Source organism: Miscanthus floridulus, chromosome 3, assembly GCF_019320115.1.
Source record: "Miscanthus floridulus cultivar M001 chromosome 3, ASM1932011v1, whole genome shotgun sequence".
Classification (NCBI taxonomy): Eukaryota; Viridiplantae; Streptophyta; class Magnoliopsida; order Poales; family Poaceae; genus Miscanthus; species Miscanthus floridulus.
Window position 1 is genome coordinate 7,368,140 of NC_089582.1, and position 72,089 is coordinate 7,440,228.

The 72,089-nt window shown below is 45.1% G+C and overlaps 2 protein-coding genes and 2 pseudogenes across 2 annotated transcripts; all 4 read right to left on the reverse strand.

The window, feature by feature from the left end:
* Positions 1-5,297: 5,297 nt before the first annotated feature.
* On the reverse strand, positions 5,298-6,779 carry LOC136544878 (disease resistance protein RGA2-like). The gene has a single exon (XM_066536943.1). It carries the CDS (start codon positions 6,777-6,779, stop codon positions 5,298-5,300), a length of 1,482 nt encoding a protein of 493 aa, XP_066393040.1.
* A 32,786-nt stretch (positions 6,780-39,565) lies between these two features.
* On the reverse strand, positions 39,566-41,808 carry LOC136543075 (uncharacterized; annotated as a pseudogene).
* Positions 41,809-42,123: 315 nt separating this feature from the next.
* Positions 42,124-48,451, reverse strand: LOC136543076 (uncharacterized). The gene is made up of 3 exons (XM_066535635.1): positions 48,159-48,451; positions 44,608-46,393; positions 42,124-42,813 (listed from the first exon to the last, which is right to left on the reverse strand). Exons 1-3 carry the CDS (start codon positions 48,449-48,451, stop codon positions 42,253-42,255), a joined length of 2,640 nt encoding a protein of 879 aa, XP_066391732.1. The 3' UTR covers positions 42,124-42,252.
* A 17,703-nt stretch (positions 48,452-66,154) lies between these two features.
* The window catches only part of LOC136543077 (uncharacterized), a 7,814-nt pseudogene continuing 1,879 nt past the window's right edge, over positions 66,155-72,089 (reverse strand).

Sequence of the window (72,089 nt, forward strand, 5' to 3'; positions counted from 1 at the left end):
TTTTAGAAGAGCGATAGTTGGGGAAAAGCTACAAGACTGGCTCAATTTGGTCTCTTTAATTTTACCCGTCCACCTAAATGAAAATAAGGACAAATTCATTTGGAATTTAAGAAAAAATGGGACATTTACAACACAGTCTTTGTATAGAGATATCTTGAAACAAGAGAGGATCTCGGGAAAGTTAGTGTTCTCGAAGGCTAAAATACCTCTAAAGATTAAGATCTTTCTTTGGTATTTAAAGAGAGGTGTACTACTTACAAAAGATAACCTGTTAAAAAGAGGTTGGAAAGGGGACACGAAATGTGTCTTTTGTGGCTTAGATGAATCGATCCAGCATCTTTTTTTCGATTGCTATATAGCTAGATTGCTGTGGAACGTGCTGTTCATCACTTTCAAGTTTCAATCACCTAGAGATGTGACCCTTTTGTTTGGTTCTTGGCTATTGAGTTTCGATAAGTTGATTAGGAGCCAAGTAATAGTGGGTTTAGCGGCGATGTGCTATGCTCTGTGGTTATGTCGAAATGATGCGGTCTTCAACAGAACAAGCACTAACTCTTTCCTGCAGGTCATTTTCAGAGGGACATATTGGATCAGACACTGGTCTTAGTTGTCTAAAGAGGAAGAGAGAGTGGCTTTGAAGGAGGGTTGCAGAAGAATTGAAGTCTTGGTGCTCGATTTTTTCAGAAAGATAGAGTGGAGACACCGGAGAAGAATTGAGAACTAAGGTCTGGGTGGTGTCGTTAAAGAGTCTTTTATTCTTCTTTAGTTGGTGTTGTGCTGTTTTGTATCCCGTTTAACGGTTGTGGATCTAAGAATCCTTGGAGTTGTACTGTGTGGCTGTACTCGTTCTTTCGGGAATAGGGTAGGCCGGAATCTCTGTGTTCCTTAATCTAAAAAAATGGTGCCATTCGTATTTGAAAAATGGCAGCTGCAGCCTGTCTCTGTCATCTGTAACTGTAATTGTTGCAGACTTGTGATCTCTGAACGGTAGCGTAAACCTGTACTACTACTGTGTCATTGCTTGCGAGCAACAAATACAAGTCTAGCTATCTGACAACGGTTAGAATCGTGCATGTCGTCTGTAATTCTTCCTGAACATGTTGCAACTCGTCAAGTCTCTGAATCACTGCATCATCGTACAACTAACGAATCGATCACTGTTTATTTCCCCCATCCCAACCGGCAGAGGAACATGGAGGTAATCATCTGTCTGTGTGCTCATGGCTGAGCTTTGCCAGCAGATGTCATTGTTTGAGAGTGCGGATGGTGGAGCTCGCTCAACCATGGAGTATTCGGTTAGTCATAAACACTTCACATATGACAAAGCAGTAGTACATCCTGACAATTTTTTATAACTTGATACCTATAACCTCCTATCACAAGAACACGGCAATTTGTCACAACCCATCAAAATAAAGCATATTAGTATATCTTTCTACATAAGCATAACATCACAAAAATTTGTTGGAGTTGTTCCAAATTCACTCCAGGATATAGGCCAGGCTTCTGACGGAGCGAAGCGGAGGCCCGTCGCCGGAGGCTTGGGCCGAAGCGTTTCGTGGAGACTTGATTCTCTTGTAAGCCGCCATAGGCGTGTAACCCAAAACTCTTGAGATAGTGAGATTGTTGCTGGCTGGTGCCCGTGGTTTTTCCCCTTCACATCGGAGGGGTTTTCCACGTTAAATCGTGTGTCTCCTCTGTGGCTTGATTCTTTACTTCATATTCCTATACGTCGTTCATAACAAGTGGTACCAGAGCTTTGGTTGCTGTTAGGGTTCATGACGACGTCGATGAAGTTCGATCTTCCGTTGCTGAACTACGACACGCGGTTCTCGCTATGGCAAGTCAAGATGCGGGGGATTCTGGCGCAGACTCATGACTATGATGAGGCGCTGGATAGTTTCGGAAAGAGGAAGGCCGAGTGGACTCCAGAAGAAATCCGCAAGGATCAGAAGGCGCTCGCCCTAATTCAGTTGCATCTTCATAATGATATTTTGCAGGAGTGTCTGAAAGAGAAAACTGCTGCAGAACTATGGCTGAAACTGGAATCGATCTGTATGTCCAAGGATCTAACCAGTAAGATGCAGATGAAGATGAAGCTGTTCACCCTGAAGATGAAGGAGGAGGATTCAGTGATGAGCCACATCGCTGAATTCAAGAAGATCGTCGCCGACCTAGTGTCGATGGAGGTGAAGTATGATGATGAGGACTTAGGTCTTTTACTGCTATGTTCTTTGCCAAATTCGTATGCAAATTTTCGTGACACCATACTTTTGAGCCGTGATGAACTAACCCTAAAGGAAGTTTATGAGGCTCTCCAGTCTAGGGAAAAGATGAGAGGCATGGTGCAGAATGACGGGACGTCGTCCTCCAAGGGCGATGCTTTGCATGTGAGAGGCAGAACTGAAAACAGATCCTCCAATGATGGCAATGATGGTAGAAAGAACTACGAAAGGAGAGGCCGTTCAAAGTCCAAGCCGCATGGTAATAAAAAGTTCTGTGTTTATTGCAAGCTGACAAATCATAATGTTGAGGATTGCAGAAAAGTACAGAATAAGGAGAAGAGGAAACAAAAGTCGGCTGGTAAGGTCTCTGTTGCTACTGCTGCGTCTGATGATGATTCTGGAGATTGTCTGGTAGTATTTGCTGGTTGTGTTGCTGGTCATGATGAGTGGATTCTCGATTCCGCATGTTCATTTCATATTTGCACTAACAGAAATTGGTTTAGCTCGTATAAGCCTGTGCAGAAAGGGGATGTTGTGCGGATGGGAGATGATAACCCGTGTGACATTGTGGGGATTGGATCAGTTCAGATCAAGACTGATGATGGCATGACACGCACGCTGAAAAATGTCAGGTATATACCAGGGATGTCCAGAAATCTTATCTCATTGAGCACGCTTGATGCAGAAGGTTACAAATATTCCGGTTCAGATGGCGTTCTGAAGGTATCAAAAGGTTCTCTTGTTTGCTTGAAAGGTGATCTTAATTCTGCAAAGTTATATGTCCTTAGAGGGTGTACTTTACCTGGTTCTGATTCCGCTGTTGCTGCTGTTACTAATGATGAACCTAGTAAAACTAACCTTTGGCATATGCGTTTGGGACATATGAGTCACCATGGTATGGCAGAATTGATGAGGAGAAACCTGCTGGATGGCTGCACTTCGAGTAAAATAAAGTTTTGTGAGCATTGTATTTTCGGGAAGCATAAAAGGGTACATTTCAACACTTCTGTTCACACCACTAAAGGTACTCTTGATTATGTTCATGCTGATTTATGGGGTCCTTCCCGTAAGTCCTCACTTGGTGGTGCTCGTTACATGCTTACAATTATTGATGATTACTCTAGAAGGGTTTGGCCTTATTTTCTGAAACAGAAAGATGATACTTTTGCTGCTTTTAAGGACTGGAAAGTAATGATAGAAAGGCAAACTGAAAGGAAGGTAAAATTGCTTCGTACTGATAATGGTGGAGAATTTTGTTCGCGTGAATTTAATGATTATTGCAGATCGGAAGGCATTGTTAGGCATCACACCATACCCCATACTCCACAACAGAATGGTGTGGCCGAACGCATGAACAGAACCATCATATCTAAGGCCCGTTGCATGCTGTCTAATGCCAGGATGAGCAAGCATTTTTGGGCTGAAGCTGCTAATACTGCCTGTTACTTGATAAACAGGTCGCCTTCTATTCCACTAAATAAAAGAACTCACATTGAGGTATGGTCTGGTACGCCTGCTGATTATTCACAGTTGAAAGTTTTTGGATGCACTGCTTATGCTCATGTTGATAATGGAAAATTAGAGCCTAGAGCTGTTAAGTGTCTTTTCCTTGGTTATAGTTCGGGAGTCAAAGGCTATAAATTGTGGAATCCTGAAACAGGAAAGACTTTTATGAGCAGGAGTGTTGTTTTCAATGAATCTGTGATGTTTACTGACAGTTTGCCCTCAGATCATGTTCCAGAAAAAGAGCTGCAGCGTATGCGCATGCAGGTGGAGCATGTTGATGATGATACAGGTGTGCAGGTGGAGCCTATTGATGAGCATGGTGACCATGATAATGATGTTGCTGAGGATGATGCTCATGATGATGTTCAGCAAACTCCTCCTATTTTGCAGTTAGAGGAGGATTTACCTATTGCTCAACGCAAGTCAAAAAGGACAATTGCACCTCCTAAGCGTCTTATTGAAGAGTGTAATTTGTCTTACTATGCTTTGAGTTGTGCTGAACAGGTGGAGAATGTTCATGAGCCAGCAACCTATAAAGAAGCTATTCGTTGTGGTGATACTGAGAATTGGATTTCTGCTATGCATGAGGAGATGCAGTCTCTTGAGAAGAACAGTACATGGGAGATTGTACCTTTGCCTAAGAATAAGAAGACCATCAGCTGCAAATGGATCTTCAAGAGAAAGGAGGGTTTATCTCCAAGCGAGCCTCCAAAGTATAAGGCAAGGTTAGTTGCTAAAGGCTACAGTCAAATTCCGGGTGTTGACTACAATGATGTGTTCTCTCCAGTGGTAAAACACAGTTCAATTCGTACTTTCCTTAGTATTGTTGCTTCACATGATCTTGAGCTTGAGCAGTTAGATGTGAAGACTGCGTTTTTGCATGGAGAGCTTGAGGAGGACATATACATGGACCAACCAGAAGGGTTCATAGTGCCTGGCAAGGAAAAATATGTGTGCAAGTTGAAGAGATCCTTGTATGGTTTGAAACAGTCCCCTCGTCAGTGGAACAAGAGGTTTGATTCATTTATGTTAGCACACAGTTTTAAAAGATCTAAGTATGATAGCTGTGTTTACATCAAGCATGTTAATGGATCACCTATATATTTGCTGTTATATGTTGATGATATGCTGATTGCTGCCAAGAGTAAGATTGAAATCACTAAGTTAAAGAAGCTATTGAGTAGTGGTTTTGATATGAAAGATCTTGGTAGTGCTAAGAAAATTCTTGGTATGGAAATTAGTAGAGACAGAAAATCTGGTTTGCTATTTCTTAGTCAACAAAATTATATCAAGAAAGTTCTTCAGCGTTTCAACATGCAAAATGCTAAGGCTGTTAGTACCCCTATTGCACGGTATATACACCCTTGCTAGGGTTTCGTGGAGACTTGATTCTCTTGTAAGCCGCCATAGGCGTGTAACCCAAAACTCTTGAGATAGTGAGATTGTTGCTGGCTGGTGCCCGTGGTTTTTCCCCTTCACATCGGAGGGGTTTTCCACGTTAAATCGTATGTCTCCTCTGTGGCTTGATTCTTTACTTCATATTCCTATACGTCGTTCATAACAAAATTAACAAAGTGTGACTCCGTTTTTCTCCGAACGCTTTCTCTTGGTAGCTGTTCCTTTTAGATCTCGAATCTCACAGGTACTGACATAGCTATAGTAGGGCGGAATCGGAGACGTCCATGCTAGGACCTCGAATCTCCCATGAGGCTTTACACTTCCGTACATCACATCTTGGATTCTTACATTTGGAACATCCTCTTGTGGAGATCGTTCAGACTGATTATAAAGCACAAGATCTTCAGAAGGTGACGCCATTCTCCCAAGATGAGCAAGCCTGTTTTCGCTTATAAGATCAAATGGATGCTCACTAGATTTGGAGACATGCTGCGTGACCCTTCTCATGAAGGCCAACATCTTGCACCAATAGTGGATGTCAAAGTTGTCTCTTAACAAATAGGCGGTGATGGTTGCACCAATAAGGCATCCGCTTAGCATCTTGACTATCTCCATGGCCACGTGCACAAAATTCTTGTGCATCTCAGGATCCGTGCTTCCAAATGTAAGAGTCTTGAAGAAATACCAGTATGTTTCATGGGACATATTCTTTAGACTAAGAGCTTCTGTTGTTCCAAACTTTATTATTTTCTCAGAGCAGCCTGTGATTATGATTTTACTATTACTTGGCATGCACTGTTTAGAAACAAAATATAGCTTATTCCATGTGTTCTCATCGAGATCATCAACTAACTCCACAACAAGAAGTAGTCTCCCATCTTTGTTAATGTTTGACACACGATTTTCGTGTTCCGTTGCACATCCTTGTCTTAATGTAGCGAGGTCATCATCTGTAAAATCATGGCCTTTCAAGAACATGATCTTTGAGAAATGGTCACGGACTCTTTCATCCTTGCAAACATGAGCGACAAGGGTGCTCTTGCCCACTCTACCTGGACCAACAATTGGCAGGACCTCTAGTTCTTCAGAACCATGAGGCCATGACTGCAATAGGAAATTGATGACAAGTTCAGTTTCCAACTGGCGGCCAAACATGCAGTTGCCCAGCTGGATATGCATGCTGTATGGCTGGCTGTACATGTGAGGGGAGCTCATCAAGAACATTACCATCTCTTCTGCATCATTTATCATGGAACTCAAACTGTTTAGCACCTTTTGTAGTTGTTCCAAAATTTCAATGTTTCTATTGGAGGAATGCAAACCTTTCACAGAATTGACTTTGGAGAGAAACGAAGTTTGACTCACAATCTTATCTTTGGTGGCCTCCTCATTGTGAGGTTGGTGTCTGAAAGTATCGAGCGTGTAATAGCCTCGGTACATGCCATCTCTCAGCATGTTGAGCTGGTGCAGCATAGCTTGGTTTGTGATGTGCCGCCCCATGGCCTCATCGACAATGACTTGCGCCCGGAGCAGAACTCTGCAGAGGCAATCCTCCAATTCCGGCGCTGACGGCTTGGAGCATTTCCTGATGAGGAAATCTATGGATCGAGTGGTCAGCTCCCCCAGAACCACAGAAAGGAGAATCTCCATTAGTGTCTCCCTCCTCTGGAAGATAATGTAGCAGGTGGAGGAGAAAATGACCAGCGAGTTGTCAGTTGTGGAATGGCATGAGATGTGTCTCTGAACGAAAGGAGAGCAAGAACGTTTTAAGAACAACAATACTTGTGCAGGTCATGCAAGTGAGTCCAGTCCGATAGTCATAGTCCAAGAACACATTTTGTTATGATTGTTCTGGTTGACTTCCTTTGTCCCTCTTTGCCGTCAGAGAATAGTAGAAGCTGACAATAGGTGCGGACCATATATACAGCTCTGTCAAAGAAAAAGGAAGATAATGCACCACCTACAAAGGAGAAGGACTTTACACTATATAACTCTTCATTCAAAGGCCATTTGCAGCCTGTTGCATCATCATGTAATAATCATAATATGTCCACAATGGAGACGGTCATCTCTGCAATTCAACATGGCTGAACATGCTACTGGATTTCTCTGCTCTTGATTGGTAGGAGGCAGAGCAGAGGTGCATCATCACAGACCGAGCAATGCTTCGTCAAATAAACGAATATCTTGAGAAAACTTATGTACAGAGGCTACTGCCTGCTCGATGCCTTCACACAGAAAGATCCTGAAGAAGAGATTGGTGTGGCGTGAGGCTGTGAGCCATTCATGTCTAGATCAGTTCAGTTAAATGAGTTTGTTGCTTTGCTGCTCGGAAATATGGCACAGAAAAGTTAGAGTTCAGGGGGAAAAAAGTCTAGAATCAGTGCTGGTATGAGTGAGTTTCTAATTTTCCTGAGGAATTACCCTCCTATGTTTTCCCAGCCATACATCGCAATCTGTTTATGGAAAAAAAATGTTTTTTTTTTTTTGCCAATTGGAAATTGAACAGGTCATCATGCAGCTGACTTCTTACTACTAACTGAAGCGAAGCAGCCATTTGTTCTGAACTATGTAGCTGACAGGACAGGAGAACAATTAACTTTACTGCAGTAAGTAGAAAGGTACTTTGAGATTTTGACAGTAACATAAAAAAAACAATCTTTTCAACTGCTATGTATATATATCCCATTTCAGTGAAATATGGTGGCGGTAAGAGTAAGACGATTGGTGTTTTTGGTGTGTATGGATGAAATCCTGAAGCATGCTGTGTACTCAAGCATATTTGCAGTCGTGATCGTGAGTAGGCACGCTGTGTACTCAAGCAAAGATCGGAACACGCAACGGAATCAGGTAATTTTCTGCATGGGCACAATGGGTCCAGGGACGGGCCTCAATTGCAACGCTCAATGGCGATATTTATGGTGACCACTGGCAGGTGCTTCGACAAATTCTACCTCTATATCAAGCTATCACAACAGTTGCCCTCGGAGATGGAAACAACTGCTCCTTTTGGTCTGATGTTTGGACTGGAGATCAGTAAAGATGGCAACGGGGCCCGATACCCGACGGGGATTTGATCCATTAGGGGATAGGGATGGGACAAAATCAGTACTCGCGAGGTTCTTAACGGGCAAAAAATGATCCCCATCGGGTAAAGCGGGTAAGATAACATTCTGCTAGTACCCGTCCCCGTTACCCGTCGGGGAACCCGGCAATTTAGCAGCGTACGCGAATACAGGCCCAAAGAAGCCCAATAGGAAATTTGGCCCAAGTATTAGCATTCATATATATATATACTGCCCCAAAAACCCTAGGTTTTATTCCCTCCCCATCCTCAGCCGCCGCACGCTCTCAGGCTCAAGTCTTATCCAGCTGCCGGCCGTCATCTCCCTCTGTCTCTCGCTCCTCTTGGCCACTCCCGCAGGCCACCGCCACCGGCGCGTGATTCGCGCCGTCGCGCGCACGAGCGCTACCGTGCGTCTGCGCTGGCCATCTACCGAAGCCCCCAGCCGAAGTCTTCTACCCCTTCGCGTGCAGCATGCCCTGTGCCTGTGCTCCCAGCGCCGACGCAGGAGACCAGCCGTGATTGGGCATCTGCTTGTACTTTGGTATGCAAGGAAGATGATCTTGCGTCTCCAGTTTCTTAACCTGATTGGGGACAACGGGAGGTGGATCTTGCCTGACACAAGAATACATCTCATCCTGACACAAGCACTAGTAGATTTGTGAAATTTTTTCTTTGCGTTTTGTTTGCAAATTTGGTATGCAAGGGAGCTGTGATTCGTCAACTAAGCGAGTTTATTTCATGTTGCTGTAAGATCCGTTTTTTTGTCCATATTTCTTCGTTTTTTGTCCACATTTCTTCTTCTGGATTGTTGATTCAAGTGCTTGTACTCGGACACCAAGGAGGACATGTACTCGGGTACGGGGTACCCGGCGGGTACGTTTTCCCCGGTCGGGGACGGGGATGGGTAAAATCTATCCCCAAGACCGGGGACGGGGAGCGGGACAATCTTGCTGTGCCGGGATGAGAACGTTCTCCTGATACCCGTCAGGGATGTACCCGTTGCCATCTTTAGAGATGAGGCCCTTGCTGACACCTACCCGGCACTCTTCAGTCATTGTACGTTCAAGGAGGCTACGGTATCCCAGATGTTACACACCGGCCTGCAACTGACTCTGGTACCGCGCCTGTCTCAAAGGGCATGCTTGGACCTGCATCACCTACTACAGATCGTCCAGGCGACCACATTGTCGCAAACACCGGACCAACGGACATCTTTATTCAGCAAGGGAGATTCAGGGCTAGACAGTGGTGCTATTTATAAACTACTGAAAGCCAAGGGCCAACCGGATGACCCCAGGGCTAAGTTCGTCTGGGACAACCATGCACCGCCTAGAGTGTAGCTTTTCATGTGGCTTCTAGTTCAAGGAAAAATACATGCACGATCGGTGCTACACACCAAGAGAATACTGGATGATAAAACCTGTGAGGTATGTAACGAGGCTGACGAAACACCGGCGAACATAATCAACGGCTGCCCCATTGCGACTTTGTTCTGGCAGAGGCTTCATCTACCAGAAATGATGCAACTCACAACTGAATCCTTACATACCATCTCAACGACTGGAGGCATACCCACTAATGAGTTCTCTGCCTTCATAGCGCTAGGTTGCTGGCACCTGTGGAAGGCCAGGAACGGAAAAATCAGGTGCTAATAAACTGCAAGATTGCTACAGAACAATGGAGGTTCAGACTTCCAAGAAAGAAAAAGCAAGTCGTCAACGTATGGTGCCATATCTTAGAAATGGCTAGAACAGGCCAGGGCTGAAACATTGGACCATAGGCTGCTTTAATCGCTTAGGAAAATTGTAACCACCTCGGTGTTTCTATAAGCAATATCTGTACATTATGAGGCCGTTCGGAGCCATTATAATCAAATAAATCAGGTGGGGAACACCTCCCCCCGTTGACCGTCAAAAAAAAAATTCACCTCCATTTCCTCATTCGTGAGCGCAGGGACAAAGACCCAGATCGATGTGCAATACAAAACTGAATGAAAATACATACACTGATTTTGTTATGATTGTTCTGGTTGACTTCCTTTGTCCCTCTTTGCCGTCAGAGAATAGTAGAAGCTGACAATAGGTGCGGACCATATATACAGCTCTGTCAAAGAAAAAGGAAGATAATGCACCACCTACAAAGGAGAAGGACTTTACACTATATAACTCTTCATTCAAAGGCCATTTGCAGCCTGTTGCATCATCTTGTAATAATCATAATATGTCCACAATGGAGACGGCCATCTCTGCAATTCAACATGGCTGAACATGCTACTGGATTTCTCTGCTCTTGATTGGTAGGAGGCAGAGCAGAGGTGCATCATCACAGACCGAGCAATGCTTCGTCAAATAAACGAATATCTTGAGAAAACTTATGTACAGAGGCTACTGCCTGCTCGATGCCTTCACACAGAAAGATCCTGAAGAAGAGATTGGTGTGGCGTGAGGCTGTGAGCCATTCATGTCTAGATCAGTTCAGTTAAATGAGTTTGTTGCTTTGCTGCTCGGAAATATGGCACAGAAAAGTTAGAGTTCAGGGGGAAAAAAGTCTAGAATCAGTGCTGGTATGAGTGAGTTTCTAATTTTCCTGAGGAATTACCCTCCTATGTTTTCCCAGCCATACATCGCAATCTGTTTATGGAAAAAAAATGTTTTTTTTTTTTGCCAATTGGAAATTGAACAGGTCATCATGCAGCTGACTTCTTACTACTAACTGAAGCGAAGCAGCCATTTGTTCTGAACTATGTAGCTGACAGGACAGGAGAACAATTAACTTTACTGCAGTAAGTAGAAAGGTACTTTGAGATTTTGACAGTAACATAAAAAAAACAATCTTTTCAACTGCTATGTATATATATCCCATTTCAGTGAAATATGGTGGCGGTAAGAGTAAGACGATTGGTGTTTTTGGTGTGTATGGATGAAATCCTGAAGCATGCTGTGTACTCAAGCATATTTGCAGTCGTGATCGTGAGTAGGCACGCTGTGTACTCAAGCAAAGATCGGAACACGCAACGGAATCAGGTAATTTTCTGCATGGGCACAATGGGTCCAGGGACGGGCCTCAATTGCAACGCTCAATGGCGATATTTATGGTGACCACTGGCAGGTGCTTCGACAAATTCTACCTCTATATCAAGCTATCACAACAGTTGCCCTCGGAGATGGAAACAACTGCTCCTTTTGGTCTGATGTTTGGACTGGAGATCAGTAAAGATGGCAACGGGGCCCGATACCCGACGGGGATTTGATCCATTAGGGGATAGGGATGGGACAAAATCAGTACTCGCGAGGTTCTTAACGGGCAAAAAATGATCCCCATCGGGTAAAGCGGGTAAGATAACATTCTGCTAGTACCCGTCCCCGTTACCCGTCGGGGAACCCGGCAATTTAGCAGCGTACGCGAATACAGGCCCAAAGAAGCCCAATAGGAAATTTGGCCCAAGTATTAGCATTCATATATATATATACTGCCCCAAAAACCCTAGGTTTTATTCCCTCCCCATCCTCAGCCGCCGCACGCTCTCAGGCTCAAGTCTTATCCAGCTGCCGGCCGTCATCTCCCTCTGTCTCTCGCTCCTCTTGGCCACTCCCGCAGGCCACCGCCACCGGCGCGTGATTCGCGCCGTCGCGCGCACGAGCGCTACCGTGCGTCTGCGCTGGCCATCTACCGAAGCCCCCAGCCGAAGTCTTCTACCCCTTCGCGTGCAGCATGCCCTGTGCCTGTGCTCCCAGCGCCGACGCAGGAGACCAGCCGTGATTGGGCATCTGCTTGTACTTTGGTATGCAAGGAAGATGATCTTGCGTCTCCAGTTTCTTAACCTGATTGGGGACAACGGGAGGTGGATCTTGCCTGACACAAGAATACATCTCATCCTGACACAAGCACTAGTAGATTTGTGAAATTTTTTCTTTGCGTTTTGTTTGCAAATTTGGTATGCAAGGGAGCTGTGATTCGTCAACTAAGCGAGTTTATTTCATGTTGCTGTAAGATCCGTTTTTTTGTCCATATTTCTTCGTTTTTTGTCCACATTTCTTCTTCTGGATTGTTGATTCAAGTGCTTGTACTCGGACACCAAGGAGGACATGTACTCGGGTACGGGGTACCCGGCGGGTACGTTTTCCCCGGTCGGGGACGGGGATGGGTAAAATCTATCCCCAAGACCGGGGACGGGGAGCGGGACAATCTTGCTGTGCCGGGATGAGAACGTTCTCCTGATACCCGTCAGGGATGTACCCGTTGCCATCTTTAGAGATGAGGCCCTTGCTGACACCTACCCGGCACTCTTCAGTCATTGTACGTTCAAGGAGGCTACGGTATCCCAGATGTTACACACCGGCCTGCAACTGACTCTGGTACCGCGCCTGTCTCAAAGGGCATGCTTGGACCTGCATCACCTACTACAGATCGTCCAGGCGACCACATTGTCGCAAACACCGGACCAACGGACATCTTTATTCAGCAAGGGAGATTCAGGGCTAGACAGTGGTGCTATTTATAAACTACTGAAAGCCAAGGGCCAACCGGATGACCCCAGGGCTAAGTTCGTCTGGGACAACCATGCACCGCCTAGAGTGTAGCTTTTCATGTGGCTTCTAGTTCAAGGAAAAATACATGCACGATCGGTGCTACACACCAAGAGAATACTGGATGATAAAACCTGTGAGGTATGTAACGAGGCTGACGAAACACCGGCGAACATAATCAACGGCTGCCCCATTGCGACTTTGTTCTGGCAGAGGCTTCATCTACCAGAAATGATGCAACTCACAACTGAATCCTTACATACCATCTCAACGACTGGAGGCATACCCACTAATGAGTTCTCTGCCTTCATAGCGCTAGGTTGCTGGCACCTGTGGAAGGCCAGGAACGGAAAAATCAGGTGCTAATAAACTGCAAGATTGCTACAGAACAATGGAGGTTCAGACTTCCAAGAAAGAAAAAGCAAGTCGTCAACGTATGGTGCCATATCTTAGAAATGGCTAGAACAGGCCAGGGCTGAAACATTGGACCATAGGCTGCTTTAATCGCTTAGGAAAATTGTAACCACCTCGGTGTTTCTATAAGCAATATCTGTACATTATGAGGCCGTTCGGAGCCATTATAATCAAATAAATCAGGTGGGGAACACCTCCCCCCGTTGACCGTCAAAAAAAAAATTCACCTCCATTTCCTCATTCGTGAGCGCAGGGACAAAGACCCAGATCGATGTGCAATACAAAACTGAATGAAAATACATACACTGATTTTGTTATGATTGTTCTGGTTGACTTCCTTTGTCCCTCTTTGCCGTCAGAGAATAGTAGAAGCTGACAATAGGTGCGGACCATATATACAGCTCTGTCAAAGAAAAAGGAAGATAATGCACCACCTACAAAGGAGAAGGACTTTACACTATATAACTCTTCATTCAAAGGCCATTTGCAGCCTGTTGCATCATCTTGTAATAATCATAATATGTCCACAATGGAGACGGCCATCTCTGCAATTCAACATGGCTGAACATGCTACTGGATTTCTCTGCTCTTGATTGGTAGGAGGCAGAGCAGAGGTGCATCATCACAGACCGAGCAATGCTTCGTCAAATAAACGAATATCTTGAGAAAACTTATGTACAGAGGCTACTGCCTGCTCGATGCCTTCACACAGAAAGATCCTGAAGAAGAGATTGGTGTGGTGTGAGGCTGTGAGCCATTCATGTCTAGATCAGTTCAGTTAAATGAGTTTGTTGCTTTGCTGCTCGGAAATATGGCACAGAAAAGTTAGAGTTCAGGGGAAAAAAGTCTAGAATCAGTGCTGGTATGAGTGAGTTTCTAATTTTCCTGAGGAATTACCCTCCTATGTTTTCCCAGCCATACATCGCAATCTGTTTATGGAAAAAATGTTTTTTTTTTTTGCCAATTGGAAATTGAACAGGTCATCATGCAGCTGACTTCTTACTACTAACTGAAGTGAAGAGCAGCCATTTGTTCTGAACTATGTAGCTGACAGGACAGGAGAACAGTTAACTTTACTGCAGTAAGTAGAAAGGTACTTTGAGATTTTGACAGTAACATAAAAAAACAATCTTTTCAACTGCTATATATATATATATATATATATATCCCATTTCAGTGAATTATGGTGGCGGTAAGAGTAAGACGATTGGTGTTTTTGGTGTGTATGGATGAAATCCTGAAGCATGCTGTGTACTCAAGCATATTTGCAGTCGTGATCGTGAGTAGGCACGCTGTGTACTCAAGCAAAGATCGGAACACGCAACGGAATCAGGAAATTTCACCTCCATTTCCTCATTCGTGAGCGCAGGGACAAAGACCCAGATCGATGTGCAATGCAAAACTGAATGAAAATACATACAGTGAGTGCAGAGACGCGGGCAGGGACGCTAGCTCGGGCTCCGCCCTCTGGGGGGGGGGGGGGGGGGGGGTCCCACCTGAAAGTGAGTTTGGGCCGTTCGGAAGGCAGGCTTCTTTGTCAATTTGGGCTCATGGGCTGTGTAGCCTAGGTAACATTTTGGCGACCACCGCTGTTTGAACAACATGAATCCATAGTGCCCGTCGCTGTCAAACTTTTCGGCCGCAGCTATAAGGGCATGTTTGGATACGAACCTGGACGCAAGATGCCTGGCTAGGAGCTCGTCTGGAAACTGCCTGTGCAGTGTTTGGATGAAGCCCTGAGAGCTTGACTGACCCAGGCAACCGTGCGCACGCCCAGGCGATGGAAAACGCCCGCCTGGCTCAGGCTTCGTAGTTTGCCTGGACGCAATAAAGTATTCTATTCTTAATTGACGTTAATGGCCACTTGATTAAGTCCATAAGACCATGATTACAACAGATTTTTCCTCTCCTTTTTCCATGTAAACGCTAACATAGTTTGTATTCTGAAGCTTTCTACTCTGAAGCTTTCTACTCTTTAATTAAATACATATAGAGATCTTTCATTAGAAAAAAATAATTTAAATTAATTTTTTAGCAAAGAAGAGATAATTAACCTAAGTTATTATTCTAGTAAACACACCATAGTAGTGTTCATTAATCATATACAAACAATAAAAAAGTAAAATTTCACTCGCATAAGCATTCTCAGGCACAGGCATCCAACCAAACAGACTTTCTCTCACATTGCCTCACCAGGCAAAACTCATCAACTTTTCAGGCAACTTCCAGGCAACACTTTTTGCCAGGCAAGTCACCCAGGTCTCTATCCAAACAGGCCCTAAAAGCACGTATTGTGTTTGGCTTTTCATTTATACTATGTGCGTACGTTACCAAAGATATACTCTTGTTACAATTTATAGCTTTGTTTATCGAACGGTGACACATTCTAAAATTTTAAGGACTTGTTGTATATGTTATAGTTGCACTGGTACAAGAAATAAAACGCAACGCCCTACGGGTATATATATGATATACATATCTGTGGAAATGTGGATTTTGCGTTGGTGCAAAATGTTTCTGTGCATGAAAGCCCATGATGGGTCTGTGACTGTGATATAAGGTTGAACGAGCCACTTTGTCAAAAAAAAGAAGGTTGAACGAGCCACATGCTTGTTGCGTTGCTTGCGGTGGTAGTTTTGGACCATCCTGCATTTGGGCTGTGTTTGTTTATTGGTATGAACTGCGTTTAGCTTAGAGATGATGGGCCAAGTCCACAATGTCCAGCGCACAGGCCCACCGCAGCATACATAGGTTTGGGCCTTTGGGGTGGGATCACAGGCAAGAATAAAAAGAATAACGGGTGCCGCTCCTTTGTTTGGTAGGCCCAAAAGCGAGAGAAAAAAACACCTCGTTTAGAAGGAGGTTTGTTCAAATCTTATAAAAACTATAAACATCAAGATTTTGTAAGTATATGTGTATATTTTTATCCAAATATACTTACAAAATCTCACAAATTTGGAGGTTTTAAGAATACATTTCGGAAGAAGTTAGTGGTTCATTCAGCGAAACCCAACGATCCATGACAACTTCATTCAGCGAGCTGCGGTTCTCATACGGAAGAAAAGGATTCCCTTGATGCTCCTGAACGTTTGATACGCTTTCATGGCCGTTCCTCCTAGAGGTAATACCGGCAAGAAGTTTTGGGACGTCATGGCGAAGATGGATTTCAACACTTTTCTGCACAGCATCCTCCAAGATCATTCTAAACGGTCATAAGGGTCCAAAAGTCAAACACTTGAGAGGAGTTCGCCAAGGGGATTCCCTGTCGCCTATGCTCTTCATCATCTCCATGGACATACTGCACCGATTATTCCTGAAGGCCAGCAGCGACGGGGTGCTCAGGAGTCAGGAAGATGGAGCCACCTGAGGTAAAGTACCAGTGTAGCTTCTACGCCGACGACGTGATTCTATTCATCCGGCCCACTGTGGAAGAGGCGACAGCGGTCAAGGAGATCATGCGCATCTTTGGAGAAGCGTCTGGACTCAAAACAAATCTGGCCAAGTGCTCTATTACACCCATCTATGGCGGAGAAGAGGTAATGGACGAGTTGGTCAGCATTTTCGGCTGTCAGGTTCAGGAATTCCCAATTAAGTATCTTGGCCTGCCGCTAAGCACCAGCAAAAATACCCAAGGCGCAAGTCCAATCGGTCGTCGAAGCAGCGGCTAGGAAGCTCCCACCATGCCATGGATCGTTGATGGCCATCTGTTGTGGATCAAATCAGTGCTCCGAGCCATGCCAATCTACTCCATGATGGCAGAAAACTTGCCGCCGTGTGCTAGGAAGGAAATTATTGACGCCATTTGCATGAAGTTCTTTTGGGCTGGGCGGGATGCGTCGATAAGAGGAAAGTGCATGGTGGCGTGGGAAAGTGTACGCAAGCCAATGGAGCTCGGAGGTCTCAGCGTCAGCGATCTAAGGCTCACCGGTTATGCGCTGTAAACGCGGTGGCTATGGCTGCAAAAGACTGACAGCGACCAAGCTTGGAGCCAACTTGAGATCAGAAGTTCAGGCGTTCTTCAAGGCTTCAACTTTCACGGTGATCGGCGATGGTCGACAGGCGCTGTTCTGGGAAGATTCATGGCTGAACGAGGAAGCGGTACCAGACATCGCACCTCACCTCACCTCACCCAGTTGGTGTCACGGCGAACCCGCCGAACCCAGACTGTCCAGGAAGCCTTGACTGGCAGGCAGTGGATCCGTAGCATCACAGGGGGAATCACCATGGCCGCCATTACTGATTACCTGACCCTCTGGGATGCCCTCGAAGACATCAACCTTAACGTACGACCACTCGAACCACGTGGTTTGGCAGTGGACTGCGGACGACACCTACTCGGAGAGGTCGGCATACACCATGCTCCATTTAGGCTCCACGCCTCCACCAGATTCCCCCGCCACCGCCTGATTTGGAAATCGTGGTTCCTGTGCGAGTCAAGATCTTCCTCTGGCTAGATTTCCGTCGAAGGCACTGGACTGGCGACCGTCGTGCCCGACATGGCTTTGACGCAAAGCTAGAGAGCAATGTTACCTCTGCAACCAGGCGCAGGAAACCATCGATCACATTGTGGCCGAATGTCCATACACAAGGGAAGTCTGGCACTATATCTGCCAGGCACTCGGTCGGCAGCTTCCATCGCCAGCTCAAACAATTCGTGCCTTCTGGGGAACGTTGCGTTCATTGTGGGCTGGTCAGTAGCAGGAAGGGCTCGACTCCCTCTTCACGCTCATCTCGTCACTACCGGATACAGGAGCTTTGCCGAGTGCCAGGGGCACTCGTGAAGTCCAAAAAAACACTCGGCAAAGGGTTTACCGAGTGTTACACTCGACAAACGACACTCGGCAAACTTATTAACGGCAAACGCCAAGTGTTTTTTATCGGGCAATCGGCAAAGACGTTGCCGAATGCCAAAAAAACACTCGACAAACTTTTTTTCAAAATAAAATAAAAAAAAGGCACGCCGACACCACGCCCGCACCACCAGCACCGCCGCCGCCACCATCCATGCCTGCCGCCACCATCCAAGCCTGCCGCCGCCGCCCGCACCACGCCGCATCCGCCTCCGCCACCACGCCCCCCCCCCCCCCACCACGCCGCCGCTCTCCGCCAGGGGGCTGCAGCTCGCCCCTGGCCCGTGCCGCCGTCCCCTCCGCCGCCTGGGGTGCGCCACCGCCGGGCCCCCTCCCTGGATCTCGCCGTTGGGGGAGGGAGGGGGCGGCACCGGCCGTCGGATCTCGCAGGTGGGGAGGTCGCGCCGGGGAAGAAGGTAGTGGAAGGGGCCTCCCCGGGGACGCTGTACGAGCCACCACGCCTCACCGGTTCTCGAGCTGCCATGGTCCGCGCTGGTTTCGTCGCCACCTAGGAGACCACGCGGAGGGTCTGCCAGTGCCACCGTAGTGGCCTCCCGGGGAGAGCCGGCCGCGCGGTAGCACGGGGAAGCGGCCACACTGGGAGCCCGCCACGTTGGTGGAGACGACGACGCCCACGGCGATGGAGAGCACCGGGAGCCGGCTACGTTGCCTCTCTGCTGCTGTGCTGCATATTTGGGGGAGAAATGTGTAAGTGGATGGAGAGGAGGAGAGATGGCGTAGAAAACTAGTGAGTAGTTAATGCATGTGGCCATCCATGCCTTTGGTTTGAAACTGAGCGCGTGTTCAGTTACTACCCTAAAATCCCAAAAAGTGCTACAGTACCCATCACATCGAATCTTGCGATACGTGCATGGAACATTAAATGTAGACGAAAAAAAACTAATTGCACAGTTTGGTTGGAAATTACGAGACGAACGTTTTGAGCCTAATTAGTCCATGATTGAACACTAATTGCTAAATAAAAACGAAAGTGCTACAGTAGCCCAAATTCTCAAATTCACCCAACTAAACACGCTCTGACAAGGCCTGCCTCCTTTGCTTTTGACCGCCAATACTTTGAATCCTGAGCGCACGCCCTCCACCACATATTCAAGTCACGGGCGCGAGTAGATATTTTGTCTGGAAACTGCACCTTGAGCGCACGTCCTCCACCACAGCTCATTCTTTTTCTTCCCTTTCTTTTTTTTATTTGCCGAGTGTCCTACATCTAGCACTCGGCAAAGTTTTTTTTTATTTTTTTTCTTCTCCTTTCTCAGAAAAAAGTTTTTTTTCTTTGTCGAGTGTCCTAGATCTGGGCACTCGGTAAAGTTTTTTTTTCATTTTTTTTCTTCTCATTTTTTCTCAGAAAAAAGATTTTTTTTCTTTGCCGAGTGTCCTAGATCTGGGCACTCGGCAAAGTTTTTTTTTATTTTTTTCTTCTCCTTCTTACCCAGAAAAAAGATTTTATTTCTTTGCCGACTGTCAACAAAAAAACACTCGGCAAACTCCCTCTTTGCCGAGTGTTTTTTTTACACTCGGCAAACCTCCTCTTTACCGAGTGTTTTTTTTTTTTGCCGAGTGTTTTTAGCGCAGCACTCGAAAAAGAACTTGTTTGTCGAGTGCGTGAAAGAATACACTCGACAAACTTAAAAACACCGGACAAATTTGATGTTTCCGCCAGTGACACTCGGGAAGGAAAGGAACGCCCGCTGTTTCCGGGAGGCCTCTGCCCAGTGCACTAGGTAACCACAGCGCTACATCCAGCGGGTACCACTATCCTATCGGAATGAACGGAATTTGCGATGAGCGGCTCGCGTACGGTACGTACGTACCTCTTGCGTAATAAAGTCGTTAATTATAGTTGGTCACAGCTGGAGCTGGATCGATCGACATTCCATTGTGGCGTGGCACCCCTGCACGCATGCAACGCGACTCGTGGATTTCTAGTACCTATACGACGAGTATCTAGTGGTCTTTGGGCTTATATAGCTAGGACTATGGAGTAGTACTGAAAAGTGACAAATATCTAAAGAAACGGGGGGTCCCGATAGCTAGCTGATATATATAGCTCTACAGGACACTCGGGTGTTGTCATCAAGTGGTGGTAATGGCGATATTTTTGCAGCCTTAGTTTGTTTTACGAGGTCAGTCTTAATAAAAGTTTTATGAGAGTATCATGGACGTTAAATAAGCTAACATGATATAGTTTAAGTGAAGAGAGAGATGATAGAAGTTTAATGGGATAAGATGAGTTTCATGAGCTACATCTGGGAGTCTTGAAAACATGGATATGAAACCCCCGCTGAGACTGGCCTAAATAACATTAGAATCAAGTCAAATAACCGAGTGTAGGTTTGGTTTAAAGCACGTAGGTGTAATTTTGGTATTGGTGGCACATAAGATTGACCAAAGATGGAACCGAGGCAGGCATGTCGGCCTAGCCGACTTAGAGGTTGGCTCAGCCGACTTTGGTATTATTCATGGGATAATAAGTCCTTAGCGGACTTTGGTGAAGTGGAGTTCTTAAAATGCAAATTGAACTTTACCATTATGTCCTCTCATTGAGATATTCGAAAAACATATATAGAATAAAATTCAGAATAGGAACGAGAGAGTTACGGTCCCCAAAAAATTCCCCCTAAAAGGTTCGGATAGCCAACTTCGCTAGGAAACTTGGGATAGCCGACTTTGTCGGGGAAAGTCGGCGGGTTCTGAGTTAAGAAAACTAGGAAACTTGTGGATTTTGATGTGGGAAGGTTTCCTATTATGGTAAGACCCCTCCTCCCTTATATATCTGAGAGGATCACATGAGCCAATTGAGGTATCGAACACAATCGAAACACAAACCAATCTACTTGCTACCTCTCTTTTGCCCTAATCTCTTTCCAACATCCATATTGTTGTTCATCTCTTAATCCAACGACCAAGGACGGCGCCCTAGACTTGCTAGCCAACTTAGGGCAACATGCTGACGCCCTTGCCCCGACGGTGTCTCTTACATATGAGAGCTTCGATGGCTCCTTTGCTAGTTTGCATGGAAACTAATTGTTCTTCATCACGTAAGCGCGTTGGTTATTCTTTGCTTGTTTGCTCATAAACCATGCCATTTTTCACCTAGTAAGTGTGATAGTTGTGGTTCCCTGGGCGAAACCTAGGGAATTTTTTATCAGTCCATGGCAGGTCAGCTAAGACAACTAGTCGACTGGCCGGCTTTTCACCCATGCCAGGTCTAGAACGACTAGGCTGACTCTATGATCAGCTAGGTTGACCTTATGTACCTCTGCTGCATTCCTTGGTCCGTTTACGACCCAGGCCATGTTTAGTTCTCCCAATTTTCTGAATTTGGCATTATGTAAAAAGAAAATTCCCCGTCATATCAAACTTGCGGTACATGCATGAAGTACTAAATATAGACGAAATCAAAAACTAATTGCACAGTTTGATTGTACTTTACGAGGCGAACGTTTTGAGCCTAATTAGTCAATGTTTGGACAATTATTACCAAATACAAACGAAATGCTACAGTACGCTATAGTGCGACTGCATTTCAGACGGCGCCAACTCTGGCCTGAACTAAACGCGGCCCCATGCGCTCTAACACTTTGAGTGTTTGACAAATATTTGCATCAGCTATATGATGGTACTATATACTCCCTCCGTGTCAAAAAAAAAAAGGATGAAATTCTAAAACAGTGTTATGTTAAAGTATGTTAAGTTTGATCAAATTTATATAAAACTAACTAATGTTTATCATATACTAAATACCATTAGATTCATCATGAAACATATTTTTATAGCATATTTATTTGCTGCCATAAACATTAAGATTTTTACGTATATATTTGGTCAAACTTTAGGCACTTTAACCAAGAACGCATTTAGAATTGTATTTTTTGAGACGGAAGTAGCATTAGCTAAATATAACTGTGGTGTGTAGGATCCATGTGTCAAGAGAAAGAAAAGACGCTATCAGCCTATCACAGGGTAGGATCTGATGACAAAGAAGGAGCTTAGGTCACATCCCCTGGGTACAAAATCGTATCTGACACCTGATCGAGATGTCTAAATGCAGAGTTCCCGAGAAGAACTCAGCGCGTGTTTAGTTGAAAACCAAATTCCCCAAAAAAATGCTACGGTATACATCACATCGAATCTTGCGATACGTGCATGAAACATTAAATGTAGAAAAAAAAACTAATTACACAGTTTGGTTGGAAATTACGAGACGAACGTTTTGAGCCTAATTAGTTCATGATTGAACACTAATTGCTAAATAAAAATGAAAGTGCTACAGTAGTCCAAATTCCAAATTTTCCAAACTAAACACGCGCTCATATGGAGAAATTTGGTCGAGACGGTACCGTCTCAAGGGCCCTCACAAACCAGATATATCTCGCCAGGAAGGATGCGCTCCAGCGAAACTTAGCACCCCTCACAGGGAAGTCGCTCGAGTACTAAACAAGGAACTCAGCCGGGCTTTCCTTCCCCCGGAAGGGTCAAAGGATGATTGTACGGAGCCGTCACCTTAACATAAAATGTCAAGAGTGATGGGCGTGCTGCCCACACAGGCATAGTGAAGGCATGCCCCCAACAGTACACTCTGTACTAAATAGGAGATAGGGACAAGCCATACCTACCCATGTGGCACTATTGTAACCGTGACTTATTAGTGGATGCCTGATGTGGATCACCATGTTCTCTGTTAGCCTGTTCGGTTGGCTGGTTCGTATTGTTGCTGGTTCGTAAAAAAATACTATTGACTGATTTGTATAAGAGAAAAATACTATTCTAACTAAAAATTTATAATTATTTACGATAAGCCACAGCCAAACAAACATGCTTTATATTGCTTACTACAAGCACAAGGGCAACGGGCCCTCTGGCCCCAAGCAGATAAGGATGGACGGAGGAGTTGTATGGAAAGGTAGACCAAAGTACCCCCTCCATCTTTTTGTCCTCTGTAACCTGGTTCCCACAAGCTATATAAGGGCAAGAGCCCCCTTCCGCTCTCTCAAAACTCAACACTATCTAGCCACTGTAGTCGCTAGACCCTCTCATTTCGAACTCCATCTCACTCGAACCTCCTGTGTTGTAATCCCTACTATAAAATTTTAGGTTCTCGAGCTTAGGAACATGAACGAACACCACCATCGGATATAGGGCACATTGCCTAAACTAGTATAACCCCTGAGTCTTTGAGCGTCAAGCCATCATAGGCCATAAGCATAGCTATAAATTTACTAGTCGGCTCTACAAAACATCGATAGGAAGGGACTCGAGGATGAAGGGAGTTAGTGGGTATGGTGCTTGGAGACGGGAGAGGTAGCATAAGATGAGGGAGGTCAGGGGCTAGTGGCTGGAGATGGGGAAGGGACTCGATGATATATAGAGGGCAGCTATAAGCAGTGATCGATGGCTGCTGGCGCGAAGGGTATGGGTAGGGAAGAAATGGTCAAGACTAGGGTTTCAAGGATAGATGGCGGTTTATATATGTCAGTGCGAAAAGTGACCAACTAGTAAATATTTGTTGTTTTGCCGTACGTTGTGATTGGATGTGGCCTAGCACTCAATGACATAGGGTTTATACTAGTTCAGGCAACGTGCCCTACGTCCAGTTTGAGTCAGTCGGTGACTTTATTCCTAAGCCCAGGTGCTCAAAGTTTGTTGTGGGGTTACAAACGAGTAGGAGTAAGATGGGGGGTATCAGAGATCCAGTCGGACTCTAGACCGAAGGGCCAAGAGTGACAGGAGCTCCAACGTGCACTAAGTATTTGAATGTATGCTCTGTCTGGCTTTAGAGTTCTAGAACCAAGCAGAGAGAATCAGAATCAATTGTCTGAATCGTTGTCCTTTTGGAGAGAGCGCATCCCCTTTTATAGATGAAGGGGACGGCTTTACAAGAGAGAGCATGAGAGAAAGAGAGTGTATGTGCTACCTAGTCTTATTGCCCACATCGTCAGGTACAAGGTGGTTTGTCGGCGCCCACAATACTGTTGATGGCTAGATGCATGTGGTTGGTTCCACCATGTTGTCCTGATATGGCAAATGTCGACGCCTACCATATTGTAGGTCAAATGTTGGCGCCCACAATACTGTTTATGTTCTGACATGTCTAGAAGGTTATAAAGTACCCTTCTAACATGACCCGATAGTACTGTCCTGTAGGTGTGCAGGGTACGGTCCTCGGTATTATGGTTTGACTTTAGCGCCCTGCCTTACTTGCTCCGCCTAATTCTTTGGGTCCTTACCAAGCAGGTGTCCCCATTCGGTCGTTTCCCAATCGGCTCCGACCGTGCCGGTCGGAGAAGAGCTGTAAGCAGAGGTTCAGTGAACTCCCGGTCGGAGAAGCGAGTCAGAGTCAGAAGCAAGCATCGTCCCTCCTTGGCCAGGGCTTTCGGTCCGAGAAGCGAGTCGGAGTCGGAAGCGAGCGTCGTCCCTCCTTGGCCAGGCCTTCTGGCCGGAGAGGCGGGCCAGAGTCGGAAGCGAGCGTCGTCCCTCCTTGGCTAGGCCTTCCGGTTGGAGAGGCGGGCCAGAGTCAGAGGCGAGCATCGTCCCTCCTTGGTCAGGCCTTCCGATCGGAGAGGCGGGCTAGAGTCGGAAGCGAGCATCGGCCCTCCTTGGCTAGGCCTTTCGGTCAGAGACTGGATCTCTCTTTTGGCTTATCGTTAGGTATCTGGGCTGGCCTAGGAGTCACGCGTCGTTTGTAACGTCGTCTGTTGGGCCGAGCTTTTGTTGGAAAGCAAGCCCATTAAGGACCCCAGGTTTATGAACGTGACAGGAGCCCTCGAGCCCCTGGGCGATTCAGGTAGAATCGTCTGGGGGATTTTTTTTGTTTTGACAGCGGGTGCGCATGATAGCACCCGTGGGTGTAGCCCCCGAGCCCCCAAGCGATTCGGGTAGAATCATCTAGGGGGGTTTCATTTTGACAACGGGTGCGCGCGAGCGCACCTGGTGGGTGTAGCCCCCGAGCCTGCGTCCGACTGGTGAGTCCGTTAGAGGCTGAGCATCTTGGTACTCTTTCCTAGGGCCGTAGACTACCGTTCGGGGTGTTCACCCATGTTTGTCTCGCCCGCGACCTTCACGGTTGGTTGATTTCCCGAGTCGGTGTCGGGCGACCTCAGCCCCTGAGCCCTGTTGGGCTTGGTAGGGGTGGGTTTAGTTCTGTGTGTTACCCTGTCTGTGGTTTTCACAACTAGAGGGGCTGAGCTAACGTCGCTTGCCTCGATGGCTTGAGCGACGCGCTTGGTGAGCTCGCTAACGGGCACGTTCGAGTGAAATCCAGGTCCGTCGTTCGTGATGGGGTCGGCATAGCCCTCATGTGGCATTCCACTGCTCCTTAACCCGCGTCCCGGCAGATGCCCGGGTCATGTCGGAGACCGACTCAGGTGGCCCGCTAGCCTTCCCTCGATGGAGATTCTGTGGGCATGGCTCAAGGTTAGGATTGAACCAGAAGGTTGAGATGACCCTGTCTGCTTCTGAGCAGATTGGGCGAGGGCCACTGGAGCTCATCTGCATTTTCTCCCCTAGCTCTATTTGATGCGAGGCGGTCTCGAGCCCTTCGCGGGCTAGCCTTTGAACCCTGGTCAGTCGTTGCTCATGTTGAATGAGGCAACTACCACTTAGTGACGCAACACGGAGCGTTGTGATGCATTAGCTGCATATGCGATGCTTTGGATGTATGGGATGATTATGTGAATGTGTGAATGCGTGTATGAGAATGGATGAATGAATGATCATGCATCAAAAAATGAATTAAGAGGGTTTGGTAAAGTTACCTTGATGACTCGAGTGACAGGTTTGAGGAGTTTTCACCGGATATGTCCGAAAGGGATCCATGTTTGTCGTTCGTGACGGAGATGGCATGGCCTGCATGGGGCATCCCACTGCTCCTTACCTGTCTCTCGGCAGTCGCCTGAGCCGTTCGATCGACTCAGGAAGGCCGTTGGTCTGTCCTCGATGGAGATCCCATCGTTGGGCCCTTCCAAGTCCGGCTTAGGAAGGCGGAGGGCTGCCTATGTGCGGTTGCGCCTTGTTTCCCGCGCCCAGCATGCGGTAGTGGTGGGCCATGCCCAGGCCATGTCCCATCTAACTAGGCACCGTCTCATCAGGCAGGGCGCATCCCATCAGTCAGGATGCGTCCCATCGCATTCCCATCTATATTGAATTGGGGAAGGGAGAGATTTTTTCGCCCTAATCCTTCGCCTTTCTCCAACTGCTGCATCTCCTCCTTAAATAGGGGAAGGGAGAGGGTTTTCATCCCGTTCCTTCGCCTATTCTCCAACTGCTGCCTCTCCTCCTTTCTTCTCGCCAAGTGTGTTCATGTGCCGTGGTGGTTCCTAAGTGAGAGAGGGTAAAGCGAGGGAGAGGAGAACTCACAGATTCATTCATAAATCCAGAGCACAATGTCGAGCTAGAGGCCATCCAACGTAGATGAGACAGTGCTAGCCACCTTTGCCGAGAAGGGGCTGCTTCCGCCGAAGGAGGTGGCGCACTAGAGGGCTCCTGCGAGGAGGCTTTTCCACGACCTCGGGTCGGCGAGGTTGTCTCCTTCCTCGCCTTCCATGAGCGCAGGCTAGGATATCCCGCGCACTAGTTCCTGGGTGGGCTCCTCAATGAGTGGGGCTTGGAGCTGTAGCACCTCAATCTGACTGGGGTGCTGCACGTCGCCGGCTTCATCACCGTGTGCGAGGCCTTCCTTGGGATGGAGCCACATGTGGACTTCTTCCGGCGGATCTTCATCGGGCAAGCCTTGTCGGAGGGGAGGCCACCTAGGACAGCGTCGGTTGGGGGCTTCACCCTGTAGAAGAAGCTGAGTTCATCAGGCTCCTACCCCGCATACACCCCCTGCAACTCCAATCAGGGGTGGCATAGGGAGTGGTTCTATATCAGGAACCCAGTGGAGGTGTTGTTCCCGCCGTTCACCGGTAGGAGGCCAGAGAGGTGGGAGAGTTGGTTAGGGGGGCCCTCTAGTGGGCAAAACAAGTTGGAGGTCATCGAGGCGGAGCTCCAGAAGCTGGTGTAGAATGGCCTCGATGGGCTACGGGTGTTCCACACCTTCTTCCGCCATCGGGTCACCTCGCTGGCAAAGAGGAGGCGACCAATGTGGATGTACTCTGGCCCGATGGATCCCGACCATGCGTCGCCGGAGGAGCTAGCGAAGGACGAGGTCTGGAGTCGGCTCGACCGGGTGCTACAGCTGAGGAACAAGGAGTTCCTCAAAGGAAAGCCTAGACCCCTCCACGCCGCGAAGCTGTCCACCCTGGTACGCTCCCTTCTCATTATTTCATGTTTTTCCCTTTTGCTCTCCCGTATTCTGACTTCAAGTCGTCTGTTTTCGTAGGGGCTTGCCGGTTACAAATCCTGGCCGCATCTCCCGAGGGGGCCGGAGGGCGTGGCTCGGCAAGCTGCCTAGAAGGAGGCGGTAGATGGTAGGAAGAAGAAGAGAGCTGAGAAGGATCGTCGTCAGCACCAGAAGGAGAAGGAGATCACCCAGAGGGTTCGAGCCAGGGAAAATAAGAGTGATGTGGAGGCGGAGCTCGAGTCAAAGGAGCCCACAAAGATGGGCGGCGACGCGAGCACCTCTGAGGATGGAGGAGGCCAGGACATCGCGAGCCTGCGGCCACGTCTGCCAGCGGTGGGTAGGACGCGGAGAGGCGCAGCGATGTTCCTACATCAAGGAAGGGCGCCGTGAGCTTAGATGCTGCCACTAAGCGAGAGGCAAAGCGAACACGGTCGCCATGGCCTTCGAAGGCATCGCTGGCGTCACCCTCTCCTGCTCCAAGCGTGGTGGGGCAGGCTGGTTGGTCGGAGGAGTAGGCTCACACCCCCGTATCTTTGGGCCAGCACTGGCACATGACCCACAATGGGGGATGCCCCGCCAGCTACTCCGGTGGGCGCGTCACAAGCCGGCGGTCACGGTGGCTCGTGGGCCGATCGGGAACCGACCGGGTCGACTCCCCCCTCGATCGATGTGAGGGGTCATGGGTCGTGACCCATGAGCGGTCCTCGTCCGACGGGCTCGTTGCTAGCGGGTCGGGGCTTCAGGGCCCTACCCCTTGCGTCTAGGTATGTACCCATGTTTCTTTTATCTCATAGTTGAGTTTTTTGAGTGCGACTGACCTATACATTTTTTATAGTGGCCAGATACTAATGGGGTTGAGCATCGTCCCGCCTCCCGTGTGGGAGGAGTGGAGGCCCAGCCTGCAGCGGGTCGCGACGAGCGGCGGGGAAAGTAGGCTACCGATGATGCGACCTTCCCCTCTAGGGGTCATGCCCTCCTAGCCAGTCACGGGCTCAGCAGCAGTGGCAGTGGTGGTGATGGCAGCAATCTCGGTGGTGACAGGGGAGGTTGGGTCGAAGGTGACCCTCGTGATCCCTCCCGCACCTGCTGCGGTGGAAGAGAGGAGGGAGACTGGGCTCCCTACCTCGCCCGGCGGAGGGACGCACGGCTCACCCTCTTGGTCGGAGCTAGAGGTGTCGGGAGGCGACACGGCTAGATCGGAGGCAGAACTTCCACAGGTGGGCCATGGGGTCGAGGCAATGGAGACCCCCTCCCCCGGCGAGGCAGGTGCTAGGGTGGAGCCGCCAGCGATCCCGTCGTCGTAGGAGCTGGCGGTGGTCTGGTCATCGGCTGGGCCTTCCAGCGGGTTGGGGGCGACCCACGACCTGGTGTGGCCCTGCCCTGGTGACCCAAGGAAGGCTCGGTTCATCCTTCGAGATGAGGAGGAGGTGTAGCTCTGGGACATACTTGGAGAGAGAGGACTCGCAATGGAGTCCGATCTCGCCCAAACCAAGGCTAGTCTCAAGGAGGCCTTGGAGCGGGTCGAGTCTGTCCATCAGGTAGTTACAGTTGACCTACCCTGCATCACAGAGGTAAGTTTTCTATATTTTTAGCATTTGTCCTTGACTCCTTGGTATCTCGCTGGTTGTTTCAACGTGTTTGCTTCTTGCTTTGCAGGGTTTAGAGGTGATCCCCTTTTATAGCTGAAAGGGATGGCCTTACAAGTCAAAGAAAAAGAGAGAATGTATACGTGTGCTACCTAGTCTTGTTGCCCACGCTGTCGAGTACGAGACGGTCGTCGGCGCCCATAATACTGTTTGTGCCAGATGTATGTGGTAGGCTCTACCGTGTTAGCCTCATCTGGCAAACGTCGATGCCTACAATACTGTTGGTGCTCTGACACGCCTGGAAGGTTGCATAGTGCCCGTCTGGCAAGGCCTGGTGGTACCATCCTGAAGGCGCGCAGAGGACGGTAGGGTACGGTCCTTGGTATTACGGTTGACTTGAGTGCCTTACCGTATCTGCTCCGCCTGATCCCTGGGCCCTTACCGAGCGGGCGTCCCCGGTCGGTAGTTCCCAGTCAGCCCCGACCGCGTCGGTCGGGGAAGAATCGCGAACAGAGGTCCGGCGTATCTCCGGTCGGAAAAGGAGGTCGGAGTCGGACCACATCCCCACCTTGGCCAGGCCTTCCGGTCGGAGACCGGATCGTTCTCCCGACCTGTCATTTTGTATATGGGCCGGCCCGGGAGGCGTGTATCGTTGCTACGCTGTCTACTGGGTCGAGTTTTTGCAGGGAAGCGGGTCCATTGGGGACCCCGAGTTTATAAACCCGACAAGTAGTATATCTTTTTTTCCTTGAAAACATAGGAGAACTGCGCTTCATTATGTTACGAAAACATAGGAGAGACTAGTAGTATACTGCTACTAATTACTTTCGATCCTGTGAGGCTGTGAAACTTTGGGCTTGAATGTCATGGTGGTAGAGCTGAAAAAGTGGGGTTTCTAACCTCGTCAAAAACCTAACATAAATTATTATCAAACTGTTACTGGAGTCATTTTTGTCAAACGTTCTCACAAAATAGCTTTAGCTCCACTAGAGAAGCTGTTCCACATGACAAGCCGGAGCACTATCAAACTAGTCCTTAATAATAATAATATAAGCAGAATACTCGGAGTTTAGAGGCAGCCAAAGGGTTGAGGGACATCGTTTTCAAAGAAGACATGGAGTCCTTCATCTTTGTACAGGCTTTGACAATATCCGGTGAATGATAACATCCAAGCTCCATTTCACCCACCACTGCTACTGCATGTACATTGCGTACTGCTCCCTCCGGTCAAAAATAGTCGTCACATTTAGCTTTACACAGTTTTAAATGCATATATTTAACCACTAATTTCTTATGAAATGTATTCTTAAAACCTTCATTTGTGTGAGATTCTGCAAGTGTATTTGATACAAATCTACACATATAAGTTGCATTCTTCTAATCTAATACAAGATTTTTAGATTCTTGATGTTTATATAGGTTTTAAGATTTGAACAAACTTTGTTCTAAGCGACATGTTTTTTAAGCAAATAAATTATTTTTAAAGTCCTAATGCCTATATAGTTTTATTTAAGATTTGAACAAACCTTGCGTGTTTTTTTGGGCCTACCCAAGGAATGAGCTGCACTGCACCCCTTGTTCTCCTTCTTAGAAACGCCTTTTATTCTTGCTGGTGATCGAACCCACCCCAAGTCTGGGCCCATCATTATCTCTAAGTTAAACGCAGTTCATACCAAACAAACACAGTCCAATCGCACGATGGTCCAAAACCACCACCGCATGTCACAAAACACAGCCCAAATTCACGTGCCGTTTAGTTTTTTTGCTTGGATTTTTGAAGCTGTCAACAAAATAATGGAAATGTTAACCAAGCTACACAGCCCATGAGGCCATGACAAAGAAGCCTGCCTTCATAACGGCCCAAACCCACTTTCAGATGGGATGGGAGACCCTCGCCGTCGCCGTCGCCGTCGCCGGCAAGCGCGACATAGCAAGTCCGTTGGTGGCACAGAGCCCGAGGTAGCGTCCCTTGCCGGCCTCCTCGTCGCGCGTGCCCAAACGGGCGGATGTGGCTGCCGCAGCGAGTAGCCCTCCGCCCGCCTCGGTGGAGTCCGTCCGTCCCCGGTATGCCGGCTTCTCCCTCGCCGCGTTGGGTCGAATCGAACAAGGTGAGTACAGTGTATCGCCTCGCCTCACACTTGAGATGCGTCGTAGGAGTAAGGAAGCCTTGTAGCCTCAGCAGATCTGATCTGAACCGACTTCGATTCCCCTGCAGAGTTCAGACTTCAGACTGTACTCGGCTGCATTGCACAGCCGAGTAGTATCGAATTCGATCTGGGTCCTTGTCCCTCCACTCACTAGTATGGAAATGGAGGTGAAATTACTTGATTCCGTTGCGTGTGTTTCGATCTATGCTTGACATGACCAAAAAAAAAACATGCTTACAACAGAGATGCAGTCCGAACGTACCCATCCAAATTGCAGTATGATTTCAGGTTCTTTTCCCCCTAGCGTTGTAGGTTATTTCGATTAATTTTCAGTAGTGACTGGGATGGCCGATCTGAAGAATCCGATTAAAAGCAATGCGTTCTCTGTTCACATCTCTTGGACAGTGCTCATATTGTTTCTGCTGGTGTTAATTACGTTGTGGAGTCAGCACGCTCCCTCTACTAAAAAGGACAAATGCACATGCCGGCAATCTGACACAGGTCGACGTTAATACCCTTGGTACAAGAAATCCGTCTCCTTGCTATAAGGATCATGCATCTTGCTTCTGATGATGCTGATGCTACATTGCATCTCCAAACCTTCATTTCGATCTGAACCACCATTTCACGGTATGTACACAGTACACCTCCCTGGAAACGCTACATATATTAGCTGCTATTTCTATAAACCAAAATGATTTACTTGATGTGTATATGTGATACAATTGTCACCTTTCCATTTGTGCTAGTATGCAACACAACTTTTTTTTATCATGTTGTTTGATTGTCACCTTCCTATAAGGATTTACTTGGTCTAGGTGACTGCGGTTTCACAATTCTTTGTCTGTTACTGATTTTTATATAACACAACTTTGTTTAGCACTATGTTCTTTTCCCCTTTCATTTTGAGGAAATACCGGCAAAAATGCACTTTTTATACTAGAATCTGCCTGCTTTCAATACCAATAGGATAATTCATATGTTAGGAAACAACTGGCAAAATAAGTATGATCACAATCATGAGAGATGCTGATTTGTGTGCAAATTCCTTCAGAAAAAAAGGCCATGAACGCACAAAGGTAATCTTCCACAATTTGTCACCTTCCTATAAAGCAAAAAGGATTTATTTGATCTATATATGTGAACAACAATTTCACTGTTTGTACACCTCCCTTGACATGATGCATATATTAGCTGGTATTCCTATAAAGCAAAAAGGATTTACTTGATCTATATACGTGAACCACAATTTCGATCTGAACCACAATTTCACGGTATGTACACCTCCCTTGACATGATACATATATTAGCTAGTATTCCTATAAAGCAAAAAGGATTTACTTTGTAACACCCTAAAATTTGCACTTTTGAAAATAGGATTAAAATGATTTATTTATGAATTTTTGTGCACATAAAATATAGGAGAAAGAATATTTTTCATTAAATTAAAATTCACCATAGGAGCAGCAACATGGATGTGCATACATGCTGGTGCATTTGATTTATTTGGTTGAGTGCTTTTGGAAATAAATTAAACATGGCTTGGAAATAAAAGAAAAGAAAATTTGAAAATAAAAAAATTTAAAAAGTTGAAAATTTTATTTCTGGAAAACTTACCAAAATTTGTTCACTTTCATTTGAATGGAAAAGTATATTGGAAACTATATTTGAATTTGATTTGGATCATATTTGAATTTGGATTGAAAAAGGGAAATAGGAAAATGGAAAACACTCCCTCTCTCAATCTGGCCAGAAGGCCTGCTTTCTCCCTCAGCCCGGCCTGTTCCCGCTTCTCTTCCGCGTTCGGCCCAGCAGCACCAGCACTGCGTCGCTGCGGCCCATTTTCTTCCCCGCATGGCCCGCTTCCCTCTCTCTATAACCGGCCGGCCTAAGCCTCGCACGCCCAGCTGCAGCGCTGCGTCGCTTTCCCTCTCTCCCGCGCAGTCGCCGACAAGTGGGACCCTCTTGTCAGTGTCCACGTCGTCGTCTTCCTCGCGCGTGCCCTACGCGGACTCCGCCGTCGCCGCCGAGTGTCCGCCGCCGCCACGTCTCCACGCCTTGCCTTGCGCCCCATGATGCTTTCCGGCCATAAATAGCCCCCACCGTGCCTCCTCCCCTCAAGTTGCCGAAGCTGCTTCGTCTCGAGCTCGTAGCGCCGCCGCCGAGCCGAAACCAAGCGTCGCCGTTCGCCGTTGCCCCACCAAGCCGCGCGTCGTCTCCATGCCTCTTCTGCCATCGAGAATACCATAGGTGAGCTCGCCATCATCTCCTCTTTCTCCCGGTGTCTTCATTTTGTTTCGTCGTGGTCTATAGGTCGTATCTCATGAGCGTCGCCCGCTCCAGCCATGGCGCCGCCGCCTGGACTCGCCGCTGGCCGGCCAGCTCTCTCTCTCTCCCTGTTTCTAATCCAGACCGCTCGAATCTAATCCAACGGTGGAGATCCTGACCGCCCGCTCTGGCCATGGCACTGCCGCCTAGACTTGCCACTAGATTTATTTAGGCTATAACTTTATCGTTTTAACTCCGATTTGACCCGTTCAAATTGCGTTAGATTCGTAATTCCATAATCTACATGTTCATACTATTGTTAAATATGTTTTCAACTTTTAAAATTCAAGGTTAGATTTAATCTATTATTTTATTAAAGGAAATCTTGTTTAATTCATATCTTCTCTGTTTTAGCTCTAATTTGACTTGTTCAAGTTGCGCTAGATTCATTGCAACGAGATCTACGCGTTAGTAACAATGTTTATCATGTCACTATTTCTAGAATTTCAAGGTTTAAACTCTAATTTGAATAATAATTATGCAACTGAAGTTTATAAATAAAATATGATTTGTTTTACTTTAGTTTTATAATTCAAATCCAAATTTGACTTAATTCAATTTATATTATTTATAAAATATCTTATATATATGAATTTATATAATTAAAATAAATGAAGCCTATAGTTTTCTTTTCCACGTATAAAGCAAATCTATCGGTAGATGTATTTTTTCACCGTAGCTCTGATTAGCGTGCTCTTCGCGTCCGTGTGATCGTAAGCAGATTTGATTTTAAATTTGTTTTCTTTGATTGGTGTACTGTTCTAATTTAGATCTATTGTTTGCTTCGTGTATGATTGCATGGATGCTTGTGTGGTGTTTTGTAATCATGTCAAGTCGGTGAGTTTTACGTGTTGATCAAGGAGTTCCTTTGAAGTTTTAGACTTGAAGAAGGATCAGAGTTTAAGGCAATTATAGCATGGGATCTTTCTTATTGTCCTATACACCTTTAATCATTTAATTCATACTGCATGTGTCTACCTTAATTGTCAATAAGAATATCCTAGATATTTGATATCTTGTACCTTGATTCCTATGGGTTTATGCATTGGGTCGTATGATGCTAGTGCTCAACTAAAGCCATGATCTTGTAACTTGACTAATGGTATATGCAATAAACATTAAAATATGACCTTTTTGCAACATGGAAACAGGGGGCTGGAGTGTTTAGCTACTTTCTAAATACTCTAGATTCATTTCCCTAAGGACTGATCTATAAGTGATCATCCAGGACTTACAATACAGCTGTGAGGGCTATATGGCTCTGGCTTTAGCTCAGTATGAGGACATTTTCTAGCTCGTTAGTGATTACCTTTATGGCATAAGAGGGGCTCCGACAGGCATGATCTCGGCCTGCCAAAAGGGTGCACTTTGGTTTCTTGGTATCTTGTTAGTCACTCCTTGGAGGGGCGTTCATGCTTATTAATAGAGAAACCTTAGCAGCCTTAACTTGTTAGACGAACCTTTGAAAGGCTTCATTGTGAACCCTGCCGACCTTCCTTGGTAGTGGGTTAAGAGGCTCGCGACCTCGGGCGAAAGGCTAAATCATGACTCATAGTGAAAGTGTACAACCTCTGTAGAGTGTTAAACTGGTATATTAGCCGTGCTCACGGTCACGAGCGGCCTTAGAACCCTTACGGAATAGATGATCATTAATGGTTAATGATGATGAACACTGATGATAAAGATACTCATTAATGGTTAATTGTTTATGCTATTCATTATTCATGTTTACTTGATCATGTGTTTATATGGACTTATGAATAAACTTGTTGCTACTCCTATGCTAAAATTATGACCATTAAAAGCTAATCGTAATTAAACCAATGTCAGCCTTTCGAGCCTCATGAACCCTATGTTATATTTATTGAGTACGATATGTACTTACGCTTGCTTTACTTTTTAAATCTTTGGAAAAATCCTGGATGTGTACCAGATTGTTAGAGTTTGGATAAATTAGGCTTGTGATCAACTAGTCAGTTGTCCATGTAGAATTGGAGTCTTCACTCGAAGATCGGAGTTGTCTTTTCGTTGTTTGCTGTATAAGGTTATATTCTTTATACTAAGTACGTTATATATTAGGCATTGTCTTTTGATATTACCCTTATTTGTAAGTATATATGAGATTTGACTTTCTAGACTCACATATGGTGTGTATCTGGTTTTGTTCTTAAAACCGGGTGCTACATACTTGATCTATATATGTGATACTATACAACTTTTTTTTATCATGTTGCTTCATTTGTCACCTTCCTATAAGGATTTACTTGATCTAGGTGACTGCGGTTTCACAATTCTTTGTTACTGATTTTTATGCAATGGATTTACAACGACTGGTTAATTCATCCCGAGTGAATTGCAAGTGCAAGTGTAGTTAAACGCTGAAACACATATGACATTCAACAGGATTATATAGGCTAGGCATGAATGTAACTCAAAACTTGAGTGGCTAAAAGAAAGCTATGCATGCAACACGCTAACAGAAATGCCTCATCGATTTAGTACAAGCTAATTTTGAGTGTCCAAAGGTGGGTGCATGTAGCATGTTAGTAATTCGGACCACAAATCAACAAACTCCACCTCGAGATGAATTCTCTCGTAGAAAATGAAGAATCATGAAGACAACTCCCTTCAGTAATCTTAATGGTCACCATGCTAGAAAATAAGCACGACCTAATTTGCTTGTATCTGGCATCATACCTCTTGTAGTTTTAAAACTAAAATTCTGCATTGCACCTATCCTATTAACATCACTGGTAGACTGCAACAGTATACGCCCAAGCATTCTCCGTGTCAGGAATTGGTCTCGTGTTGCTACCACCACAACCGCTGATGTTTTCATCGAAAGGCAAATATGCCTCTAACAGGACACCAGGAACTCACACACAAGAAACACACACGAGCACAAGTGGTTTTGGTCGCCGGAAAGACTTAGCCTTTCCTGTTTTTCTCTTCTACTTATATAGCCAAACGTGAGCTACAAATCAGGCTGTGATAGAGGAATTCTTCGCGTCCGAACGACCGGACGGAAGACGCTCGCCGAACAGCGCTCCCTCCTATTTTTATGGGCTTTTTATTATTTCTTCCGGCCCAATAGCAATACACCGCTGGAGGGAGGTTCAAAAGAGTTACGTGTCCACATCTCCATTGGATCTTTTCATTTTTCATTTTCTTTTTTTTCTCTCAGCTGGATCTTTTTCATTTTTTTCTTTTTTCTTTTTTATTTTATTTTATTTTCTTTCTTTTTTATTATTCATTTTTTCTGCATCAAATTATTATTATTTGTTTTATGTGATTTTTTTATTATTCTTTTCATTTCCTATATTTTTATCTTTCTTATATTTTTTTTTCTTTTTTTACTTCCGTGCTTCAATTTATTCAATTAATTTTGTTTTAAGTGAATTATTATTATTCTTTTCATTTTTTATATTCTTTATTTTTCTTTTATTTCTTTTTTACTTTAATGTAATTAATTAATTTGTTTGTTTTATTTTATTTTTGTTTTGTGTTTTATTCTTTTTTGTTTTTCTTTTTTTTTCCTTTTTCTCTTTTGCCTTTATGTTTTCTATAGGTTTTTTAATTTCTTTTTTTCTATTTTACTCTAACTAATTATTTTATTTTTCATGTTTACTTTTTAATTTTTCTGTATTCCATGCGATTTTATAATGTTCACGTAGTATACAATAATGTTCTATGATGTATTTTGTGATGTTCACGTAGTATACATGTGATGTTCTATGATGTATTTTGTAATGTTGATGTCGCATATATGTGATGTTACATGATGTATTTTTGTGATGTTCATGTACTATACATGTGATGCTCTATGATGTTTTTATGATGTTCACGTGGTTATACATGTGATGTTCTATGATGTATTTTATGATGTTCACATGGTATACATGTGATGTTCAATGATATATTTTGTGATGTTCACGTAGCATACATGTGATGTTCTATGATGTATTTTTTGATGTTCACGTGATATACATGTGATGTTCTATGATGTATTTTTGCGATGTTCATGTATTATACATGTGATGCTCTATGATGTTTTTTGTGATGTTCACGTGGTTATACATGTGATGTTAAATGATATATTTTGTGATGTTCACGTAGCATACATGTGATGTTCTATGATGTATTTTTTGGATGTTCACGTGATATACATGTGATGTTCTATGATGCATTTTTTTATGCTCACATAGTATACATGTGATGTTCTATGATATTTTTTTGATGTTCGCGTGGTATATATATGTGATGGTTTATGATGTATTCTGTGATGTTTATATAGTATACATGTGATGTCTTATGATGTATTTTTGTGATCTTCATGTGGTATACATGTGATATTATATTATGTATGTTTTGTGATGTTCTATGATGGTCTGATATGGTTTATAATAGTATAAATATTTAATAATTGAGACAAATCATGTACATTTGTAGTGGTGAGAAAATATTCACATGGCCTTATTAGATGTTTTGTGGTATATTTTAGGTTGTTCAAGTAAGCATGTTGTTCTCTTTATTTTTCCTCTTTTTACGTGACTTTTTTCCTTTCTATTATTTTTGTCTTCCCTTATGCCTTGTTCTATCTTTTATTATTATTTTTTATTTTTGATATGTTAAGTTATTTATCTATTTCTATATATTTCATAGATTTTCTCGTTCATTTTCCTTCTATTTTCACATATATTATAATACCATTCACATGAACATATATTGTTTTTTATCCTAAATGTAAAATACTATTCTCCTTACCTTAGAACATTTGTTTTATAATGACGGAACATTTTATCATGGACCTAGAACATCGTTGTACTCAATAAAAGAATTGTTCTATCTTCATGAGATAAATGTTCATCGATAAAATTTTATCTAAATGTATCCATGTGAGGTCTTGTTTTGAAGAGTTTATTGTAAGGAATACAATGGTGCAATCGGATTTTAATTTTGATGCTTGGTTTAGCAGCTATAACATTTTGTTTACTTCAAAAAGCTATGCATGCCATGTTGCCAGTGAAACAGCCCACTAAAGAAACGGCCCACTGACCAAAAAGTCTGCTCGCGCTGCAAGCATCGCGTATATTATTTGCCGGCCGGTCCGTTCGCACGGACCCTAGCAGCGCCCCTGTGATAGCCTCCTAATTAATGTAGAATATAACCCAACTAATCAGCCTATTACTCCTATTACTCCATGCTGAAATTTAGCTAAAGTAAATGCTATGAACCTAGACACAGGATTATTTCCAACATTCATCACTCTACTGTTGTTTGAATCCTTTGCAGTGCTTGAATTTCTACAACTGCTGGTTTACTGGACGACCATTTGTGGCAAAGGCCCGTTCGGCTTACCTCATATTCGACTTGTTCGGCTTCTTTTTTCAGCCGGAACATTGATTTTATCTCACAACAATTTAGCCAGAACAGTGTTTTCAGCCAGTTTCAGCCAAAATTCTGCCAGCCGGACGGGGTGTATTTGGCTTGTCACTCTGTCAGAGAGCAGCAAGCACTGAACTGTGAAGAGACTCCTAGCAATATTATTATCGGATCGGTGCATCCATCTCAAACAAATATTACTACTGGTTCGGTCAAGAAAATGAATGCAACTGGCAAAACAAGCTTCGGATGTACTCGTTATTTGAATCAGAGCGCTACAATCCCAGTGGATCCTATTTCAGTACGTTCTCCCATGTAAAACCTTGGACTGGGAAACTGATAAGAGTTGCCTGCAGAAGTGAAGGAGGCACTGCTCCAGTCCCTTGAACGTACTCAAGGTTTCCTTACAAATGCGGAATCATCACTGCTGTCCAGTGGAGCAGGTGACCTTTTGTGGGCTTGCAGGCATGACGAGATGAAGCCAGAATCTGGCACAAGCAGCGCCCAGGAAAGGGACAATAATCTGCAGGTGCATGTTATTTTGACTTGGCACGTTGCAACAGGTTACTGTGAAATAGGAGCAAATGCCCAAGGAAAACTCAACAGCCATCTTGACATTCTGACAAAACTATCCAAGTACTGTGCATACTTTAGTGGCTTCTGCACCAAAGCTTCTTCCTGGGAATTACTATGGCACATCCTGTGTATTTCGGGCAACCCATTATCATATTTCTCTGCAATTTCATGATGCCACTTTATCTAAAGGCCCGACCAAGTCACTAAGCTCAGTCATAAAATGCAAAGCAAGAGTCCCATTACGTTGCCAAAGGCGGTGTCAAGGCCTTAAACTGCTAAGCCCATTTGCACCAGTCGAAGCTCTACACTTTTTTCTCTCTAGAATGCCAGCGTGGAAAGGCAAGGCCCAAAGATGAGTCTGAAATTCTCCTCCATTTGCCAGGTGCTCGATATGAGCTTTTACATTGTGTGATGGAGCTATGAATAGTATCATCTCAGTCTAGAAATCTGCTAGTATCTTCCAGCGGATGTCATCTCCTGTCTCTTCAAGCTTCCTTCCAAGCAGGATCCCTTTAATCAAAATTCGCTCATGATCAGACTGCTGTTCCATATAATGCTTCATCCACACGTATTTTGCATGCAGTGTAGTGTCTTTAGACAACATATTTTGTGCTTCAAGTCACACCTCCTGAAATGTGATTCTGGTATCTAATTCTTCGTCAGGCAGCAGCTCTGGGACAAATGCCATCAGATATGCACAGTAACTTGATAGTGTTGTGGAAATAGTACAATCGGGAACTGAACCATCTACTTCGTTTCCATCTGATGTTGCAATATCACAATATTCTGTCGCGACATGCTAAATCAACATGGTTTTGGTGTGATCAAATGCCCATCGAAGCTCACTCTGTTTGTTCCGTTGCAATGAGGATGCTCCATTTGATAGGCGACGCTTTTTGGCTTTTTTCAGAGTTCTGGCAATTGCTAGCTTCACTTCGATGGTCAACTGAATGTGGTATGGCCCCTTTATGCAGGAGTTTAAGATCCCTCTTGAGAATACCGGATGGAACTCAAGACACTTACCAAAGAAACACCCAGACATGCCTCCCATGATATCAGCGATGTATGATCGGCCATGCAAATCCTTTAGTAATGCGTGCTGGCCAACCTTATTTTGCCAACATCCCAATATCCTGGGAAGCTTATTGCAATGCCTATCAAGTACAAGAAAAATGAAGAGGCCAAACATTCCAAAACAAGTGTCTGCCCCAAAGATGGACCAGCGCTGTCTTATTTGTTCTGAGAAAAAAAATATATAGACCGGCGAACAAGCTTTACCTTAGCCCAATCAGATGACAAATAAAGATAGAGCTGCAGCAGCTCCAGTGCTATAAGCACTACAATTACTACTAGTGCAGTAACGATGGTGTCAAATCCTCCTCCAATTACTGTCCCCGTTGAGTCACTGCTCTTGTTTTTACTGTGGATGAAGTCCTTGATCGAACTCAGTATTGTGACAGGATATATAACAGATTTAGCAATGCTCAGTAGAATGAAGCGCAGCTGGTGAAGAAGTGATCATGTGCAAAAGCCAGCTCTGCCTCAATCACCCTATATGCAGCTTCATAGTTTTCCTCTGCACGTAGCAATCCTTTGAAAACAAGGTGACAAGTTTTCTTAATCTTGGCTTTGGCTTCTGGACAAGCAAGCCCAAAGAAACGGCGCCTCAACAGCCGAAACAAGGAAAACGAAAGGCATGCCTCCTTCAGCTGTTGGCCATCACTTGTGCCTAATGGGCCTTCATTAGAGCACCAGATCCTGTCTAGCGTAATTATTGTGTCTTCGTGGTCATAATAGTCCTCGTAGAATGGGTATTTGTAACCATGCAGGGTAACAGGATTATAGTTGGTTGATTTCGTGTGCTCACTCTTCATGTGAAGTTGAACATATCTGCTTTGTTTGTCCAGGAAACTGCTCGCAGTCATGCTTGCGTAAATCTTCCCCCCATTCACTGAGAGCAACAAAGCAGTCAAGAATAGATACAAGAGGGGCACAAGGAAACTGGAGCTTGTAAGAATCGTTTCGTTAGCTCTCCACATGGCGAAGAGGCTGAGCACACGAAGAAGCTGCTGGATGAAGTGCCTCATGTACTGCTTGTTGTCGTCAACACTGTAGGCTGTCATGGAGTTGGTGCTCCCCAGGGCCATGACGAACGGAAAAGCACACGCTGAAGCAACTGGCTCGCGGCAGAAGGCGGAAACGACCGTGCAAGCCCAAGAGTATAGATCACAAGAGGGGTGTTGATGGTGTAGGCCAGCCAGAGCGAGTGCTTGATGTATGCATTTGTAGAGCACCGCCGCCGCCAGCCCAAGACGACCTGAACCGCGTGCAGGAGAACTGATAGCACGAAGAACACTTGAAGCTGAGTGATGTGCCTCTTTCTGTGTGTAACCAAGAGGTGAAATCTTCAGCACCTGTTGACCCGTTCACTTTCGATTCACTTATTAGGTTCAAGATGTCTGATGTATCCACGGTCTGCTCAACGGCTCGACGCCCAGTCATTCTTGAAGGACAGACCAGCACAATTTCGTTTCGCCTAATAGCAACTAGCCTTCAATAAAGAGTGGTGACACCGTGCCCTTGTAATGTCTGTGGAGAACTGAAGCAAACATGTCAAAAGAAACAGAAATTGAGAATGAGATCGTCTCAGCTAACAAGTACATGCATGTTCGAACGTGATCTCAGCCAACATGTTAACTTGGTACACAAGTAATAAATCCACAAAAACTAGTGCCTAATATATTAGGCAAGTCTTTTTTGGATCGGCCCCGGATCCACAGTACTATAAATAAGAGGGAGCTCGCCTCAAACAAATACCTACGCACATCAAACCCAGAACCAATCTATTAGGCACCGGAGGGTTTCAGAAGCACGATATGCACGTCCAGGTTCCATTCAGATATTGATAACAATAATATATATACTTAACGATGTCCCCTTGATCATTCAGACATACCAATTACCCTGTTCTTGTGCTGTCTTCAGGAGTTCATGTGCTTCCTTCACAAGAGAAGTAAGAGACCTCGCAGGCTTGATCACCTCACATTCATTCCCAGCAAAGAGCATGAAGTCATCAACCTCCGACATGGTTTCCAATGCCTCGGCCAGTGTTCCCTTGAAATTGTGTTCATTGAAATGTGCGATGCAGCTGGGTTTCACTTCAATCATGACTATAACCACCTGGCAGGTAAGCTTCACTATCCTCAGACACTGAGCCGTGCTCTGTTTGTTTACTTGTAATATTTCCTTGAGCTTCTTTGCCACTGCTCCATCTCGAGGGGTGGCACAAGCAAAATCTTCTTTACTGATCATATTTTCGTTGCATATCACCACGGCGAGGGATAACATGTCTGCCATAAATTTTCTTTCTTCAGATTGCTTTTCATTTTCCTGAATGGGAGGCTGTACACTGTCAGTGTCTGCATCTTCTTGGGGCTGGTTTTCTACGACAATCTCTACCGCATCTGCAGTTGTTCCCATTTTACTAGATAGTATTTTATGGAGAACCTGCAAGAAACATAATTTAATACAAATGATCAGCAATACTACGATCGTATCATACATGATACAGATTGATTCAATTCATCTCTAGTGAAACAAGCATGACATTTTATCTGTACGTAAATTATTGAGAGGAGTTAATGGATTATTTGAACAAATTAAGATGACCCTTGTAGTTTCGTATGCATACTACTATTACTAACTAGAGGTCCTAACAGAGCCTCTATGTTAATTCTCACCGGAAGCGGCTAGAAATTATCGCAATAATAAAATACATCTGGTCTTTAATTTAGTGCAATCTAATCATTGTCGCTAATGATAACCATTACATCTATTCTGTTTTATAAAAAATACTCACATTTACCATTATGAAAAAATACATTAAGTAAAACCCAAATTTGTATCAAAATTACCCTCCTCTGCTATTATGAAAGATAATTTCAAGAACGCTCTAAATTTGTATATAAATTACCCATCTATGTCATAACCCCCTAGATTTTCATCTAAATTGCCTACACCTGCCATTATGAAACATAATTCAAAATAAACCCCTAATATATACTACTAATATACTAATGATACCAACGAAGTGTTTAAAACAATATTAATAGCCATAGAAATTTAGATCTATTTTTACATTTTAACTAAAATATTTGACATATCTTTATTGATGTTATAACTATTACTGCACATATAATTCCTTCATAAGAAAATTCAAACATCTGGAGAAGTGGAGAGGTTAATGCGGACTACAGGTGGCTATAATCTTCTTGGCATTTGAGATTTCTTTGGAATAACAAGTCATTATAAGACTTAAATTAATATCCTCTTAATTTTAGCACTGCAACATTATTCTAAATCTCACTTCAAGCTCTACCACTAATCTTGAGCAATGTTATACCATCTTAGTACTCAAGAGTGTAATCTATGATCTAAAACCTTATTTTAAAAATACTAAAGAACATAATAAAAGATACAATAAGGATACAAGTATTAACTTAACTTGAGGATAAAAAATATGTATAGATTAAATTTGATAATTAAAATTTAAATTCATGATGTCATAAGATATGTGCTGAAATAAGAGCCACCATTATTTAAGTTAAGGTTATAACTAAATTCATGCTCAGAGGTGCCGTGTAAAATAAAAAAATAGATATAGATGAAAAAATATTGATTAGGAATTGATAAGTTTATCATAACTAGTTAGAGAGTACAAATTATCTATTATGTCTTGTGTTACAAAATGACATAAGAGAAAAAACATGCAGATTAATACAAGTATTTTTAATTAGTCAGAGGTATTAAAAAATGATATCTAATGTTTATATCTCCTAAGATTCTACCGGCCGTGCGAGAGTATGGTTTCATGAACTAGTGTAGTGTATCTGATGCCAATATCAGGTAGCAGCTTAAATGGTTATCGATGACCAAATTGCCTAGAAAACAACCTATATCGCAGAGTACTCCCTCCATTCCAATTTATAAATCGTTTTAACTTTCTACATATATAGGTTTTATTATGTACCTAGACATAATCTATATCTAGATACGTAACAAAATCTATGAACTCAGAAAACTCAAAACGACCTATAATTTGGAACGGATGGATTTATCTTAGTAAAATGGTGTATGTTTGGGATCGGAAGGGATAATGTCGACCCAAACACACTAAATGCGTATCAGCGTATGAACGGTGGGGGAAAGTATTTGGAACCTATAGAAATAATATGCTTAAGTGACATCTCAGAAACTGCAAACAAGATAACAAGCGATGCAGAGGCAAAGGTTGCGAGTTACCTTGTTCAATAAGTCGATCGCCTCTTGCTTGGAAATTATACCTCTTGCAGCGCGAACAGGAAGCAGTCTGGCCAGTGCTTCCCCTGCATTTCCCCTCAGTTTGGGTGCTCTCTCTGTGTCCGCTTGTTCCACTTGAGATGTAGCATTATTGCTGGGCTCTTGCTTTGTAATATTGTTGGTCTCTTTCTCGAGGAAGATACGTAGCAGGGCCTTGAAAAGCTTGTTAAAATCCAGTTCTTTGAAAGAATCATCGAATGCTAACTCTGTCAGGATCTCCAGGGCTTGTTCATGCAGTTTCTGGGCACCTTCACTGTCATTCTCCAAGATACCCATCAGATTGCTGACAGCTTCTGTGTTACTCGCCAGCTTCTGGTGCAGCCTTGTTACGTCATCTCCAGGACCGGTAAGTAGCCTGCTCAGCACTGTGAGTGACTTGCTTAGCATTTCAACCGTTGTGTTGTCGCTCAGCTTGGTGAGGAAGTCGCCATGGCTTGCGCTTCTCATCAGTGGTGACGTGATCTTAGATAGGAGCCTTTGGTCCTTACTTATCTCTGTGCAGTTCCCTTGGTCCTGTGTGAGCCTCTCAAGAATCAGGAGGCCCTGAGAAATCAGCTCTTTGGCTCCTCTAGATTTATAGGAGCGGCGGTACTTGGATTCAGAATATTTCTTCAGCTCCTTGCCTAGTTGCAGGAGCCTGGTGATGAGATCATCCTCAAGGTCTTTCTTAATCTGTTTTGTTTTCCTCTTGGCGGCTAACCCGGAAGATGATGAACTGACGACGACTGCTTGTCGTTCCTCGTCAGTTTGGTCTGTGATGGTTGGCGCTACCATGTCCATGTGGGTACCATCGTCTTGATGCTCGGATGTTTCCAGTGACCCATGCTGATGATCATTTTCATCGGTAGGCAGTGTCGCCTGTTCATCAGGATTTCCCGACGGACAGGCATGCAACTTTGGTTCACAGTCACAGCTGCTAGTGCTTTCAAGTAGGGAACAAATGCACTGCAATGTACCCGGGAAGCTTGTTATATGGAGGTCACTGGCAAGGTGTGCAACAATGGTTGTGGCGCGTTCTCTGTTCTCCATGTCACCATCAGCTGCGCCTCTCCGACGACCAATCATGCCCATCAGATTCTGAATAGAGAGCCTGGAAGATAGCAGCTCCTGCCTTACAGATTTATCCTTGCCAGAGATCAGCTTGTCTAGTATCCTTGCTCCCCATCGGTGGTCATCGTCCCCAGATGCAGACTGGAGCAACTCAACGCCGTAGGTGATGAAGTTCCAATTGCCGGGCAGCTCCCCGTCCTTCCTAAACTTCCTTATTGTTTCTGAACGGTACATATCAACTAGCGTTAAACTCCATTCTTCATCTCCATATTGTTTCCTCGTCACAGCCGTGACTTCCCAAACTGACGACTCTAACATCACTTGAAGGGTACCCCAGTACAGGACGAATAGACTCTGCAACAGAGCTAGAGCATAGAAGATGTCCAGTGCGGCATTCAGTTTTGCTCTGTTGGCAACATCTCCTCCGGCGTCGCCATAATCTCGTCGTACAAGACGCCACACTGAGATCCCCAGGCTCACAAACGGCGCAACATTGAAGGACAGTAGCAAAAGGCAGGTCAACAAAATATACTTGGGTAAGAACGCCATACCCAGCATGAATCTTTGACCCATGGCCGTGGCCTCATCGATCCATTTCTGACGCCTGATAAAACTCATGATTTTGTCCTCTTCCGTATAAATCCCTCTCTTAAACTCCTTGTCATAATTGTCAACCACCCTGTGGAATAGTATCAAATTTGCACTTTGGTCAGCGCGGCATACGATAGATGAACCTTATGTTGTAGTATGCCATGCTGCAACTATGATAGTCTAATGCATTGCAACAGTAAAACCATCAATCAACGTAGTACTAGATACTTATGGCGGGTGAACGGAATTTTTTTCTATTTAGTTTACGCCATTCACGTTCCTATCCTTCCAAATTTTGCAACAAATAAATAACTCTGACACCCTGTCTATCCGTCATTTTTCTATCCTTGTATTTTCTCTCAACTCACATCTAGATCTCCACGGCTGTGGCCTAAGGTGTAGAATAGCACTACCGCACGTGTATATATATATATATACTTGTGTCACTAACAAATGAACTATTTCTCTGTACAGAATAAGTTATTCTATAGCCACCTAATTTTTAAACTAATTTACGATAAAGTGAATACATATTTACGATAGTTGTGTTACTATAACACATGGAGTTATTTACCTTAACGTTATAGTAAATCATGTAGCTAAGGAGTTACTGTAATCTCATAAATTAGCATAGTAATTATCGTAACTCAAAGTGGCCATAGAATAAGTTATTCTATAACCAGCTGCAGAGCAGTAGTTCTATACACACAAATTTACTGTTCATCAATCAATACAATCACAAGTTCCATCCATTTCTCTCGCTTTCACACGCTTGCTTTCCAACAAATAGAATTGGCACAATCACGTATTCGTCACTTACACCACTTCTTATATGGTATTAGGCTTTGTAAGGAATTAAGGTTAACATGGGAAAGTATCTCTGCGCACATCATTGTGGTTAAAGCTCTGGAATACAAGCGCTAGCATAATGTTTCTCTTAATAGTGAGGAGAAGGCCTAACAATGAGGAATAGCATCAACGTTGAATGTTGCATAGACTACTCACGCATATGCACGGTTCATCCTCGCTGTAAGTTTTCCCATGTTATTTGTTTCATTCATGGATATATCTATCTACATGTAATATTAAAGAGCCAAAATTTCATCCTATTTTTTTCATCTCCCCCTAACTATTAGACAGTTAAGAGTTTCTTTTGTCCCACTTTTTTACTTCCCAAACTGTCTCGTATGTGAACCCGGACTCATATGACCCGTGCTCGTATGAGTTACAACTCACGTCTATCGATGATTGATACGAAGTCTGATTCTAAGACACGTTTGCTAGTATATAGAAAAACAAAAAATGATAAGAAAAGAAAAAGAAAAGTTGCCAGTAACATAGGCGTCGGTTCCTTTAGTTTACGTGGGTACCTTTCCGAACAAATGCACCACACCTTCTCAATTCTCATTGGTCATAATACTAAATCGATCCAGTTCTGTGCCCATTAACTTTCTTCACCCGACGGCCGACACCATAAAACATGTCCGATCCACTGTTGTGTGCTAAATAGCTTTCCCTATATATATTTCCTTACATAACTTGCACTTTGAAATCTATATTAATATATATTTGAACCAATGCAATCATCAACAATATAAGTTAAAATTAGTTACTCTCTAACCACCCCAGCAACGTTCGGGAAATTCAACTAAGTATATAGTAAGGTATATATGTGAGCCCCTCAATTATTTTTCATTCATATGTAACAATAATTAAAGAAACAAGGTAGAAGAATTGATAGGATGTACGAGAAGAAAGGGAAAATTAAGGACAATAAGAGTGCCATACGTGCAGTGTTAAGTTCCAGAGAGGATCGGAGATGCATGGCAAAACAAGATTTGGTACATGCATACCTGCACGCCAGTAGGAAGCTGAGTAGGGTGAGAGTCCAAAAGTCCTTCATCCCCAGAACGGTGACGAAGCCTCCGAGGAGGACGACGGTGGACCACAGCAACGCCAGCGTCCCAAGACCGCTTGTAATGTTGGCTGTGGCCGTCATAAGCCTCACGTAGTGATTGATGAGCTCTTCCGGCCTTTCGACGACGTTGTCGTCGTCTTCCGGCCTTTCGACGACGTTGTCGTCGTCTTCCGGTTCCAAGCCGATTAGCTTTCCCAACGCAACCGGGAAGCAACGGCAACGCCCCATCGATCAGATCAGCCGCAATGGCTGGCCTGGCTGGTTGAATCTGTCTGTACTTTAATTTGGCGATGGGGATGGTGGCTGGACTAATTTGTCTTTACTTTGGCGAAGGGGATGATGGCTGGTTCACAGCAGTGGTCTCCGACAAACAGAAAGCTAGCGCGCGACGCGATGGCGCAGGGTTTCTTTAATTTGTTGGGCCGGGGCCCGGGGCACCAGACCAGACCAAACCATTACATGGAGATTCTTTGGCAGGTTGAGATTCTTCAGCCTAGCTAATCTGCGCACGCAGATCTACTTTACATATATAGAAATACTAGTACATTGCGTGTGCCCTCGCGCGCGGCGTGAATTAGCTGGTAAACCACTGAGTAAATAATATATGCTTAATCCTTGCATGGAAAGAGGATTAGAGAAATGAGGTTAATATAGTGTCACACCCGATTTTAAGGACAAAATCGAATGCACATCACATGTATGTTAGGTTCTGTTTATTCATACATGCAATGACAAGTATAGTGATACAGAGCAATGTTTATTATAAAAACGATAACTTATTATAAAATGACCAGAGGGTCTAAACAGAAATTACATCAAAATTCTAGCGAAGCAGGGTCTTCATCCCCGCAGGCAGCCGACCAGGGGTACACCAGCCTAGCATCGACACTGTCTTCAGGAAACACCTCTTCCAGAAACTCTATCTTCTAGTCCGAAGAGCTAGGTACCAACACCACTGTAGAAGCCCCCTCACTACGGGAATCAGGAGGTTAAAGCCTAAAAAACCCTTGGCAAAGGGTTTGCCGAGTGTCGACACTCGGCAAACGACACTCGGCGAATTTTAGTCGGCAAACAGACTTTGCCGAGTGTTTTTTGTCGGGCACTCGGCAAAGACTTCGCCGAGTGCCGAAAAAACACTCGGCAAAATAAAAATGCGAAAAAACCCAAAAATAATAGCAAAAAAACCTGAATTTTTTTTTCAGGGGAGGCCACCACCGACCAGCGCGCGCCCGCCTCCATTGAAGTCGCTGCATTTTTTGCACAAAATTCACGGCTAACGCGGCCGGTGGGATTCGAACTCACGACCTCTCCCTAGCGTCTCTGTGGCTCTACCACTGCACTAACTACCACTTGTGTCTAGATTCGTTATTTATCCTCATATATTATATTAAACCGAGAGTAAATTGCTTGTTTGAGGCCCTAAACGAATTCAAATCAAAAAGTGGTCAACTATAAAGTTTCATAACTTTTCAAGATCTACAATTTTCATTTAGGAAGTTTTTCCATCCGATGTCGTTTGAAAAATTCGAATTTCAAATTTGAGAGATTCAAACGTAGTTTTGCATGATAAGATGATTTCAAATCAAAAAGTTATCAACTACATAGTTTCATAACTTTTGGAGATCTACAATTTTCATTTAAGAAGTTTTTCCATCCGAGGTCTTTTGAAAAATTCAAATTTTCAAATTTTCAAATTCAAACGTTGTTTTTGCATGACAAAATGATTTCAAATCAAAATGTTGCCAACTACAAAATTTCATAACTTCTCAAGATCTACAAAGTTTATTTTGGTCATTTGTTCATCCAACATAGTGGTAGTAACATTATTCACAAATCTTATATATCTCTTCTACTTTCATGAAACTAATATGAGAGATGTAGATTTTATGAAAAATGTTATTGTCGCTTTGTCAAATGAAGAAATGACAAAAATAAACTTTGTAGATCTTGAGAAGTTATACAACTTTGTAGTTGAAAAGTTTTTCATTTGAATTCATTTAGGGCCTCAAAAATTAATTCAAAAAACTGATTTACCGAGGGCAAAAAAAAAAATACACACGACAAAATTCCTCTTTGCCGAGTGCCAAAACAAAGGCACTCGGCAAACTCGATCTTTGCCGAGTGCCCGAAAAAAGGCACTCGGCAAACTAAGAGTAAATTGCTTGTTTGAGGCCCTAAATGAATTCAAATCAAAAAGTGGTCAACTACAAAGTTTCATAACTTTTCGAGATCTACAATTTTCATTTAGGAAGTTTTTCCATCCGAGGTCGTTTGAAAAATTCGAATTTCAAATTTGAGAGATTCAAACGTAGTTTTGCATGATAAGATGATTTCAAATCAAAAAGTTATCAACTACATAGTTTCATAACTTTTGGAGATCTACAATTTTCATTTAGGAAGTTTTTCCATCCGAGGTCTTTTGAAAAATTCAAATTTTCAAATTTTCAAATTCAAACGTTGTTTTTGCATGACAAAATGATTTCAAATCAAAATGTTGCCAACTACAAAATTTCATAACTTCTCAAGATCTACAAAGTTTATTTTGGTCATTTGTTCATCCAACATAGTGGCAGTAACATTATTCACAAATCTTATATATCTCTTCTACTTTCATGAAACTAATATGAGAGATGTAGATTTTATGAAAAACGTTATTGTCGCTTTGTCAAATGAAGAAATGAAAAAATAAACTTTGTAGATCTTGAGAAGTTATACAACTTTGTAGTTGAAAAGTTTTTCATTTGAATTCATTTAGGGCCTCAAAAATTGATTCGAAAAACTGATTTACCGAGGGCCAAAAAAAATACACACGGCAAAATTCCTCTTTGCCGAGTGCCAAAACAAAGACACTCGGCAAACTCGATCTTTGCCGAGTGCCCGAAAAAAGGCACTCGGCAAACTGAGAGTAAATTGCTTGTTTGAGGCCCTAAATGAATTCAAATAAAAAAGTGGTCAACTACAAAGTTTCATAACTTTTCGAGATCTACAATTTTCATTTAGGAAGTTTTTCCATCCGAGGTCGTTTGAAAAATTCGAAATTCAAATTTGAGAGATTCAAACGTAGTTTTGCATGATAAGATGATTTCAAATCAAAAAATTGTAAACAACATAGTTTCATAACTTTTGGAGATCTACAATTTTCATTTAGGAAGTTTTTCCATCCGAGGTCTTTTGAAAAATTCAAATTTTAAAATTTTCAAATTCAAACGTCGTTTTTGCATGACAAGATGATTTCAAATCAAAATGTTGCCAACTACAAAATTTCATAACTTCTCAAGATCTACAATGTTTATTTTGTTCATTTGTTCATCCGACATAGTGGTACTAACATTGTTCATAAATCTTATATATCTCTCTTCTACTTTCATGAAACTAATATGAGAGATATGAGAGATGTAGATTTTATGAACAACGTTATTGTTGTTTTTTCAAATGAAGAAATGACCAAAATAAACTTTGTAGTTCTCGAGAAGTTATACAACTTTGTAGTTGAAAAGTTTTTCATTTGAATTCATTTAGGGCCTCAAAAATTGATTCAAAAACTGATTTGCCGAGGGCAAAAAAAAAATGCACACGGCAAAATGCCTCTTTGCCGAGTGCCAAAACAAAGGCACTCGGCAAACCCATCTTTGCCGAGTGCCAGAAAAAAGGCACTCGGCAAAGACGAATTTTGCCGTGTGCCGAAAAAAAACACTCGGCAAAATACATCTTTGCCGAGTGCCAGAAAAAGGCACTCGGCAAAGACGAATTTTGTCGAGTATTTTTTTTGCCGAGTGTATTTTATTTGGCACTCGGCAAAGACCGTCTTTGCCGAGTGTCCGATAAAATACACTCGGCAAAGCCTTCGGCACTCGGCAAAGTGCCGGTTTCCGGTAGTGCCTCTTGTGCCAAACTAGAACTTGGAGGAAACTAATTAATTAGGCAAGTCCAGCCCATCCAGACCTCATGGTTGCGCTGTTAAGCTGCGTTACATGCTCCGAGAACTGATCCTTAGAATCCAAGCAGGAACGAGTACAAGCCCAAACATCCAACCACCATATCAGATCACATCCATAACAATACCCACCATACCATGGCACAAACCAGCCTTAGCCAAACTTTTCATCCTGCCAAATTTCTAATCACCATGTTGCTAAAAAGATTATCATCTGACGAGAGTCTAACATAGGGGTATGCTAAGTCCTCGGAAAAGGGGAAGCCGACCGACAGACCCCCCCCGACTGACCGACTGATCCTACAGATCGCCCAGGGGCTATACCCATCCGGTACGCTCACGCGCACCCTCTAGAACGAGTTAGGGAGAGCCCAAGTAGGCCCGTGGCCGACGCACCTTGGGAAGCTGCCAGGCATCCGATGCCTGACAGATACGGCGTGAGGCCCTGTCAGCCATTCCGTCAGCAGGGTCACGCAACCAGCGTGACACAATAGGACAAGAGACTCCACCAACTACGAGGGCAAAGGGCTCCAGGGCCCACTCATCAGCCCCTCCGGACGGGGGCTCCTTGCAGCCAAGAAAGCCTCGAGAAGGTTCACCCAGGGGAGTTCGGGCTGCAGCAGATAGCTCCGATGGTCAAGTACCAGAATGGAGGCAGCGGCATTAGGAGGCGGTTGTGGCTCTATCGACTCCTCCCTACGCGACAAGGCAAGGTCCATCCACGCCGCGACAGAGGACTTGTGCACCCGGTGCATAGACGATAGACTAGAACCCAAACCGACTTGTACACCGACCCTCCTGAGAATATAAGCGGAGGGACGACTCCTATGGATAGGGGGATGATTCCCAAGAGAACTAGAGAACCTCAGCTAGAGAAAGCCGGTTTCTTACTTGCTGAGGAAGAACACTGACGAACACTAGGATAGCACCGAGCGATCCCCTACCCATTTCTCTCGATTTCCACCATTGTAACCCCCGATTGGGCACTCCTTTACACGAAGATCATTATACTGCTGGATGTAGGGCTTAGAAGCCTGAACAAGGATAAATCGCTGTGTCCCTTCCGTGTTTTGAGTGTCCGAGCCACCGGAGACATACACATCGACTTTCGACGGACAACCATGATGCTCGCCGTGGTTACAAACCCGTGACAGCTGGCACGCTAGGTACACTACAAGGATTTTACCCTAAAGCCACGCCTAAGAATGGTTGCAATATGGGTGTTTTGGTTGCAATGCATAACAAATGCTTCGAAGTCGGTTTCGTTGTGAGTAGTGGCATTTAAATATGTTGCAATAGGTTATTGCGACTCAATTTTGATGTGTTGCAAGTCTGAGGCTCACTAGTACAGATTTCATTTTTAGAGGCGGCTGGGTTGCCTTTGTAGAGGCGGTTGGGTTGCCTTTGTAGAGGCGGTTGGCCCAACCAACTCTGCTCTTCCATGTAGAGGCGGTTCTCTAATTGGTGGCTCCTCGACAAGTACTACGATGACACACTCTCCACCTCTCGATCCATGCTACAAACATATGTATATTATTACTACTAAAATAAGAGCATCTCCAAGGGACTTTTTATATCTTTCCTAATTTACAGGAATAGAGATTTTGGTGAAAAAACACCCTCCAACAGCCTCTTCAATTTGATATCCAAAAATTAGATATCATTTATTCTGGATTTCTCGCTAGCCAAAGATAGAGAGCGAGGATAACTCTCTAGACTGCGCACAAGATATAGAAAAGCTATTAGAGTATAAAGATATAGAAAACGATTTTTACTCAAACGACTCTCTAAATGATGATATATATCACTGAACAGAGCATGCAAGATGATGCACACATGCACATGCATCAGAGTACGTAGTTGCGTATGCATGAGAGTACGTACCAGCTTAGCTTCTTTATTTCGAGATGCGCAACACGTACGTCTTTGCCTGTCTTTGCCTCTCTATTTGGGGCTGTCTGCCTGCTGCTAGCTTTTGCCTGTCGAACGACCAACAGGCCAAGTATATATCCTCCCTGTCCCTCTGCTCACCTGCTTTATGCATTGCCGTTCATTCACGTAATGTAATGTCTCGTCTCGCACACATGATGCCGCGACGACACGTACTACTTTTCTGCTTTTGCTTTTCTTAAATTGTTGTTGCAAGGTTTGGTTGCGTCGTACCAACAACAATACGAAAGTGCCAGACCCTGGGATCGCTCTTGCCGAAAGAATTGCCGCCGCGGAGCAGATCTCGAGCCACTGCACCCAGGCTCATATGCTTTGCTGACTTGTCCAAAGGTGTGCTACAGCTTCATGCACAATTAGGGGCCGTTTGGTGTCCCTCCGACTCCGTCTCCGGCTCTGAGCAGAAGCACCATTTCAGTGGCTTCACCTCTTTACACGTCCCTAATGATAAAATAACTCCAGATCTTTCTCCATGCCATCTAGAAGTGCTTCTCTCCCTCGGCCGTTTGGTGTGGCTCCGGCTCCTTGTTGGTGCTGGAGCGGCACCAAATTAACATGGCCTCGAAGCAGCGGCTTTAGATGCATTCACTCCATTGCTATGAGCCTGTGACTGACAGTCATTGCTAGGTAGAATATGATATATACTACCTCTGATTAAAATTAGGCGACATCTTGTGCGCGTAGTCGGGCACGTCATGGCCTCTAGTCGCGCGTGATGATGTTACTTGTGCGACCAACGTACTACCGGACCAGAGTCCATTGATCACATTCTCTCCACCTGTGTATACACACTACAGGTGTGGGAGAGCATCTCCGGTGTCATGAGTCGACAGCCACCGCCGCCAACTCATGGAGTCTACCACTACTAGAAGAGGTTGACGTCAGGATGGACCGGCCAGCATCAGCAATGAATCGACAGTCTCTTTAGTGACCGTCGACAATTATGTGATCGAGTTGAAATCGAAATACAAACCATGAAAAAAAATCAGATTTAGTAGATGCTACCTTTTTATGCTCTAGAGTTGGAGTTACAACGCTTCCCTTTTTATTACTTGTAATCTCCAATCTTTGACTATGGAAAAAAAAAAGCAGTTTGCTACTTACCGGAGACGGCCTCTTTGCCGAGGGCCTGAGGCCCTCGGCAAAGGCCCATTAACCCTCGGCAAAGGCTTTGCCGAGGGCGGCCCTCGGCAAAGAGCTCTCGGGGAATTTTGAGTCGGCGAAGAGGGTCTTTGCCGAGGGCCCTTTATTGGGCACTCGGCAAAGCCTTTATCGGGCACTCGGCAAAGCCTTTGCCGAGGGCTGGACCGGCACTCGGCAAAGAAAAGCAGCCGTCACGGCGCCGGCGCCTGGGACGGAGTCTTTGCCGAGGGCCGTCTCCGGGGGCCCTCGGCAAAGAATTATTCTTTTTTTTTTGAAAAAATCTTTGCCGAGGGCCTCCAACCATGGCCCTTGGCAAAGAAATATTGTAGAATTTTTCCAAATTTTTTTTGCCGAGGGCAATGGGACGGCCCTCGACAAAGAATTATTCTTTTTTTTTGAAAAATCTTTGCCGAGGACTTCCCCGCTGGCCCTCGGCAAAGAAATTTTAATTTTTTTTAAAAAAGTCTTTGCCGAGGGCCTCCAACCATGGCCCTCGGCAAAGAAATGTTCCAGAATTTTTCCAATGAATCTTTGCCGAGGGCAATAAGACGGCCCTCGGCAAAGGACCCTTCTTTGCCGAGGGCCTTGGTCATTGCCCTCGGCAAAGAGGCAGAAATTTAATTTTTTTTGTTTTTTGCATTCCATCGACACAAGCATTTCATATATATACATATATATATCAACCATCACATATATATATCACACAGAACCCATTTTCTCACAATATATCACAACCATAATTGTGAACCACAAATCACAATATATTACAACGACAAGTCATATGTTCATCATCATTCACATGTTTATTACGACAAGTTCATGAAATCCAAGCACAAGTCAGAACCATAAACCACAAATATTACAATAAAGTCCAACCACATCACCTAGCACTAGTCCTCATCAAGGTAGCCTATGAGACGGTGGTGAAGGAAAGACGGGATCACCCGGTGACGCACTACTGGGATGATTGGAACCCGCGGATGGAGGCTGCACAAAGGAGGAGAGATTGCATGTGTGAGTAATCCGGGAAAACAGTTTTGGAACTTAGAGATTGCATCTAGTAATCTAGGAATACAAAAAGATTAGACTCAATTGAAAATTTCGGCAGCACCTCCCCTGCACGGGGAGGTTTCCAAAACCTGCAAGAAACAACGGCACGAACGCCGACATCCACAACGGCACGAACGCCGACATCCACAACGGCACGAACGCCGACATCCACAATGGCACGAAGGCCGACATACATGCAAAGCACAAGCGAAAAGTGAACTTTCATACTTACAGGAGTAGCTGCAGGAGGAGGTGGAGGAGCTGAAAACTGCACAGGTACACCCGATGCTTGCCCAAGACTTTGCATGATCACCATCATCTCCGCCATCTGCTTCTATGCGGCCTCGAACGCGACCTGCTGGGCTTGCAGCTGTGCGGTCAGTTCCACGTTCTGCTCTTGACTTTGCCTTTTTGTTTCTTGCAGCTCGGCCTGCAATATTTCACTCCAATGTATCAGTAATGCAAATCTAATTTAGGAGTGTAAATATCAACGTACGACGAGTAAAACAGGAATTACCTGGAGTGCATGGACTTGCTGCAGTGCTGGAGAAGGCCGTGTGCGCATGGGCTGGCTAGAGCTCGTGCTCCGTGCTCGGATAGCATCGAGGGAGGGAATAGTGGTGGAGTCGATGGCGCTGTCTGCAATCCACAGCAGCCCGTGCTTCTTGCCTCCTCTGAGCCTCATGATCGTCTCTGCATCAATGGGCTCAGTGCGCACATTGTAATCTTCCCCATAGATCTTCCTTACCGAGGACGTGTACTCTTGGACTTTAGTGTACACATTCGGGTCGGAGTACACCTAGGGCGGGGCAGCCGGGTCGAAGGAGACAGAGGATGACGCCCTGCCCATGTGGGACATAGCCCACGCAGAGAACTCTGAGACCTCCTCGCCCAGGTGCGTAGCCTTCTGCGAGAAAGACGGGAAGATGGTGAGAAATCAAGCAGAATTGAGCATCAAAATAAATGAAAGAAATCACTTACGTATGCTTGTTTGTATCCGGGGAGGCTGCGGCTGCCTTGATGGTGAGTTGGACCTTGCTTCATCAGACGCTGTTCCCGCTGCCTCTTGTGCGTGTCAACAAAGTCCTGTGATAACCACTTGTCCACGATCATGGCCCAGCACTCGGGATACGATCGGCACCACCAGGGAATCACCTACAAGTCATCGAGTATTTGACATATAAGAAGATAAAATTGAACCTACTTAATATCAAAACAAATCATTATGAATGTTATTCGCCTACCTCAAGGTACTGGTCCTGGGTCAGCGTAATCAGTCTTGCTTGAGGCTTGGGGAGGGACTGCTTAAGTACCGACCTGTAGTAGTCTATGTGGGCTTGGACGCGCCCATGGTGGTGCATCTCGGTGACATACTTCCTACAAGCTGCGGCAGCCGCCCGATCCGCCTGGGCCTCAAGTCCTTCTTCGGCCTTGAAAAATTTCTGCATACAAAACCGATGTATACATTCATTATTTCAATAAAACATTTAACCAATAAATGAGATGTATTAAGCAATGTTGTGCGAGAGAAACTTACCCAAAACTCCGCCAATACCCGCTCCTGCTTGTTGCGGTAAGTGTCATCCGTGACCAGCGCGTACCTATCCTAGTTGGAGGCCGGCTCCCGCACCACCGGCTCTTCGGACAGTTGCACAATGCTGGGGTACCATTTCCTGCACAAAACACCAAGGATGCTCATGGGGGTGCGTGCTGGAGTACCTGACAAAACCAACCAGGCCCTGCACAAGTGATTAAGAAAATTTATCAGTTTCTCTTATGATTTCCAACATATCTTATGAAGTAGTTATGATAACATCTATAGCTACTTACCTCTTTGTCATAGGCCGAATCACTGGGCGGTTGTGAGGTAGGGGTTATGCACAAATATAATTAATCGCTTGGGTAAGATTCAACTCCTTGAAACTTAATGCACAAATATAATTTAAACTGCAGAAAATAGGGGTTATGCACCGAGGCTTGTCTGGGTAAGATATATTAAAAAGTTAGTATCTGCATCTTCAGATCATCCACCATCAACTAAAAAATAAGCCCATTGCATCATCTCCTGGAGAGAATACCATCACACCATCTTCGGATTCCCAATCATCCTTTAATTGATCTGTCGATCCATCATCGTACCTATATGATATGCAATGCGATGCAATGCAAAGACATAATTAATCGACTGCAATCGTCACTCGTAAAATACGACATACGCCTCTCGAGTTAACGGGCTAGTTCTAATGACTGACCATACTTAGACAACATATCCATGTTGTGGAACAAGGCATTATTTATTTAGCACACTAATTATCCTGGTGCTATAAACATTATTGTGAGCAGCTAATATTGCTAGGAACCTACTGTAAAGATTTCAGATCTAATACTATTACCAATTTATCACGAAATTTCCTATAAGTTTATATTTTGCAATATTAAGTATCTTAGATTAATTATATAGCTCCCAAAAATATTATCGAACTATGTGAACAAAATGTACTAATAGGTAGGTCCTAATTTTAGAGACCCAACAAAACTGGTTTCATCATTTTTGGATTCCTATACCATTTTATATGGATGTTACAATTTTTATTCCCGAGACTCAATTAGCAATCGCTTTATAAAACTAAAGGGCCAGTGGCCACACATCTGGCCCAGTGACCAGCGAGTCGACCTGGCCCACAGGCAGAGGGGTGCGATCAGCAGCCCAGGCGGGACCAGCGGACGGGCGCGCGGTGGCCTGGCAAGGCGCGCGGCACCCGGCGTGCAGCCCAAACAGTCAGGGCAGCCCAGGCGCGGACGGCCCAGCACGCAGGAGACCGGCCAGCCCAATGCGGCAGGCGGTGGCCCAACGCGGCAGGTGGCCCAGCAAGCAGGCAATGGCCCAGGCGCGGGGCGGTAGGCCGGCCCAGCCGGTCAAGCCCACAGGCGCGGTGTGCATTTTGCAGAAGGAACCCCGCACATTTCTCTATTCGCTCCGAGATCCCCAAACACTGTTTATTCGAGTCATGTATTTTGCAGTAAACGCCATGTACAAAACTTTACTTGGATTTCTCACCTTCACCTCGTCTTCTTAACCAGAGCATAGGCCGAGGAGACCAATCGCCGACCACGGAAGCGGCGCATCTAGGCGTGCGGCCGACGGTGGCGGCCACGACGCAGCAAGCACCACGGCATCGACAACATAGTGTGCTTCCGCGTGGCTGAGGGCGGGTCACGGTGGCTGTGACGCCGGGGCGTAGCGGGGCTCGACGGTGGTGCGGACACCGGCAGGGCACGGCAGGCGCGGCCAAGGCGCATTGCGGGCAGCAGGCGGTTTGCGTCCTCGGGCGGTGCTGGCAGCAAGGGGGAGGCACGTGGAGCAGCGGAGAGCGAAGGGAAAAGGAGGTTCACCGTGCACGGGCATGGCGGGTGCGGCCTTGGCGTTGGAGCGTGCCGGAGGCATCCGCGGACCGCAGCATGGTGGCTCCGGCACGGAGCGAGGCGAAGGGGCGTGCTCGCGCAACACTGAGAGGGTCGCACGGTGGCTGCAGGACCATGGGTGCGCAGCAGTCCCACGTGGACCAAGGGGCGCACGCGCGCTCGTCGGCAGGGCACTGCAGTCGGGAGGCGCACGGACCGGCGGAGCTTCATGGGGCATCAGCAGCAGGCGAGCTCGACGGACGGAAAGCGGCATGGTGCTGGGCCAGAGCGGGGAAGGAAGAGACAATGGCGGAGAAGCCGCCGGTTCGACGCGAGACGCTGCACTACAACGCGGCCATGGCGTGAATGGAGACGGCGCTGCGGCTGCAGAGTTGGGACCGCGGCACGCGCTCCCAGGCGTGAAGCCAGCAACGGCGCAGTAGCGAGGCATCACGTGCCAGCGGAGGAGAGAACCGAGCGATTGAGTGGGGAGGGCAATCGGAGCTGGGCGCCTCCTCTCGGTAGAAGAAAAAGAAAGGGGGAAGGAAACGTACAACGCACGCCCGAGGACAAACAGAGACAAGAAAAGACGAGGCAAGGCCGGTGGCATGGCGTTCGCGCGATGCGTCGTGAGTCACGACACGGCCAGCAGAGAAAGAAGACAACACGATGGTTTGGCAACTTTCATTACTCAGGCACAGCGCGGCGTGGCTTGGCCGGCCGCTGCGCGCCAATACAGAACATGAAAGGACAAGGCTACGCACAGGACACGCTGTGGAATCGTGCATCCTCGTCAACGGGGAACAGAGAAACACTCGGCCAGACTGTTTCGCATAGGAGTAGTAGGAGTACCTGCTGCTGCTAGTCATATTTAGTCTTTTGATCGCGTCATTCAGATTCATTGCCCACCCACGCATGGTCATTGTACAGCGCGTCAGAGAGTTACTTCACTTGCCGGCACAATCTCCGAGACAATTCCAGCACGAGAAATTCTATGGAGGCAGGCAGGCCAAGAACCACATGCTCCAATAAAATAAAAAATAAAAATTCGAACGAGACCACCAACTTCGCAAGCAACAGATGAGCAGTCGGTCAACTTATATAATCTTGTAGAGACAACCGACAGGGACAGCTTACCACTGCTCTTAGCGTCACTGTTACACGTAGGAGTACGTTTAAATAAAAATCAGAGAAACTCGCTTCGAAAATTTTACTTCGGTCTAAATCGCGGTGCTAAACGAGCTCGTAACACCAGGGGTGTTACAGTTTGCTTCGTGTATGATTGCATGGTTGCTTGTGTGGTGTTTTATGATCATGTCAAGTCGGTGAGTTTTACGTGTTGATCAAGAAGGAGTTTCTTTGAAGTTTTGGACTTGAAGAAGAATCAGAGTTTAAGGCAAGTATAACATGAGATCTTCCTTGTTGTCCTATACACCTTTAATCATTTAATTCATACCGCATGTGTCTACCTTGATTGCCAATAAGGATATCCTAGATATTTGATATCTTATACCTTGATTCCTATGGGTTTATGCATTGGGTCGTATGATGCTAGTGCTCAACTAAAGCCATGATTTTATAACTTGACTAATGGTATATGCAATAAACATTAAAATATGACTTTTTAGCAACATGAAAACATAAGGCTGGAGTGTTTAGCTACTTTCTAAATACTCTAGATTCATCTCCCAAAGGACTTATCTGTAAGTGATCATCCAGGACTTACAGTACAGCTGTGTGGGCTATATGGCTCTGGCTTTAGCTCAGTATGAGGATCTTTTCTAGCTCGTTAGTGGTTACCTTTATGGCGCAAGAGGGGCTCCGACAGGTATGATCTCGACCTGCCAAGAGGGTGCACTTTGGTTTCTTGGTATCTCGTTAGTCACTCCTTGGAGGGGGTTCATGCTTATTGATGGGGAAACATTAGCGGCCCTAACTTGATAGACGAACCTTTGAAAGGCTTTATAGTGAACCCTGCCGACCTTCCTTGGTAGTGGGTTAAGAGGCTCGCGACCTCAGGCGAAAGGCTAAATCACGACTCACAATGAAAGTGTACAACCTCTGTAGAGTGTAAAACTGGTATATCAGCCGTGCTCACGGTCACGAGCGGCCTTAGAACCCTTACGGAATAGATGATCATTAATGGTTAATGATGATGAACACTGATGATACCGATGATAAAGATGCTCATTAATGATTAATTGTTTATGCTATTCATTATTCATGTTTACCTGATCATGTGTTTATATGGGCTTGTGAATAAACTTGTTGCTACTCCTATGCTAAAATTGTGACCATTAAAAGCTAATCGCAGTTAAACCAATGTCAGCCTTTTGAGCCTCATGAACAACATGTTATATTTATTGAGTACGACATATACTTACGCTTGCTTTACTTTTTAAATCTTTGGAAAAATCCCAGATGGGTACCAGATTGCTACAGTTTGGAGGAATTAGACTTGTGATCAACCAGTCAGTTGTCCCTATGGAATTGGAGTCTTCACCCGAAGATCGGAGTTGTCTTTCTGCTGTTTGCTGTATAAGGTTATATTCTTTATACTAAGTACGTTATATATTAAGTATTGTCTTTTGATATTATCCTTATTTGTAGCTATATGTGAGATTTGACTTCCTGGTAGGTGACTACATACTTGATCTATATATGTGATACTATACAACTTTTTTTATCATGTTGTTTCATTTGTCACCTTCCTATAAGGATTTACTTGATCTAGGTAGGTGACTGCGGTTTCACAATTCTTTGTTACTGATTTTTATGCAATGGATTTACAACGACTGGTTAATTCATCCCGAGTGAATTGCAAGTGCAAGTGTAGTTAAACGCTGAAACACATATGACATTCAGCAGGATTATATAGGCTAGGCATGCATGTAACTCAAAACTTGAGTGGCTAAAAGAAAGCTATGCATGCAACTGGTGAGTACGCTAACAGAAATGCCTCATCGATTTAGTACAAGCTAATTTTGAGTGTCCAAAGGTGGGTGCATGTAGCATGTTAGTAATTCGGACCACAAATTAACAAACTCCACCTCGAGATGAATTCTCTCGTAGAAAATGAAGAATCACGAAGACAACTCCCTTCAGTAATCTTAATGGTCACCATGCTAGAAAATAAGCACGACCCAATTTGCTTGTATCTGGCATCATACCTCTTGTAGTTTTAAAACTAAAATTCTGCATTGCACCTATCCTATTAACATCACTGGTAGACTGCAACAGTATACGCCCAAGCATTCTCCGTGTCAGGAATTGGTCTCGTGTTGCTACCACCACAACCGCTGATGTTTTCATCGAAAGGCAAATATGCCTCTAACAGGACACCAGAAACTCACACACACGAAACACACACGAGCACAAGTGGTTTTGGTGGCCGGAAAGACTTAGCCTTTTCTGTTTTTCTCTTCTACTTATATAGCCAAACGTGAGCTACAAATCAGGCTGTGATAGAGGAATTCTTCGCGTCCGAACGACCGGACGGAAGACGCTCGCCGAACAGCGCTCCCTCCTATTTTTATGGGCTTTTTATTATTTCTTCCGGCACAATAACAATACACCGCTGGAGGGAGGTTCAAAAGAGTTACGTGTCCACATCTCCTCTGGATCTTTTCATTTTTCTTTTTCTTTTCTTTTTTCTCCGCTGGATCTTTTCATTTTTCATTTTTTTCATTTTCATTTTTTTTTCTGCATCAAATTATTATTTTTTGTTTTATGCGATTTTTTTATTATTCTTTTCATTTCCTATATTTTTATCTTTCTTATATTTTTTTCTTATTCTTTTTTATTTTCGTGCTTCAATTTATTTAATTAATTTTGTTTTAAGTGAGTTATTATTATTCTTTTCATTTTTTATATTATTTATTTTTCTTTTATTTCTTTTTACTTTTACTATAATTAATTAATTTGCTTGTTTTATTTTATTTTTGTTTTGTGTTTTATTCTTTTTTGTTTTTCTTTCTTTTTCCTTTTTCTCTTTTGCCTTTATGTTTTCTATAGGTTTTTTACTTTCTTTTTTCTATTTTAATCTAATTAATTATTTTATTTTTCATGTTTACTTTTTAATTTTTCTATATTCCATCAAATTTTATAATGTTCACGTAGTATACAATAATGTTCTATAATGTATTTTGTGATGTTCACGTAGTATAATACATATGATGCTCTATGATGTATTTTGTAATGTTGAGGTCGTATATATGTGATGTTTTATGATGTATTTTTGCAATGTTCATGTACTATACATGTGATGCTCTATGATGTTTTTTATGATGTTCACGTGGTTATTAATGTGATGTTCTATGATGTATTTTATGATGTTCACGTGGTATACATGTGATGTTCAATGATATATTTTGTGATGTTCATGTAACATACATGTGATGTTCTATGATGTATTTTTTTGAAGTTCACGTGGTATACATGTGATGTTCTATGATGTATTTTTTTGAAGTTCACGTGGTATACATGTGATGTTCTATGTTGTATTTTTGTGATGCTCACGTATTATACATGTGATGTTCTATGATATTTTTTTGATGTTCGCGTGGTATATATATGTGATGGTTTATGATGTATTCTGTGATGTTTATGTAGTATACATGTGATGTCTTATTATGTATTTTTGTGATCTTCATGTGGTATACATGTGATATTATATGATGTATTTTGTTGTGATGTTCTATGATGGTCTGATATGGTTTATAATAGTATAAATATTTCATAATTGAGACAAATCATGTACATTTGTAGTGGTGAGAAAATATTCACATTGCCTTATTAGATGTTTTGTGGTATATTTTAGGTTGTTCAAGTAACCATGTTGTTCTCTTTATTTTTCCTCTTTTTACGTGGATTTTTTTCCTTTCTATTATTTTTGTCTTCCCTTATGCTTGTTCTATCTTTTATTATTATTTTTCTATTTTTTGATATGTTAAGTTATTTATCTATTTCTATATATTTCATAGATTTTCTCATTCATTTCCTTCTATTTTCACATATATTATAATACCATTCACATGAGCATATATTGTTTTTATCCTAAATGTAAAATATTATTCTCCTTACCTTAGAACATTTGTTTTATAATGACGGAACATTTTATCATGGACCTAGAACATCGTTGTACTCAATAAAAAGAATTGTTCTATCTTCATCAGATAAATGTTCGTCGATGAAATTTTATCTAAATGTATCCATGTGAGATTTTGTTTTGAATAGTTTATTGTAAGGAATACAATGGTGCAATCAAATTTTAATTTTGATACTTGGTTTAGCAGCTATAACATTTTGTTTACTTCAAAAAAGCATTGGACATGTGCTGACGTCAGCAGTTTTGGATTTTTTATGCATGCCATGTTTCCAGCGAAACAGCCCACTAAAGAAACGGCCCACTCACCAAAAAGTCTGCTCGCGCTGCAAGCATCGCGTAAATTATTTGCCGGCCGGCGCGAGGATACGGTCCGTTCGCACGGACCCCAGCAGCGCCCCTGTGATAGCCTCCTAGTTAATGCAGAATATAATCCAACTAATCAGCCTATTACTCCTATTACTCCATGCTGAAATTTAGCTAAAGTAAATGCTATGAACCTAGACACAGGATTATTTCCAACATTCATCACTCTACTGTTGTTTGAATCCTTTGCAGTGCTTGAATTTCTACAGCTGCTGGTTTACTGGACGACCATTTGTGGCAAAGTGTATTTGGCTTGTCACTCTGTCAGAGAGCAGCAAGCACTGAACAGTGAAGAGACTCCTAGCAATATTATTATCGGATCGGTGCATCCATCTCAAACAAATATTACTACTGGTTTGGTCAAGAAATAAATGAATGCAACTGGCAAAACAAGCTTCGGATGTACTCGTTATTTGAATCAGAGCGCTACAATCTCAGTCGATCCTATTTCAGTACGTTCTCCCATGTAAAACCTTGGACTGGGAAACTGATAGAGTTGCCTGCAGAAGTGAAGGAGGCACTGCTCCAGTCCCTTGAACGTACTCAAGGTTTCCATACAAATGCGGAATCATCACTGCTGTCCAGTGGAGCAGGTGACCTTTTGTGGGCTTGCAGGCATGACGAGATGAAGCTAGAATCTGGCACAAGCAGCGCCCAGGAAAGGGACAATAATCTGCAGGTGCATGTTATTTTGACTTGGCACGTTGCAACAGGTTACTGTGAAATAGGAGCAAATGCCCAAGGAAAACTCAACAGCCATCTTGACATTCTGACAAAACTGTCCAAGTACTGTGCATACTTTAGTGGCTTCTGCACCAAAGCTTCTTCCTGGGAATTACTATGGCACATCCTGTGTATTTCGGGCAACCCATTATCATATTTCTCTGCAATTTCATGATGCCACTTTATCTAAAGGCCCGACCAAGTCACTAAGCTCAGTCATAAAATGCAAAGCAAGAGTCCCATTACGTTGCCAAAGGCGGTGTCAAGGCCTTAAACTGCTAAGCCCATTTGCACCAGTCGAAGCTCTACACTTTTTTCTCTCTAGAATGCCAGCGTGGAAAAGCAAGGCCCAAAGATGAGTCTGAAATTATCCTCCATTTGCCAGGTGCTCGATATGAGCTTTTACATTGTGTGATGGAGCTATGAATAGTATCATCTCAGTCTAGAAATCTGCTAGTATCTTCCAGCGGATGTCATCTCCTATCTCTTCAAGCTTCCTTCCAAGCAGGATCCCTTTAATCAAAATTCGCTCATGATCAGACTGCTGTTCCTTATAATGCTTCATCCACACGTATTTTGCATGCAGTGTAGTGTCTGTAGACAACATATTATGTGCTTCAAGTCTCACCTCCTGAAATGTGATTCTGGTATCTAATTCTTCGTCAGGCAGCAGCTCTGGGACAAATGCCATCAGATATGCACAGTAACTTGATAGTGTTGTGGAAATAGTACGATCGGGAACTGAACCATCTACTTCGTTTCCATCTGATGTTGCAATATCACAATATTCAGTGGCGACATGCTAAATCAACATGGTTTTGGTGTGATCAAATGCCCATCGAAGCTCACTCTGTTTGTTCCGTTGCAATGAGGATGCTCCATTTGATAGGCGACGCTTTTTGGCTTTTTTCAGAGTTCTGGCAATTGCTAGCTTCACTTCGATGGTCAACTGAATGTGGTATGGCCCCTTGATGCATGAGTTTAAGATCCCTCTTGAGAATACCGGATGGAACTCAAGACACTTACCAAAGAAACACCCAGACATGCCTCCCATGATATCAGCGATGTATGATCGGCCATGCAAATCCTTTAGTAATGCGTGCTGGCCAACCTTATTTTGCCAATATCCCAATATCCTGGGAAGCTTATTGCAATGCCTATCAAGTACAAGAAAAATGAAGAGGCCAAACATTCCAAAACAAGTGTCTGCCCCAAAGATGGACCAGATAGACCAGCGCTGTCTTATTTGTTCTGAGAAAACAATATATAGACCGGCGAACAAGCTTTACCTTAGCCCAATCAGATGACAAATAAAGATAGAGCTGCAGCAGCTCCAGTGCTATAAGCACTACCATTACTACTAGTGCAGTAACGATGGGGTCAAATCCTCCTCCGATTACTGTCCCCGTTGAGTCACTGCTCTTGTTTTTACTGTGGATGAAGTCCTTGATCGAACTCTGTATTGTGACAGGATATATAACAGATTTAGCAATGCTCAGTAGAATGAAGCGCAGCTGGTGAAGAAGTGATCATGTGCAAAAGCCAGCTCTGCCTCAATCACCCTATATGCAGCTTCATAGTTTTCCTCTGCACGTAGCAATCCTTTGAAAACAAGGTGACAAGTTTTCTTAATCTTGGCTTTGGCTTCTGGACAAGCAAGCCCAAAGAAACGGCGCCTAAACAGCCGAAACAAGGAAAACGAAAGGCATGCCTCCTTCAGCTATTGGCCATCACTTGTGCCTAATGGGCCTTCATTAGAGCACCAGATCCTGTCTAGCGTTATTATTGTGTCTTCGTGGTCATAATAGTCCTCGTAGAATGGGTATTTGTAACCATGCAGGGTAACAGGATTATAGTTGGTTGATTTCGTGTGCTCACTCTTCATGTGAAGTTGAACATATCTGCTTTGTTTGTCCAGGAAACTGCTCGCAGTCATGCTTGCGTAAATCCTCCCCCCATTCACTGAGAGCAACAAAGCAGTCAAGAATAGATACAAGAGGGGCACAAGGAAACTGGAGCTTGTAAGAATCGTTTCGTTAGCTCTCCACATGGCGAAGAGGCTGAGCACACGAAGAAGCTGCTGGATGAAGTGCCTCATGTACTGCTTGATGTCGTCAACACTGTAGGCTGTCATGGAGTTGGTGCTCCCCAGTGTTAGCCCACACACGATCACCGGCTCAGGTGAGTCGACCACTCACCAGTCTTGCCGAGTACGGCCGACCACGACAGATGTTGTCCGACCACACACTATGGCTAGAGGTAGAAGAAGCGAGGGAGAACAGAGCATACACACACAGCAGAGACACCAGCGTTGGCGGGAGCCCTGTATAGGAGATGGCAAATCTGAACTATCTGTTTTACTGAGTTGCAGTGGCAAACTATATATACAACTCTATCCATCTAGTCCTAGTACAGCTGTCATGCTACTACAGTGACTAGATAACACAGCAGGACTGACTTCTACATCTGTCCCTGCTGTGACTACAGTGCGGCAAGTGAGCTGTTCGACGCCTGCCTCTACAACGGCTACAGTACCACAGCAGGGAGCCTTTTCGGCTCCGCATTCCTTTACTGTGTGTTCACACAAGAAAGCAGTAGATTATCTAACAATTCTTCCCCTAATCCTACTGCTATCCCTTGTACCTCCTCCATGCTGATCATCTTCTTCAGCTACGTGAGTCGAAGACGTCCGAGCGGCTTAGTGAGGACGTCCGCGAGTTGCCGACCAGTTTCAATGAACTCGATGACAATCTGCCTTCCATTGACACAGTCCCTGAGAAAGTGGAATTTAACGTCGATGTGCTTGCTCCGGTCATGGAGAACCGGATTCTTCGTGAGGGCAATGGCGGGCTGGTTGTCCACCATCAGTGCTGGTGGGTGAGCTTCCACACTGGTCAGCTCGCCCAGCAGCCGGCGTAGCCACACAACTTGGCACGTCGCTGTGGCCGCCGCTACGTACTCTGCCTCGCACGTAGATAGCACCACCACCTTTTGTTTCAGCGACAACCATGATATTGGGGCTAACCCGAGGAAGATGAGCACGCCAGGGGTGCTCTGCCGTCCGTCGATGTCCCCCCGCCATGTCTGCATCGCTGAACACAGTGAGCTGCAGCCTACTTCCGCCGGTCTTGGGAGAGACGATCCCCTGATCCACCGTCCCCTTGATGTAGCGTAGTAGCCGCTTCACTGCAGCCCAGTGATCCACTCTGGGATCCTCCATGAAGCGACTGACGTAGCCCACGACGAACGCAATGTTCGGCCTCATGTGGACTAGGTAGCGCAGACCACCGACGATACTCCGGTAGAGTGTTACATGGACCTTCACCGTAGTACTGGCCTTCGTCAGCTTCAGCCGCTCCTCCATCGGAGTCACGCATGGCTTACACTCGGCCATGCCGCTCCGCTCCAACAGCTTCGAGGCATATGTGCTCTGACCGAGCGTGAGTGCCTCCTTCCCCTGTCTCACCTCGATGCCGAGGTAGTAGGAGAGCACGCTGAGATCGCTCATTCAAAAACGAGCCACCATCTCACGCTTGAAGATGTCGATATCCTCCACGCGTGCGCCGGTGACGATCAAGTCGTCCACATACACGACGACGATGAGCTCCTCCTTCCCCCATCATCACATGTAGAGCGCGTGCTCGGTTGCGCACCTTGTGAACCCAAGCTCGCCCAGCGTGGCGTCAAGCTTGGCGTTCCACGCTCATGGGGCTTGCCGCAGCCCGTAGAGTGTCTTGCCCAGTCGGAGCACCCTGTGCTCCGCTCCCTTGATGGCGAAACCCGGAGGTTGTCTAACGAAGACCGTCTCTGCCAGCTCGCCGTTGAGGAAGGCTGATTTAACGTCCAGGTGATGGACGCGCCAGTCCTTTGCTGCTGCCAAAGCTAGTAGCAAACGGACGGACTCCATGCGCGCTACCGGCGCAAAGACTTCCTCAAAGTCGATGCCCTCGCGCTGGATAAAGCCTCGGGCGACGAGGCGCGCCTTGTACTTGACAATGGCCCCTTGCTCGTCCCGCTTGACTTTGTATACCCACTTCAGGCTGATCGAACGGCATCCTGGAGGTGGATCGATGAGCTGCCAAGTCTTGTTTTCCTCGATCGCCTTCATCTCCTCCAGCATCGCCCGTCGCCAATTTCCATCGCGCTCGGCCAGCGCAAACATGGGTGGTTCCTCTGTACTGACGAGCAGTAGCTCTGGGTCATTGAGCAGCCGACCCGCCAGGCCTGAGGGTCCTGTGCCGCCGACGATGTCATCCAGCCTACAGAACCGCACCTCCTCACCTTCGTGGAAGGCATCCACGAACTCAGTGATGTCACTTGGAGGTAAGGCGAACTCGATCAGTGTTGATGGAGTTCCCTGTTCCACCGGAGTGCTCGGCACCCCGGATGTAGTGCTCGGCACTACTCCTAGACAGCTCGTCATAACTCCTGTAGTGCTCGGCACCACTGTAGGAGTGCCGAGCCTCAGTCTTGGAGTGGTCGGCACCACTTCAAGACCTCTTGGCTCTGCTATGGGAGTGCTCGGCACCCGTCCTGCAGTGGTCGCCACCACTGCAGAACCTTCCGACACCACTCCTGGTGTGCTCAGCATCGCTCTAGGAGTGCTCGGCACTCCTCCCGGAGTGCCCGGCATCCCTCCCGAAGTGCTCGACACTGCCCTAGGAGTGCTCGGCTCTATTGCTGGAGTGCTCGGCACCCCTCCTGAAGTGCTCGGCACCTCTTTCCCAGCATCTCCACCACCGTGGATGACCAAGTGCTCGACGACGAAGGTGCTGGTGATGCCACCAGCTTCCCCCGTGCTCGGACTATTCCAGTCCCAAGTCGCCTTCTCGTCGAACATGACATCGCACGAGACAAGCACCTTGTCTCCGCGTGGGTCGTAGAGCCGGTACGCCTTGGTACCCTCTGCGTAGCCTAGGAACACCATTGGTGTGCTCCTGTCCTCTAGCTTGGTCAGGACCGGCTTCGTCTTCCTGACATGGCCGATGCTGCCGAATGTCCGGAGGAAGGACATGCTCGGCTTACGTCCATGCCAAGCCTCGAATGGCGACTTGCCCTTCAGGGCCTTGGTGGGAGCGCGGTTGAGGATGAACACCGTCGTGGTCATCGCCTCACCCCAGAACCTTGCCGACATGCCTTTGGCCTTCATCATGGATCGAGCCATGCCGACCACCGTCTAGTTCCGTCGCTCCACCATGCCATTTGTTGTGGCGAGTACGGCGCGGTGTGGTGTCTCACCACACCCTGATCCACGCATTACGTAGCAAACTCCACCGAAATGAATTTGCTGCCGCGATCAGTCCTCAGCACGCGGAGCTTCTTGTCGCTCTCGGCCTCCGCGCGCATCTTGAACTTCTTGATCGCCGCCGCCGCTTCATCCTTGCTTGTTAGAAGTTGCAGCCACATGTAGCAACTGCAATCATCCACGAGCAGGAGGAAGTACCGCCGACCACCGTTTGTGGCTGGCATGATCGGCCCACAGAGATCGGTATGGACGAGCTTGAGAGCGTCCTCTGCGTGATACTTGGCCACCTTTGGGAATGGCAGCCTCCTCTGCTTCCCAGCCAGGTAGCTGTCACATAGCTCGCCTCCGTGCTCGATGTGGGGTAGCCCTCAGACCATTTTTTCCAGTCGACCAAGCGCGTCGAAGCTGAGATGTTCGAAACGGGCATGCCACAACCACGGCTCCTTAGTGTGCCTTGCCGCCAGGCACACCAGCTGCTCTACCTTCAGGTCGAGCAGGTACAACTGGTTCTGGGACCTCTTCACCTTAGCGAGAAGTCGTTGTTCCTAGTCCCTGATCCTAAGGACTCCGTCCTTGATCAGTACCTCGCTACCGCGCTCATACAGCTGGCCAATGCTGATGATGCTTGAACGCAGCTGCGGGATGTAATATACATCCGTTAGCGCGCGGTGCTCCCCGTTCTGGCACCTGAAGATGATGCTGCCGCACCCTTGGATAGCCACCCTTGAGCTGTCACCAAACTTCACTGTACCGGTAACATCGCCGTCGAGCTCGGAGAAGGCTGCCTTGAAGCTGTTATGTGGTTACTGGCACCAGAGTCCAGGTACCACCACTGCTTCTGGTCAGTGCCCACACGTCCGAGGAGGACTTGGCCGCATGGTTCGTCGAGGTTGACAGCCTTCAGGGCCTTCCCAGGTCCTTCCACCGTCAACACCTCTCCCTTCTCCTTGGC

Bases quoted from the DNA above. Each gene is read 5' to 3' on its own strand.
- LOC136544878 (XM_066536943.1), bottom strand. From the start codon at position 6,779: ATGGAGATTCTCCTTTCTGTGGTTCTGGGGGAGCTGACCACTCGATCC.
- LOC136543076 (XM_066535635.1), bottom strand. From the start codon at position 48,451: ATGGGGCGTTGCCGTTGCTTCCCGGTTGCGTTGGGAAAGCTAATCGGC. The intron at 46,394-48,158 runs GTATGCATGTAC...ACTATTCCACAG, and splicing joins AGCTTCCTACTGGCGTGCAG to GGTGGTTGACAATTATGACA. The intron at 42,814-44,607 runs GTAACTCGCAAC...TGTTTCTTGCAG, and splicing joins CGATCGACTTATTGAACAAG to GTTCTCCATAAAATACTATC.